This window comes from Mauremys reevesii, linkage group 12 (assembly GCF_016161935.1).
Source record: "Mauremys reevesii isolate NIE-2019 linkage group 12, ASM1616193v1, whole genome shotgun sequence".
NCBI classification, from domain to species: Eukaryota; Metazoa; Chordata; order Testudines; family Geoemydidae; genus Mauremys; species Mauremys reevesii.
In genome coordinates, this window is record NC_052634.1 from 13255712 (window position 1) to 13327800 (window position 72089).

The 72089-nt window shown below is 43.2% G+C and overlaps 1 protein-coding gene across 1 annotated transcript; it reads right to left on the minus strand.

Moving 5' to 3' along the window:
* Positions 1 to 1420: 1420 nt before the first annotated feature.
* BARX2 (BARX homeobox 2) lies at positions 1421 to 52291 on the minus strand. Its single transcript, XM_039496622.1, has 4 exons — positions 51917 to 52291; positions 10885 to 11182; positions 3976 to 4060; positions 1421 to 2611 (listed from the first exon to the last, which is right to left on the minus strand). Exons 1-4 carry the CDS (start codon positions 52101 to 52103, stop codon positions 2360 to 2362), a joined length of 822 nt encoding a protein of 273 aa, XP_039352556.1. The 5' UTR covers positions 52104 to 52291; the 3' UTR covers positions 1421 to 2359.
* Positions 52292 to 72089: the final 19798 nt, after the last annotated feature.

The window sequence follows — 72089 nt, forward strand, 5'->3', positions numbered from 1 at the left end:
TAATTTTTTAAAGTTTTTTAAAAAATGAAAAATTGTTCTATTTCCAACCTTGCAAAATGGAAATAACTGACATTTTTGTGAAGTTGTTTTTATCAGTTCCAGAAATTATTTGCACATCAAAAATAATTAAGCAAAAGATTTTGAAATCCAAATAAACTTGACAAACTGCTAGACATTTACAGACACTTTGCAAATAGAAAGGTGCAATTCATCAGGTAAACTATTCACAGCAAATTATGCTCCTAATTCTAGTTCTCACAGAAAATGATTAGATTTAAGACATCTGAATAAATTTCATTTAGAAAATGTTGATGCTATGACTACTAGGAAATCACAGATTTTTAAGGCCAGAAGGGATCAGTGTGATGATCTAGTCTGACCTCCTGCATAACACGTCATAGGACTTCCATGTAGTAAGAACACCAGAACGAGTCTTTAGTTGTGGTTGAACTAGAGCATATGTTTGGAAAAACACCCAGTCTTGATTTAACTTCCAGGGATCCATCACAACATATTGTTCCTAAAATAAATAAATAATTGGAGATATACCAATCTCCTAGAACTGGAAGGGACCTCGAAAGGTCATTGAGTCCAGCCCCCTGCCTTCACTAGCAGGACCAAGTACATTCTAGCTGATAGGACAGATACCAGACTTCTGGCTTTCCACCCTCATACTCATTCCTTTTATTTTGCATCTCAGAGTGTTTGGTGACGCTGTGGAATGGGCACCTGTTCAAAAAAAATTTTTAAAATTTGAGCACATCCCCTAAAGTAGGAAGAGTATGTGTGATTAAGACACAAGGTTACCAGTTAGGAAATCAAAAGTAAGATCCTCATCCTTTTCTGCCATATAAAAGGGCAGGAGAGGTGTAAAGAGGCCCTAAGTGTCATATCTGCCTGGTGGAGGATCCCCCCAGCACAGGAACTTGAAGACAGGTGTAAAGTTTCCCCCTCACTCCCCGAGGACCAGCTTGTGAGCCCCTGACATAGGAGGCAGGGCTAAGGGGAGGAAGGATGTGTCCGTATTGGGCCACCCGGAGAGGCTGTTCTAACATAGATGGGCCCCCAACACTAAGGCTGTATCTCCACTACAAGCTGGGGGTGTGATTCCCAGCTCGTGTACACACGCACCCTAGCTCACTGAGAGCTAGTGTAAGTATATATAGTAGCATAGGCACCATGGCACGGGTGGCATCAGCATCAGCACAGCTTAGCCAGGCCGAATACAAACCAGGGTGTACATACCCAGCACAGCGTAGCCGTGCTGACGCTGCCTGTGCTAATGTGACGCACAGAAGAAATCCTCTGTCTAGGATTTGGAAGAGAAATGACACGGAGTCTTATTTATATATTTAATTTTTAATTAAAAAATAAAGGTTATTTTAATACATCTCTTGCAGCCTTCGGGCAAAATGCACCCTCAACAAGACTTTAGGAAACATGATGCATATCTATTCTTGGCACACAGGTCTTAAAAACAAACACGAACTTTCTTCAGCCACTTCTTAACTCCATTGCTCTCCCCTAACCCTGAAAATATTTAAATGCTTCTTGGGGGAAAAAAATACAAACCCTACAATAATTAGAAATGGGCCTGAAGCAAAAATCCCAGTTCTGGAGCAGCTTGAAATCCAAACCGTGATCTCAATCTAGATTTTACCCAATGGCCGTTATCTTTATAAAGGATTGCTCCACATCCCACATCTGATCACCTCAAACCTCCAAGGAAGATCTGAAATCTCAACCTTGACCTGGGTCTGAATCTTGCACCTATCTTTATAATGGGCTGAACCAAAACCCTCGGTCTGTGCATCCTCCAAAAAACTGTTTCACTTGGGCCCATGGCTAACAGAAATAAGTGCTGGTTAAATGAGAAATTGTGCTGTAAAAGTTCCCTTTTTCCTGGCAGTCATTGCCTTGAGGCCGGATTGAGTACTCTGTCCATTTCTACCTTAAAAGGCAAAGATAAGGTCAAGCGAACACACCGAACCCTCCAGGATGGTCATATCACTACACAACCACCTCCCGTGGCATGAAAGGAGCCCTGGGCTTTTCCTGATTCTCCAGGCTATTTCAGGTTTCTAGACACACAGTTTCGTCTGGAAGATAGCTCTAAAGTACTCAGGCCCCCTTGTTATCTGCAGGGAGGACTTACACATGCTGTTGGGAAGGGAAAGACGGTCACCATACGCATTGGGTTTCTTTGTTCCACGGTAGCCCACGCTGGTTGATTCCCAGTGACACAAAGTGCACAAGCTCCTGATTTATACACAATGTCTTTTTGGTTTTGTTTTTTTTGTTTTGTTTTGTTTTTTTCTCTTTCCTTTTTCTGTTTTTTTTTTCTTCTGTTTTTCCTCTTTTAACTCGAGGGCGTTGTCTCCTCCGGGGAGGGCTCCAATGTGTGCTCCGGAGACTTTCCCGTCTCCAAGGAGACTTCAGGCTTCTCCTCTGTCAATTCAGGCTCTTCTGGGGCCTGAGATGTCTCCAACATCTGCCTCTGAACTTGGATGTTCATCTTTTCCTCTGCCTCGATCTCTTCTGAGGTGGGGATGGAGTTTTTCTTCGGGCGGCCTTTGGGCTTTGTCGGAGCTTCCTGCCCACCTTTCAGTACCTGGAACAAAGATAATAAGTGTTTGAACCATTCTGAACTGCACTAGTGTCTGCCATCGAAGTTCCTGATGGTACTTTTAACATTAGGATGAAATCTATCCCTGTTCAAAGAGCTGGCCCACGGTTTAGGCACCCTTACCTCCTACTCCGGACTCAAGTGGAACTTAAGTGATGCGTAGGCCTTGTGGGACTTAATTAATTTAAATGGAGACAAGCACAAATCCAGCACACACTAATATCTCAGACTTTATGTAGGGTCCATTTGCTCATTTTCACTGGGCTGGGGAGGGACCCAACTCTCAACACAGCACACACACGGGCTTGTCCAAAATTCAGCTCCCTTACTGAGATTTTCTTTTCATTCTTAGCTTAAGGAAGAACAATCAAACCTCAGCCTGAGTTTCCAAAGTGAGTTTTTCTCCTCCTGTCAGCTCTCCCTTGTCTCTTAGAGACTCAATCCTTTTTACTAATGGAATGGAATTAATAGCTTTGGAACTAATGAGACCCATCTGGTCTTCCTACCAGGATAAGTCAGCAAAATAGCTCTGTCACCTCTATTATCTCCATTTTGCACACAGGGCAACTGGGGCAAAAGAGGAGGCAACTTGCCTAAGATCATGCAGTGAGTCAGTGACAGAACCAGAATGGAACTAATGGGACCTGACTGCCCTTCCTCTCCTCTAATATAATACAGGACAGACACAGAGTGTTGTCATTATTGTAGCTGGAGTGATGAATTGGACAAGTGGGCATTCTAGATGTTTTTTGAAGGACAGGGAGGAGGCTTGGTATACACTAACTGAGAAACTGCATGTAAAAAGGTTTGAAGTTTGGAGTGCATGAAGGAGATGAAGGGAAAGGTCAGGCGAGAAATGTGGGCAGACCATAGGGAGCAGGAGCAGGTGTACAGCAAGAGATGGAGGCAGGGTCAGAGTTAAAGACAGCTTTAAAAGTTAGAAGCAGGAACATTGCCTATCAGAGCTGGACTTAGCTTCATTGAGTTTAAGTCTCTTTGTGTCCCCAACTCCCACTAGCAATAAAAATCCCAGGGTTGCGAAAAAATGAAAAGGGAGAAATTTCTGCTCCTCCCCCTTTCATCCCTTTGCTTTGAATCCACATTGCTGTTCATGGCCAGTCTCACCCAATGTACATTCAGCCATATGAGCCTTTCGGGCAACCAGTTATCAGTAACAAACTGAACATTAAAATTCTGGACCAGATCCTCAGCTGGTGTAAATCAGCATAGCTTCATTGGCAGAATTTATGCCAAAGACATCCAAATGTACACCCAGATTTACTCCAGCTCAGGATCCGTCTCTTTGACATTAGATTGGAGGCCTTGCTGGGAACCTATTAATCTCTTACCATTTTCTTCCACTTCATCCTGCGGTTCTGGTACCAAGTCTTCACCTGGAGCTGAGTCAGCCCCAGTGATTGGGCAAGGTCCAGCCTAGAAGACAAGAGATACAGAGACTTGACAAAGGAAATGTAGAGTCCAGATGCACTGGTGTAGCCAATCCCTGATTGTAACCTGCAGAGAGCCAATGGGAGGGCTCACATACAGGGAAGTAAATTCCATAAAACGATAGCTATTGGCTTCTCCTAACTTGTCTTTTCTCTCCAGTTCAGAGGAGAATTAAAAATCAGTGTAAACAGTCTTGATCCAAATTTAGGATCCAATGAAATATGGCCTTATGGAGGAAGCAAGAATGGTCTTGTGGTTATGGTGCAGAACAGGGAGATAGGATAGCTGGTCTGTTTCCATCTCTTCCTATGTGTTTTGTTGGGCAAGTGAATGAGGACAAAAGTTTGGTCGTCCAGCTGGAGACAACTTGGCCCTGATATTCAGCACCTTTGAAAATCAGGCCTTAGGTGTCTCAAGATAGCACCCAAGAATTGACACCCAAAATCAGAGGCCACCATTGAAAATTTTGGCCATGTCTTTATTGTGCTTCACTTTCTCTATCTATAGACTGGAGATAAGGATGCTTTCTAACCTCACAAAGGTGTTGTGTGTCTGAATTTATTAATTTGCTGATGTTACAGTGATGAGAGCTCTAGAATGCCTATAAATAAATTTGTGTGTGTTGGGCCTTCTGGGGACATACAGTAGGCAGCACAGATGCTTATCCTAATCTATCCGGGCCAAACCTCCAAATCTATAGAGGTTCCTTTATAACTATTAATCTATTTATTTCTTTACAGAGCCTGAGATCTGGAGATCCTGGGCCAAATTCATCCCTGATGAAATTCCTTTATTTGTCACTTAAGTGAGAATGAATCTAGACCTAGTGGTGCAGTGGACCTGCATTCATGATGAATTTGGCCTTGTGTGATTCAGAAATTCTAAGTAGAGCTGGGCAAATGTTCTGCAACAATGTGAAACCATGCAAAACTCAGATGGGTTCAGGTGCAAACATGGAGTTGCATCTAAACGTGTTTTAGGTCCTGTGAACTTTCTGTGGACCTTTTTGTAGTCCCTGAAACAACACGTTGTATGTCCCTGAAACAGCTTTGGAAACACACTTTCCAAAGCTGAGTTTTTCATAACAAAAGTTGTGATCCAACTGGATATATAGTGAGGACAGTCACACATGCCTATATTCAAACACCCTAACAAACAAACTCACACATGCTTTTCCCACTTTGGGTCCCCTTTGCAGTTAAAGGGGCTGATTTTCCATCTCCTCATACCACTCACTGTACTAAATAGCTGGGGTATTGAAGTCAAAGGAGCTACATGGATGAGTTTGGGAGAACAGAATCAAGCCCAGAGGTTCCAGACATTATCCCATCTTCACTCCTTTGCTTCTAATTAGCCATCCAATTAAGTAGCTCCCCATGCTCCTCAATGTAGCCCCCTGGCAAAGGACACAAGAGTGAGTGTAAATCTCAATCCATGCCCTTGCCACTGCGTTCCCAGCTCATGAGCTCCCATGGGAAATATGTCTGCTTGACGAACTCTTGCCAGGAAGTCTGTGTCTTGTCACACCTAGATTACCTGTAACCTTTACAACCTCTCTCCGTGTGCATTAGCATAACTGGCATTGCCTAGGAAACCAAAGAAACAAATAGAGAGAGAGAAAGGAAGAGCTAGGGGAGCAGAGATTGCTCATCAGCCACGGTCATGTACAAAGCCAAAAAACTTTCATGCCTCTAATTAATTCAGCAGCCAAGACTGCTTGATTGATGGGGTCACTCAACTAGTCACATGAGGCAGTGCTGAGCCAGTCAGCACAACACCTGAGCCTTAGGGGATACAGAATCATGCCAAATGGGCCAGATATCAAAAGATAGCATGCTGGGTACTGAGCTCTTTCAAAAAACCATGGCGTAGGAGTCACTATGGGAGCTGCTTAAAATTTGACCCCATTTAGGTGCTTAGATGGGAGTTGCACTCATTTGAAAACCTGTCCCTGACTGTGGGTGCTAAGTGTTTGAAAATCTGGCCCAATGTGACCTGTGCATTGATGACATGATTCATCAGATAAAAAAATAAGCATATAAGTTAGAGGCAGGCTTGGCAGAATTCAATATGTATTTTTTTTATAGTTTTGACAGATATCATTTATTTGTAAGGTTTTTGTATTGTTAATCAATTTAAATTTTCACAGTTGCAGGAAATTATGGCGGGGGAGGGTCAGGCAAAAGTGAGGGAAGTCACACAATAATAATTTAACGACAGTAGACGTTGAGATTCAAAAAGTTAAAGTTTTATAAATGTCAAGATCACATCAAATTATACAAAGTGAATGTCCTGAAATCAAATGATACAAAGTTCTCAAGCAGCAATTTTCTTACGTTGCCTATCTGTAAATTTTGTTTATCATCTATGGGGAGGGGGGAATTTAGTCAGTTTGTGTATGTACAGTGAAAACAACATTCACTGATGTTTACTGATAAAAATCTAATCCTTCCAACCTTAGGCCTCAGAAGTAGTTTAAACTAGGGGTTGGTGACATGTGGGGTTTTATATTTTGTGAACCTCTCAAACACTTTCTTTAGGTTTGCAAAACTAATCTGAGTTGGCAACAAACAGCAGTCAAACAAGCCTAATTCAGTATAACTAGAGCTGATCGGGAAACCCAGACACTTCTCCCCTTCAACATTTTTCAAATCAAAATATTTTGGGTTTCTGTGGGAATTTTCTAAAGAAACGAAATAAAAATCTTCACTTAGTTTCATTTTGAAATGATGTTTTGAAATGAAAATTTTCATTTCATTTCCCAGTGGCAAAACAAAATGAAAATTTTTGTTTCATTCAAATGTCATTTTGCTTCATTTTTTGGAGACTGAAATTTTTCAATTTTCTATTTTGGTTTCTGGATTTTCAGGACTTTTCCTCTCTCTTTCTCTCTTTCCCCTCTCTTCCTCTGCCCCCCCTTATTACTTTTTCTACCTTTTTTCCACTGGGAAAATTGGGGAGTGGAGTAAAAAGTATGTGAAATTGGAATGAAAACAAATTTCACACTTTTTTCCAACTGAAAACAAATTGGAAAATAGTGAGAAAGTGCATGAAAATTTTGGGAAACAGTTAAAAATGTGAAAAGTGGGTTTTTCCTCACTTTCACATGCTTTTTTTTAATCTTTGCCCCCTTTTTAAAAAAAAGAGAAATTCCCCCAATCCAAAAACTGAAAATGAACAGCTGAAATGTTTTATTTCCCAAACTTGAAGTGAAATTACATTTTAAGTGAAAATGAAAATGTCATTTAGACATACATTGATTCAAAATGAAACAACCATTTTCATTCAACTTAAAATGTCACCATTTTAGGGGTCACCAAATGAAATTAATAGGCAGCAGGTTTAAAACAAACAAAATGAAGGGTTCCTTCACACAACACACAGACAACCTGTAAAACACTTTACCAGAGGATGTTGTGAAGGCCAAAACTACAACAGGGTTAAAAAAAGAACTAGATAAATTCATGGAGGGTAGGTCCATCAATGGCTCTTAGCCAGGAAGGGCAGGTATGGTGTCTCTAGCCTCTGTTTCCCAGAAGCTGGGAATGGGCGACAGGGGATGGATCACTTGACGATTCCCTGTTCTGTTCATTCCCTCTGGGGCACCTGGCATTGGCCACTATCAGAAGACAGGATACTGGGCTAGATGGACCTTTGATCTGACCCAGTATGGCCATTCTTATGTCATTTTTGTTTTAGTTTTTGGAAAACAAAACACCCTGATTTCAAAATGAATATTTGGGAGTTACATTTTCCAGTCAGAAATCAGAACATTGAATTAAAATTTCCCCATGGAAAATTTCAGTTTCACCAAAACCATATTTTCTAAAGGGAAAATTGTAAGGCAGGGGTAGGCAACCTATGGCACGGGTGCCGAAGGCGGCACATGAGCTGATTTTCAGTGGCACTCACACTGCCTGGGTCCTGGCCACTGGTCCGGGGGGCTCTGCATTTTATTTAATTTTAAATGAAGCTTCTTAAACATTTTAAAAACCTTATTTACTTTACATACCACAATAGTTTAGTTCTATATTATAGACTTATAGAAAGAGACCTTCTAAGAATGTTAAAATGTATTACTGGCACGTGAAACCTTAAATTAGAGTAACTGAATAAAGACTCGGCACACCACTTCTGAAAGGTTGCCGACCCCTGTTGTAAGGTATAAAAATCTCAACCAGCTCTAAATAGAAACATAAACAGTCTTGGTCGAGAGACACTCAGGGAGAGATTGTGACCATCCCTACTGGCGGCTGCAGTGGTGCTGTTGCACAACAAACCCAGCTCCCCATTGCACCTCTTGTTTATGGACTAGTCATAGTCACAGCCCTCTATGTTCCCCAAGGGCAAAGACTGCTCCAGTCTAGTGTTCATAGTGGAACTAGCTTCTCTAGAGGGGCTGGGTGATGGGCAGGTTTCTGCCTACACACCCACACCCATACCTGAACTAGCCAGTGGAACTGAGCCAGTATGGGAGAGGGAAAACATGCTGCACCCTTTCAAAGGGTGTAGCAGGGGAAAAAGCTTTGCTCTCTGTTCCTTGCATGTATGTCTCTGCATAGATGCATGCTGCTATGCACATGTATCGAGCCCTCTCTTTATACAATACTCGCGGTATGTGGTTTCCATTCATTCATTCTATTCAGGTCACCTTTGATCCTGGGAAAAGTTAGCCTTGAAATTGAATCTGGTCTTCTGCCCAAGTCCTCCACCAATGGCAGAGTCATCTTTCTCGGTCCCGAAGACATCACAGTTCAACTGGAGGGCCCTCAGCACCGCAACGGCTGAGCAGCCCTTCTGCTGCTTCTGCTTTTTCCACTTTAAGAAACATTTTGGTCCTGTGTCTTTTTAAAGTAGTAGTGATAGGCAGTGCCATGGCAGAGACTCTACCCTCAGTGCAGAAAGCCCTTGCTATGCATGGCCAAAGTGCCCTCCAACCAGCCCTTGCCATGCATGACTGTGCACTGATGCATTTGAAATGAATAGAAGTAAACTAGGGAGGAGCCAGATATAGTTTCCAGCGTGCCTGCTGTCCCCTCGCCTTGTAAAAGCAACTGTAGTTCGGAGACAGTCTTTAGTATTTAAAGACAATGTTAAAGGTACCTGATGAAGCAGTGAGTAAATGGAGATCATGTTTCTTTATGGGAATCACAAATGCACTTTGCACTGGGGTCAATGACAGCACCCAGTGCTAGCTCCTGGAGAATCAGGCCCCCGATGTGTGACTTACACGACCATTTACATCACTGCTGACAGTTCAGCCCAGAGGTCTGGGGATTTGTTCATAAACAAACTAGGGAAATGCAACCTAGATGGAGCTACTATACGGTGGGTGCAAAACTGGTTGGGAAACCATTCCCAGAGAGTAGTTATCAGTGGTTCACAGTCATGCTGGAAGGGCATAACGACTGGCGTCCCACAGGGATCAGTTCTGGGTCCGGTTCTGTTCAATATCTTCATCAATGATTTAGATAATGACATGCAGAGTACACTTATAAAGTTTGTGAATGATACCAAGTTGGGAGGGGTTGCAAGTGCTTTGGAGGATAGGATTAAAATTCAAAATGATCTGGACAGACTGGAGAAATGGTCTGAAGTAAATAGGATGAAATTCAATAAGGACAAATGCAAAGTTCTTCATTTAGGAAGGAACAATCAGTTGCACACATACAAAATGGGAAATGACTGCCTAGGAAGGAGTACTGCGGAAAGGGATCTGAGGGGGTCATAGTGGACCACAAAGTTAATATGAGTCAACAGTGTAAAGCTGTTGCAAAAAAAGCTAACATCATTCTGGGATGTAATAGCAGGAGTGTTGTAAACAAGGCACGAAAAGTAATTCTTCTGCTCTACTCTGCGATGATTAGGCCTCAACTGGAATATTGTGTGCAGTTCCGGGCGTCACATTTCAGGAAAGATGTGGACAAATTGGAAAAAGTCCAGAGAAGAGCAACAAAAATGATTAAAGGTCTAGGAAACATGACCTATGAAGGAAGATTGAAAAAACTGGGTTTGTTTAGTCCAGAAAAGAGAAGACTGAGGAGGGATATGATAAGAGTTTTCAAGTACATAAAAGGTTGTTGGGGGAGGGAGAAGAATTGTTTTTCTTAACCTCTGAGGATAGGACAAGAAGCAATGGGCTTAAATTGCAGCAAAGTAGGTTTAGGTTGGACATTAGGAAAAACTTCCTAACTGGCAGGGCGGTTAAGCACTGGAATAAATTGCCTAGGGAGGATCTCCATCATTGGACATTTTTAAGAGCAGGTTGGACAAACATCTGTCAGGAATGGTCTAGATAATACTTAGTTCTGCCATGAGTGCAGGGGACTGGATTAGATGACCTCTTGGGTCCTTTCCAGTTCTATGATTCTATGATTTCACTCATAGTGCTCAAGGCTGCACTGGGCCCTATATTTTCCTCTGTGAGCTCAGAGTTTTACCTACCTGTCCTCTGGTTTTCTGAGAGTCACGTGTGTGAATCCCCTGGAGATGGCTAGGTCTCATAGGAAACGCCTACACAGCAAGCAGGATCCCGCAGCAGCATGTCTCAGAGCCGAGGTTTACAGACTCAGGCTTACACTACAGCACAAAAAACAGCTGTGTAGACATTCGGGCTCCAGTTCTGAAGCCTACCCCCATTCCTAGAGCTCAGGCTCCAGTCTGAACACCAGTGTAATCCTTTTTTTTAGTGCTGTAGCATGAGCCTGGGTCTGCAACTCACAGTGGCAGGATTCTACCCTAAGGGTCGTGGCCCCGGAGCCACTTTCCCAGCCTCACTTCCAGTCACACCCCCATCCCGTTCCTCTGACCTGTCTGGTGTGGACAGATACTTCTGCTTTTGGAATTTCTTCTCCAGCCCCATCAGCTGGAGTTCCGTGAAGATGGTCCGGCTTCGGCGAGGCTTTTTCAACCGCGGGGTGGGCTGCTCCCCTTCCGACTCACTGCTAGCGTGGGTTTCACTGGCTTGTGTCTCCGCGCTGGTGGCTCCCAAGGAGGAGTGGGGTGACAACGCTCGGGAACTGGGAGCTGCAGGGCCGAGGTGAGGGACCACAGAGGGCTGCCGGGTGATGACGGAGATGAGAGGATATGCCCTCAGAGATGGGGACCCTAGGAGGGAGAAAGCACAGAAGGGAAGTACAGTTCAGTGGCAGTATTGTCCAGTGGATAGTGCCCTGGACTGGGAGTCAGGAGACCTGGTTTTCACTCCTGGCTCTGCTGCTAACCTGCTGTGTGACCTTTTTTAGCAAGTCACTTCCCCTCTTTGGGCTTCTATTTCCTTTTTCCCCTCTTGTCCCTCCCCACCCCCACCCCCCCCTCTGCTTTGTCTGTCTTATCTATTCACACAGTAAGATCCTTGAGGCAAGGAGTGTTTTCTACTGTTTGTTTGCCTAGTTGCCTTCTCTAGGTGCTACTGTAATACAACTAATAACTAATCAATTCAGTCATAAGTAGAGCTGTGTAATTCCAGATGAGGAGTTTATTAGCCCCCAAAAATGCAGTTTGGGGATGACCCAAAACTATTTGCAAATTCAGATGAAACTGGGCAAATAGTTTTGGCCAAAACAACAAGGGGTTTTTTTACGTCTGAAATGTTTCATTTAGACACTTTCAAAAATGAAACATCTTGATTTTTCATTTCAAAACAAGATTTAATTTCTAAATGTAATTAGATCTATTTAAATGAAAAGGTTTTAAAAAAATCCAAAAACTAAACTTAACAAAAACAAACAAAATATGGTTTTGGGTCAACCCACAACGATGATTTTTTTTGGATTGTTAGGTTCAGCCATCAAACCGAAAAAACAATTGTTTGCTCAGTTCTAGTCCTGAGTAATATATGCAGTAGAGGTGGTTCACTTTACCATCTAGTTTGACTGAGAGACGAAATCAAACCAAACTTTATGCCTGTCAGTCATTTAACCAGTGGAACTCTCCTTCTCTGTTGACCCTGAATGAATCCCTAGAAATGAGCCCAGACTGGACCATCAGGGCTGTACTAACCCTGAGAACTAGGCAGAAGTTCAGCTCTGGCTCAAGCACCAATCTTTGTGGCTAGGGGGCCACTCTGGAAGATCAAATCCAAACATGCCCAAACTCTAGTGGAAGTTCTGATTCCGATCCAGGCTTCCCAACCCAGGCGTGAGTCTACTTCAGCAGCATCCCCAGTTCCTAAGCCCTGTAAATCAGGCACCCTCCGACACCTTTGTGCAGTGAAACTGGACCAATTTGTGGGGAATGTATGTTTCATTGTGGTGCGATAGGAACAAGAAATGTAGGGTCAGGACTCCTGGATTCTATTCACTGCTTTACAGCTGACTTGCTGTGTGTTCTTGGGCAAGTCACATCACTTATCTGTGCCTCAGTTTCCCCATCTGTAACACTGGAATAATAATCCTTACCTCAGAGTTAAGATTTACCTAGGGAGTTAAGGTTTAATGCATTAATGTTTGTAAAGTGCTTTGAGAGCTTTAGACAAATGGTGCTCTAGAAAGGCCAGGTCTGAGTACCATCATTGGGCCAGATTGTGAACCTCTTACACCTACTGATGGGCACCTGTTTACACAAGCAGTTCTGTGGACCTCATTGGGACTACTTCTATGAGCAACTTTTCACCATTGAGAGTAAGGACTTGACCATCTGGCTCAGAGAATGAGCAATCACGTTACAAATGCTGTTAAAAGCTTGTGAGTTTCTCTCTTTTTGGATAAATTATCCTTTCAGAATCTCATTGTTCGTGCAACCAGGATTAGATTCTATTATTGTCCTCTGAGGTAGAGGACAGGGGTGTCACACTTACCATGGTGAGCAAGCCAAAGAATAAGCCAGCACTTAGCAGCTCGATAATCAGAAATTCCATAATCATAGTGAAGTCTTTAAAAAGGGCAGTTCTAAGAATGATGGCTGAATTTAGTCATATCTGGCAAAATGATTGCAGTGCTATCCAAACCTCTCTAGTAGCTGCAGCGATCTACAAAACCCAGCTGATTGCTGTGATCTCTGCCGCTATTTTTCCCTCCACATCAAAACTTTATTCAATATGAAACAAAAACAAAACCTGAAATCCAAGAGAAGATAAGGCAAGAATTTACCAACCACCATTAACTGTTGTCATAGGGGAAACAAAACAGCGATGTTTTGTTTCTATGGATCCTTTAGCACCTCATGACAATGGTGATTTACAAATCCACCAGCTTGCTGGACCAAATTCTGCTCTGATTTGCCCACCAATTGCTATACAAAGATGGTAAGTTTCGGTAGAACTCAGCCCTTCACTTTACGGTGCCTGGTGTCTTGAATTCTGCCTTCACTGATACTTCCGCAGCCTCACTGGCGCCAGCTGGGTTGCGTGGGAGTAACTGAGGGCAGAACATCGCCCACTGCATTGGAACCATCTTGCCAGTTGGCCACTGCCATTTCTTTCTCTGCCACTGTGGTTTATGAATGGCGATGTGCTCGCCCCCCGCCTGCAGCCTCCTTTGTGCCATCTACACCAGAGCAAACAAGCTGCAAGGCCCCCCACTAGGAGAATACCCCCAATGCAGGAGGCTCTCTGCAGGAACCATGGGGCCAACTCTACCCCTGCCCTGCCTGGCAGGAAGCCCTGGCACAGGCGATGATATTGGGTGGGACCGAAGACGTGTTGGCAGAGTGGCTGGTGGCAGTCCTATGCCTTGTCTGCTGCTATGATCCATGGGGGCCTTAGCAGCTGGGCTATCATAGGGCCCCTACCAGACCCCAGCAGGCCCAGGATAGGGAGACAGCAAGCACCATCCCTTGTGCCAATACAGGAACAGATATGGCCCACTCTATCTCCTAGTCCAATATCAGGCGGTCTTGGTTAACAATTTCCCAACCATGGTAGAGAGCCCAAGACCCCCCTGCGCTGCTGCAGGGCTCACACGCCAAACCTTTTCTCAGAACCCAAAATGCCATTCCTATTCTTGCACATAGGTGGCTTTTGGCCACAGCCAGACACCTAATTTCTCCCTTACACCCCTGTGTGTTTCCAGTGTAGCAGGGAAGAAACCGCAAGATTGTTAAAGAACAATAAATCACCCAAGCTCAGAAACGTCTGAAAGGCTCCAGCTGATTGAAACCTTGAGAGGGAAGCATTTTTACAAGGGACTGGCCTTTAGGGAGCTTAGCAAAGGATATTTTATAGCAGAGCAATCAGTGATATGTAGTTTCCTCCTTGGGTTAGGGGTGGCACATGGGACTGCACAGTGGGAGAGCTAGAACAGCTCCCAGAGCTAGGAAAAACTCAGACGTCAGGGATTGTTCTTTAGACTGCTGAAAGCTACTTATGTAAGAGGAATATGTAAAGGGGAAAAGGGAATCTCCTTCCTTGTACCATGATCACTGGCCTATACATGTATGTTTATTATGCAGGGTAAGACACAATGGTTGGTTATTGTATAAAACCTGATGAATGCTGGGAAGCACAAGGGACGAGATTTCACAAAAGCATGGGTCCGGATTTTCAAATACTCAGTCCCCTCAAATGGGACCATATTTCAAAGCGCTTAACTCCCATTTAAGCCCCTAAATAAGGGACATATTTTCCAAAGTGCTCAGCACCCAGCAGATCCTGTTGTGACACCTCTAGCCAGATTTTCGAAAGAGCTCGGCGCCTATTTATTTTGGTCTCTATATGGGAGCACTTCCTTACTTTGGAAAATCCGGTCTGTTTCCCATGAGTGCTGGGTCACAAATAAGGATTTGCTATTGTCAGGCTGCTTATGAGTGCTAGGCAGTAAACAGCTTGTTCGAGCTGTTGGCTCTGACTATTTTCTATTCATTTATTATTTGGGAATATAAAAAAAAACTGTAGGTCAAATATTGGGCCAAACAATTGTAGCAACATCTCTTTAATTGGCCATTATTAATAATAATAGTAAATAATCATTTTTATTTGTATTTCCATAGCATCTAGGGGTCCTATTCATAGACCAGGAACCCATTGTGCTAGGCGCTGTACAAACATAGCACAAAAAGATAGTCTCTGCCCCAATGACAGCTTCATATTTAAGCTTCTTTCTAGGTATACTCTGTCCTGTCTTGGCATGGGGGATGGGCTAGATGACTTCTTGCGGTCCCTTCCAGCCCTACATTTCGGTGGAGATGCCTCATCTTCACTCCACTACCTGACAAGGTTTCTCAGATTTCTCCTCCCTAGTTCTGAAGGAATAAGGAGAATTTGCCATGCAGGATGGTTGAGAGACACAGCAAGGAGAGCGCTCAGAAAGATACTTGGGATCTGAGACTACTGACACTGTCTGAGGGAAGGTGACAGTTACGAAAGTAGGCCAAAGTCTATGAGCCTTGGTCTCCTCTTTCACTGGTTTAAATCAGGAATAGCAGCAGTGTAGCCAGCAGAGTGACATGGTTGAGACTTTCAAAGGAGCCTAAGGGAGTAGGGCATCCAACTCCCAAAATCCCAGACATAAAGGTGTAAGTGAGGTGTTGCGGAGGCCCCATGGGTCTGTCTAGCTAGGTAAATTTATAGAGCATTGATCGCTGAAGAATCTAGGCTCTAGATCATAAAGTAAAAAGCTAGGGTACAAACTGATCTGAATCTAGGTGCCTCAGAGGTTGGGGGTGTTTGGATGCAAAGCCCTTCCTGTTCTATCTAGATATATCATTGATAAGGTTTCAGTCACTATGGTATCTAGATGCCATTTGAACAATTCAAATCCAAACAGTTCTGGATTTCAGACACCCCTAAGTTTGAATCCAAATATAGATTCTGAACATCCCAGAGTTCAAAAGTGTTTGGATCCTTCTCTAGACAGACACAGTAATTGTGGAAATGAAGCAATTTCTTAATCACCAACAAATTAAATATTGGCAAATGGCTCCGTCTGCTCAGTGCTGTCATGACTTGCTCGGTCTTCAAACATAAAGGAGCTGAGACAGCTGTTTTTCCATTCAGTAGCTCTGTCTTAGTGAACATTTCCAGTTGGATATAGACTATAGACTTCCTCATATCACTGTACCCAACACCAGCAACAGTTGGACTGTCCGGTTGTATCTGTCCCTGAAGTGACTAGATGTTAAGGCTGATTTGTCCACGGTCTGTCATATAATAATACTTTGAATTTCTATAGCCACTTTTAGTCTGAATATCTCCAAGTGTTTTTCAAAGAAATCAATCAAGCCTCACAGTGCCCCTGTGAGATGAATGACTATTACTATGTCCACTTTACTGGTGAATAAATGATCCAGAGTGACGTTAACTGACTTGCTCAAGGCCACATACTACCTCCGTGGCAGGGCCAGGAATAGAACCCTGGAGTCCTGGTTCCTAGTTAGAGGCATGTAAAATATTCATAACAAAATACAAAAAGACTCAGAATTCAAAAGGATTTTTTTTCATCATGAACACCAAGAAAACAGCAGAAAAATCATCCCATTTCCCCAAAATAATTTAATCCAGAATAAGAATTTTTACCAGTCAAAGCAGGCTCATTTCTCAGGCATAACTCAGAACCCTATGGCAGCGTGTTACATCCACTTCCCACAGATGTGAACACAAGGTGCAAGCCAAGGGAGAATCAGGTTCCCCTGAGCCGTTTCTGAGCCCAAATGTGCTAACAGAAACTGAAAACACTTGCTTTTCATCAGACCGACCTGAAGTCAGCTCCAACCATCTGTTGGAAGGTTTTGATTAAACTCTTTATGACCACTGGACACGACAAATATATCCCACCACAACCCCCACCGGATCACATTTCAAAAGTTTCATGAAAATTAAATACTTCAGACAGATCTTTTTTTTTTTCTTCTCCCCTGCACGTCTGGGCTCTGTGCAATCTATGCTGCATACCTTTGACACAGACAAATACGAACTAGGGGAGAAAAGGGAAAGCACTAATTAATTGCACTGTTTGACTGCCGGCAATGGCAGAACAGTTTCTCCTCCTGGGCAAAGTCAGCTAATTCTGTTTTGGAAAGAAAGAAGAAGGAAGGAAAGATTTATGGATCAGCTCCCTTGGCAGGTCAGCTCAGCTCGGAGGCAGAATAAGATCTCACTCGGAACACGCTGCAGCGAAAGGTAAATAAAAGAAGAAAATGAACTTACGACACAGGAAAGTCTATAAATCTGCACAGTCCTAAGTGTCAAAACAAAAGGAAACCAAAGAGGAGTTTAGTTCATTTTCCAAATGAAACATCAGCTTCAGACTGCGGTGAAAGTGCAGGCGGCCTGAAGGAAGAAAAGAAACCTTAAATATGGAGCTGGGCAGAAAATGGGGAATTTTCATCAAAAAACTGAAAAGAGAACAACAACAAAATTAGTTTTCAGCAACCAAAAATTTTGGCTGAAATTGTTCATTTTTCTGACAAAAATATTGAAAATGTTCTAAGAAAGACAATACTTTCCACAAAAATTTCTGTTTAATCAAAAATCCAATTTTCTGTTAAAAAATTGCTGGTAATTTTTTGGACCAGCCCTGCTTAGAAATAAGGAAAGATAAATCATTTGGATAATCGTTCAGAGGTTGCCTAATTCTGCTCCAACTGAAATCAATAGGAGTTTTACCCTTGGCTTCAATGGGAGCAGGATTACGCCAATGCTGAGTCTGTTCAGCCCTTGTGGTGGCAGAGAAAAGCTTGAAAACATGTACCCTAAATGTTCTGACAATGGAAGGCAAATAAAAAGATCTCAAAATGTATTATGTATACTTTTTAAAAATCTCTTGATAGTTCCTAGCCTCAAAATATGCTACAGATTCTTGAGCACCATCTATTAGGACCTTGTCTATTAATGACTTATTTCCATATATATGTATAGACACAGAGCACTCACATCACAGAAGGAGGCATTGAGGTGAAAATCCATTTGGAAATTAAAGTTAGTGCAGAACACAGCAGGCTGCTAAGGATGCAGAATTTCTTGCTGGGAGCATAGGCAACTGGTGCTCCAAGATCTGCACTGGTTTCCTACACATTTTGGGGCAGAGGGTAAGCATTGATATTGAACTAGAAAGCTTTAAATGTCTTCAGACCTTCCTACCTGCAGCAGCACCTCTCACTGTGCCATACTGCCACAACAGATTAGCAGGGACACAAGAACTGGGTCCCCCCACTCAGTATAATTGTGAAGGGGCTTCCGCCAGAGAGCATTCTTTGTCAGATCCCTTTTCTTTGGGACATATTCCCCACTGTGGTCTGCAATAGCATGCATCTGTCAATCTTCAGGGCTTGGCAGAATGCTCATCATTTTAGAAGTGCTGTTCAAGAAGTAGATACTGTTGGGGTGATCTGTAGGGGGATTTGGTTTATGGCTGTGTTGCTGGTTATTTGGTTGTTATTCGAAGATATGGAGATACTGTCTGTTTCTTTGGGGAGTAGTATATTTTAGGTGATTGTCAGAGGTGCTCAGATTGGCACCTCTTCTTGATTCATAAAGCTAAGCAAAGAAACACCTGCCATTCAGGCTTCTGTTAGGTTCCCTGTACAGCCATGCATTGCAATGGATATTCCCAGTTTTGCCACTTCACACAATTTTATCACAAGTCTCAGGATATTTGGTGTTTTACTTAAAGCCCCAGCTCCTGGAGTTGTGGGACTGCATGGGAATCTCAGCTTTCAGGTTTTTTTAAAAGTATGTTTTGAACTCTTATGGTTGCAGGGAAAATTATAAAAAGTGACCCAAGTGCACCCGAAAGTCTCAGAATTCAAAGGGCAAATAAAAAAGAACCCAGCATGTATAATTTCTTTTAAAAATATCTCTTGATTTTTAAGACCAATTTCATTATTTGAGGGGGGTCCAGGTTTATGCTTTTTGAACCTTTGGATTAGCAATACTGGATTCCATGGGACCGGATGCAATGCATACGAGGGTGCTAAGGGAGTTGGCGGATGTGATTGCAGAGCCATTGGCCATTATCTTTGAAAACTCGTGGTGATCGGGGGAGGTTCCAGACGATTGGAAAAAGGCAAATATAGTGCTCATCTTTAAAAAAGGGAAGAAGGAGAATCTGGGGAACTACAGACTGGTCAGCCTTCCCTCAGTCCCTGGAAAAATCATGGAGCAGGTCCTCAAGGAATCTATTTTGAAGCACTTGGAGGGGAGGAAGGTGATCAGGAACAGTCAACATGGATTCACCAAGGGCAAGTCATGCCTGACCAACCTGATTGCCTTCTGTGATGAGATAACTGGCTCTGTGGATATGGAGAAAGCAGTGGATGTGATATACCTTGACTTTAGCAAAGCTTTTGCTGGAGGTGGTGGAATCTCCATCCTTAGAGGTTTTTAAGGCCCAGCTTGACAACGCACAGGCTGGGATGATTTAGTTGTGGTTGGTCCTGCTTTGAGCAGGGGGTTGGACTAGATGACCTCCTGAGGTCTCTTCCAACCCTGAGATTCTATGATTCTATGATTCCAGTCTCTTCTACCCCCGCACAGCACAGGGACAGATTTAAGACTTCCTTTGCCAAGAGCCCCAAGGAAGAATCAGGGCTACCCCCTGCCCGGGGGAGGTACTTCCTGCCAGATCCAATACCTGGTGAAGCTACTTCTGCCAGCAAACCAACCTAGCTTCTCTAGCCAGTGCATTATGTGAACAGAGCCCAGACTCTCCCCATTCCCCATCCAGTCCTACCCAGTTGTGCAAGGATGGAACAGAGCAGCCCCACGAAGGCTACTTCCCTCCCACTCTGGGCAGCTGCTACCCACGATCTGCACAGCTACCCATGTGCCATTGTGCAACCCAGATGGGAATCTGGTCCTGACGTAGCCATAGTGACATGTGTCTATCTGTGTCTACCGAAGTATTTTCAAGGTACCTGTCACCCTGCTCGGCAACCAAAGTCTGCACAAAATTGTACTGGAAGAAAACTTTTAGGGGATGTTTTAAGGTGATGACTTAAGAGTGACTCTCCTCTCACTCATTCCAGTTCTAAGGGAGAATCAGACAATTGTCATGGGGGTGGAGGAGGGCGTGGAATAGTGTAAATCCGGCCTGGTGTACACTTAAAATTTAGATTGAAATAGCTAGGTTGCTCTGGGATGTGAAAAAGTCACATGCCTGACAGACCTAACCCCCAGTACAGACACTGCTAGGCTGACAGAAGAATGCTTCCAGGGGCGGCTCTACGTATTTTGCTGCCCCAAGCATGGCAGTCAGGCAGCCTTCGGCAGCATGCCTGCAGGAGGTCCACTGGTAACACGGATTTGGCGGCATGCCTGTGGGAGGTCCGCTGGTAACGCGGATTCGGTGGCATGCCTGCGGGAGGTCTGCTGGTCCCGCACCTTCAGTGTACCTACCGCCGAATTGCCGCTGAAGCCACAGGACCAGTGGACCTCCCACAAACATGCTGCCGAAGGCAGCCTGACTGCCACCCTCACAGCGACTGGCAGGCTGTCCCCCGCGGCTTGCCGCCCCAGGCACGCACTTGGTGCGCTGGTGCCTAGAGCCGACCCTGAATGCTTCTGTCGACATAGCTACTGCTGCTCAGGTAGGTGGATTACCTACAGCAATGGAAAAACTCCTTCTGTCAATATAGGAAGCAGCCACACTACAGCAGCATATCTACACTGTCATAACTCAGTGTACACATGGCCTGAGAGGAAGATCAGGCCTTCAGGCAGTTACTACCATTGACCAAACCTGATGATAGTACGTATTATCCCTGTGCCACATGGGCTATCTTCTAGAGACAATTTCCGTAAGGTTTCTATCATGTTAAGAACAGATTCTCACAGATGCTTGATCAGACAGCAGCAGCTGCTGCTGCATCCAAAACCCCTCAGTAATTATTTTAAGTTTTCCCCGGGATGCCATATCTTTCCCCCTTAGTTTCGGCAAGTAGATATTTGTGCCCAAACCAGGCAGAGTTAAAGGGTTCCCATCAGGTTTTTTAATAACAGCAACAATATTACACACAGAGATTCCAACTAACGTGAGGAATAATTAAGATACTCAAGCTTTTCTGGGGCTAACCGGATCCCTCAACGTATTCACCGGTATGAACCAGGAGATTACAATAACTGAAGATATGGGGCCAGATTCTCAGCTGGGGTAAGTCAGCATAGGGCCATTGAAGTAATTGGACCAGCTGAGGATCTGGCCCAGACAGTGCACAATGCAGCACAGAAACAAAGAGCCAAGTCTACCCCTCATTTCAAACCATGAGCCTGAGTGGATTTACATCAGGGATGAATTCACTCCAGCGGTTGCATCTGTGGTGTAGAGAGGGTGCAGCTGATGTTACCATTGTTTCACCTAATAGGGTTAGATGATACAATGGTAAACATACCTGAGTCTGTGTGTGTCTCATGACGAGTACAGTACAGTTTCTGCCAGTGGAGCTGCACCTGTTAGGAATTACAGGGCCAAACAAAATCTAGTGAAGACAGGGCACATGTTGGGTAACAGTGGGTAAATCACACTTTCTGGGTGTACAGTTACTTGGTTAAGAAGTCAGCCATGAAACAGTTAATATTAATGATGAGTGACCAAGGTTTGAGATCTGAATAACCCAGAACTTAGGAACAGTTCATTTTTTGATCCAGACCTGCATTTTTCAGCTGACCCCCATCTGTATAGTGGACTGAACTGAAACTCTGGATCCGAATCCTCTGACCCAGACTTTGGAACCAGATCTCAGCTTTGCAGCTCAGGCCCGTCTCTAGTTATTATGTATTAAGCACGGATTCTGAAGATGAGTTTACTTTATTCCAGGCCTGCACCTGGTTGCAATTCCTATACTCCTTGGGATCAGTACATGGGAGCACAGTCACCTGGATGACCAGAGAGGTCTCACAGCCAGGATTTTTAATTGGCTCTCCGTTTTTTGGTTGCCCACAAAGGCCTGCTGTAGCTAAACCGAAGCCAAAGATTCTGCACATGTGCAGCGGTGAAGGGCACTCCTGGAACATTCTGAAAGTTTCCAAAAATAGCCCCAAGACTCAGCCAAAGGTCACAGCACCATGGGAATCATCAGTCTCATGGCGGCTCAAATAAAAGCATAGGATCATTCCTGCTGGTGCCAGAGAATCATTTTCATCAAGGTTCCTCGCTGGGTGCACAGTCCAACAGCTCCCCATTGGAGTTCACAGGTACAGCTTGCACCGTATTCAGTTTCAGTTTCAGTCCATTGAGCTTTACTAGCATGACAACGAAGACAAGTCTTGCCAAAGCTAAATGCAATCCAATCAAGTATCAAAGAGCTTCTCAGTAACCAGTGGTTTCTCTCCCTTGGGAAAAATCCTGATTCCCATTGAAATCAATGGCAATGTCCCCATTGGTTTCAATGGAGCCAGGATTTCACCCCATGTGTCCTGAGCTGGAGGAAAATGGGAAGAAAACAAAAAATTGTGGAAACTCTCTTTAAAATGCCCATTTTCAGCTGTTGTTGAGATTTTCTGACCAAGAGCCCTATTCTCTATTGCCCTGCACCTTGTGTAGTGATTTACACACCTCCAACATAGGATCTAAAAATGCTAACAGATTGGAATTGGTGGTATTTTACATCCACTTTGCACTGGAGTAAATGACAACACATGGTGCAAGACACAAGAGAATTAGGGCCCAGCTCTGCAATGTGTTGCCTTGACAATACTCATGGCTGTTATTGTTCATTTCTCATAAATTGCAAGTTGCCACATATTCTGAAGCTATTGAGGAAGGAGACAGGGAAGGGGAAGTGTGGCTATACTAGTATCCAGCTATCTTAGGGCTTCCTACAATAACTGTCACTGTAGAGTCTAAGAGCTGAAAGTAGTTGACTAAGTAAGAGGTAAAGGTCACAGTTTTTAAAAGTAGGTTTCAATTTTGTGTCAACAACTTTGCACCTGGAATCAATTGGAAGCAGAAGTCTAACTATCCGAATTTGTGTAAATATTAGTTGTTGTTGTTGTTGTTGTTGTTGTTAGCATAATAATACCTAGCAATTAAACAGCACTCTTCATCAAAGTGCTTCACAGAGATTAAAATGCAAATAAATAAACCCATAAAAATCAACTGCATTTACATTTATCTACTAGGCAAAGATCTTAGTGACAAATTCAGATCCAGTTCCATAGCTGAACGTTCCCAAAGTTCTGGCGGGTTTGGCCCAATTTAGGAGTCGACCCGCACATGAAATTTCCCCAAAGTTTGGAGCTGATGAGAGCCAGGGCTTTGATTCAGGCCCATCCCCATTAGCAACTTATTAACTCAATGTTTCTGTATAATGGTTACATAATAATACTAATTAATAAGTGTGAATGTATTGAGGCACCCATGCCTGAAGGCCTTTGGAGGCCTTAACAAAATCTAACCAGAAGGATAATTAATACTTACTTGCTAATAATTACATTTAATATTTATGCCATGCTTTTTACATCTTCAAGGTGCTGCACAGACATTAACTAATTAGCCCAGAACATGGGACAAGTCTAAGAAACTCCCAGAGCAAGAGCTCAGCTCAGTGACTGCAGCAAAGGTAACTCATATAAAACCCTGCATTAGATAGCTCATCCCCTGCATCTAACTCTACTTTAATATACACAATCCAAAATCCATAAAGTTCTTGAATGCAGAGCCCTGAAGGATGCCACTAACTCTTGCCTATAATAATAATAATGCTTTGTACTTCTGCGCTATTCAGGAAGCAGTATGGGTGGGGCACTGAACAGGGGGTGGAGAGGGTCAGAAGACCCACCTCTGCCATAGACCTTGGGCAACTCATTTAACTACTCTGTGCCTCAGTTTCCTAATCTCAGAGGATGATAGTGGTTAGCCACACTTTTTAAAGTGTTTTGAGGTCTAAGGATAGAAAAAGCACTATAGGTGCATTGTTATTGTTATGTATAGCATCTTCTATCCCAGGCTCCCTGTCAAGTTGGATAGTGTTCCAGAGCCTGTTCTACCCTCATTGGAGAAGGAAATTTATAAATAAAGGTGGATGTTTTTTTCAAAGTAGCTTTTAAGAAAACCATCAGGTTGGCTCTCAAGAAATTCCGTGTAGTAAATGTCACAGCACAAGTGACTCTGGACTAACCATTTCTAAGGAAAATACACACTGCTTTCCTAATTAATCTACCCTGCTTCATCTATTCAAGCCACAATCTCTGTCTTGGAAGGACATGCCCCTTTATGATAATCTCTACTCCATAGCTGTGTATGGGTCCAATCCTGAGAGGTGCTGAGCACCATCTTAGAGGAGGTGTGTGCTGTTTCTTTAAATCTGTAGCATGAGGCAGCACAGGTGAGGTGGCTGGGGAAAGGTTCTAGGCAGAAGCAGTGACAGAGAGAGAGAGAGAGAGAGAGAGAGAGAGAGAGAGAGAAGCAGAATAGTTTTAAAGGTGACACAATTTTCTTTATTCTAATAAAGTCTCTTGATCAGTGTTAGAAGAAAGTGACTCTTTCTGGGATTTTTTTACAATTGGCACATGGCACTTTCAAATCCTATTGACTTCACTGAGAATGTGGGGGTGCTCACAACCCTAAGAGGGTCACCCGTTATGTCCCCTAGAAAGAAGAATGGGCCTGAAGCCATGTCGTTTGGAACCAGTTCCAAATGAGCAGAGGGTCTGGGTATGAGTTCCTATTCCAGACCTTTCGTGTTTGGACTCTGAGGGAGTTTTAAGGCCAGGGTATGTCAGTCCCAGAGGAAGCACATCTCTGTAAACCATAGCATTTGGACAACACAGGAAAGTTACTGGGATACAAGCCATCAGTCCATTTACTGTGTCCGTCGAGCCCTGCACAGATACAAAATTTGTATCCACATCCAATCTCCAATCTGCAAACATGGTCCATGGATATCCATAGATTTGCAGGGCTCTATATGTCTGAATCGAGGGGCCTTTTGGCTCCAGCAAGTTAACTTCAATTTAAAGATCATTCTCTTGGACTAAGTCATGCTAAATATTCTGGCCAACTATTTCCTCCATTACCAAGAATAAAATCCTGCTCTAGCTTTCAGAGTTTTATGGGCTGAGTTTAGTAAATCAAACTAGCCGAAAGATTACAGAACCAAATGCTTATAATCGAGGAAATGATTTGCAAACAGCATCTGGTCTTGTTTATTGGAGGTGAGGAGGGGAATATTGCAGGGAGGAGATCCAGCTCTCAGTGTACGCAAGATTAGCCAACAGCAACCATCTGTCTTACACAGATGACAGTCAGATGAAAAGAAACCTCAGGACATTGAGGAAGATTTTGGAAACCCAGGTTTCTGCTCTGCCACAGACTGTCTGGGTGATGCTGGGCAAGTCACTTAATCTTTCTGTCCCTCTGTACAATGGGGATAATGCTTCCTTGTGAGGCATTCATATACAACAGCGACAGGTTCCACTGAGCTCTGTTCAGACTCAGGGATCTGCCAGTGCACCTGCGCGAGGCCGTCAAAACAGGGACTGGTCTACAGACATGCACACTTGCACCATAATAAGGGTTTCAATGAGCACCTTTTGTTACTTCAGTGCAAGTTTGTGTGCAGATGTTTTTAGTTTGGAATAAAGCGCCCCCTTTGATTTAGCTTGAGTTGGTGAGGCTCTTTTATTCTGACATAACCATGGCCCTGTAATAGTTTCTATACTAGATCTGAAAGGGTTAAGGTGGGCCTGAGTGGCCAATTAACCCAGCTGGGTGAGCCCAGCCTAATTAAAGATGGAACTGGGCTGTGACTGTAATGAAAGGAAGCACAGATTAGAAAGGGGCTGCAGGGACAGAGGGAAAGGATGCTACAGTCCCTTTCTGGGCATTTGAGAGAGCAGCAGGGTCATACAAGAAGCCCCGGGGACCCTCTCTTGAGTAGCAGAATCTGGCAAGAGGCCAGGAGAGACGTGGCGCAGCCATGGGAAGTAGAACAAGCTCCAGTGATGAGGATCCCTAATAAAAGGGCAGGATCTGGGCTCCTAGGGAGAGAGCCCTGTGAGGCATTCAACTGAGGAACAGAGCAAGGGGAACTTCAGAGGCATGAAAGGTCAAACCTGGGGAGGGCAGACATTGGGTTAAATTTATACTTTGGGTTTTGGGGTTTCTTGGAGGATTTCAGGGGAGAGCCGGTGAGTCGTGGCCCTGAAAGAAGGGTGAAACTTCAAGGGGTTGTGGGAAAGGCCCACTGACAGGCTGTGGTAGGGTGGTAGCAGCGCACACAGTCTGATGAAGCAGGCCTGGGCTGCTGGTTTATAGGGAACCTAGTGTAGTGGGAGGCCCTAAGAAGGTGATAAAGGGCAGTTGAAAGTCCTGAGAGAAGAGGTACAGTAACTCCAGAGTTGAGGGCTGAAGACCGGACATAAGGATTGGGACAGTTATTTGCCTGGACTTTTTGTTACCCTGAGAGAGGTAGGATTCAGGCTGGAGGGCTGAGTCACAAGAAGAAGCAGACTGCAGCAGGGCAGGCTCGACCATCAACAGAAGGTGCTAGAGGAGGAGAGACTGCTAGGCCGTGCCCAGCGGCAAGGGGAGCACATCCTGTGGTGAGTTCTCCCTTGCACGGGCCCATTGTCTAAGTGTGGTGGAAAGTAGCCTGGTAGGGGTTTTACTGGTTGAAAAGCAACACCCTGAAGTGCCCCTAGAAACATGTTTGAAAGGCAGGTCAACTCCCACTTTGTATGGCATTGTTTGTGTCTAGATTACATGCATCATGCTGTGTGTGCATAAATCAATCAGTCCTTTATTTCCTGTTCTGTTAATTGTTATCGCAACAGCCATAAGCAAACACTAACTTTGGACAGCTGACTAGCAGCTCACACAAAAGCACTCTTCAGGTTTCACAAGCCCACCCTTGTCTTTCGTGCCAACAAAAAGCTGGCCATAAATGTCACTGCCTCTTCCTGCTTCAGAGGCATAAACCAAATTGGTGAGTGACACAAGGGAAGAAATAATTATTGCTAAACAGAGATCCATTTAATATTGGCTTGACAGGCCTTGTGGAAAATGCTTTTATCTCCTGGGCCAGTGACCAGTTTTTAATTCTTGCTTTCTTGGAAGAAGCCCCACTTTCTGTGAATGAAATGAAAGGAGCATTTCAACAGGTGCCAGTGTAAATCTGCTAGAGATGTGCTGAGTTTTGGTTAAAACTTTGCCTGTTATAATCTCAAATGTTGTCCTGTTATAATCTCACTCCAACCCAAAACCTCTTAGCAAAGGTGTCTCCTGAGCTGCATATATGATTCTTTGATCTCAGATCTGCCCTAATAGAGAGAACACCCGTCTCCGTTTCCTCTCTGAGACAAAAATAAACTCGGTGGGCGATTTGACCGAACAGCTGCACACACAATGCAATTTAGAAGGATGCAAATGATACATGAGCAAGTTTTGTCCAACCTTCCCATCCTTTGTGTTTGTCAATTAGAAGAGAGACAAATCCCTCATGGCTGGGTAATGAAGGAACAACATGCAGCAGGGATAAAGATACTCATACTGCCAACAGCAGTGTTATTCAAAGAAGTCCAGAGCATGCATGTTGGCATCCATAGCTACATGGAGTATAGACTGGGGCCAGACTCCATTAGCTCAGGGATTTCATCCAGTTCTGACATTTGTTGTTGATGATGATGTTGTCAGTTTTGCGTTTCCTTTAAATGTTATGTGATGTGTTCAGAACAAATAGATTCAAGCCTACTGTAACAAGTCCATGACTTCTCAGGAAGCTTCAAACCCTCAGGCCTCAGCCATTTGAATGAAAAGAGACTCTCCCCTAGCCGTCAGCAGTATAAGACCTATGACATATGGATGAGCTGTTTTCATTTAATCCAATAAGAGCAGTAGTACACACATGTACATGTTCATTTTGATCATACACCAACAAAATAGACTTAAGACATATAAAACAATCTCATTTTTCAGATGGCTAAAATTTATTAATATCAATTTCATCAAAATCTACTGCTGTAACATGGCTTCTAGCACTGATGAAAATTTTAGCACCAAAACACAGGCCTGTACCATTTCAGTGAAAGGGGGCATCTTTGTTTGTGGCAGTAGCAGGCTATTATCCCCTGTGTAGACCAGCCAGTAAAGGGCACACAACACACTTAGGCCCTGATCCTGAAAAACTTATGTATGATTGCTAGAAGCTGGGATGGGATGACAGGGAATGGATCACTAGACAATTGCCCTGTTCTGTTCATTTCCTCTGAAGCATCTGGTACCAGCCACTGTTGGAAGACAGGATACTTGGCTAGATGGACTGTTGGTCATACCCAGTCTGGCCATTCTTATACACAGTGTAGGTAGTTCCATTGACTTCAATGGGACTCTTCACAATGCACAAAATTAGGGTTGTGCATAAGTCTTTGCCGAATCGGGGTCTTAGCTAGCATGTTGCACGATCACTGACCCTTCCTCCTGCCCTGACTCTAACACTGAAATGTGAGTGTCCCATATGAGGCAGGACACCCAGGACTGTTATACCTGCAATCTGCAGGCAGAATTTCTCATTCTGCTTGTTCCAACACATCCATTTCGCTGGCCTGCGCCGTGGCCCAGAAGCAAAGGAAAGGACATGCTGCATTCATTCTGCAGACCTGCTGTTGAGGGTATGTCAAACCACGCTACTGAATATTTCCTTTATCCCCAAAACAAGGCAGATAGATGCCGGTATGAGGATAATAGAAGAAGCTGTGACAGGGTTAATCTGCAGAAGGGAAACGTCGGTTAAGCAATAGGCCAAATAATTAGCTACTGTATAAATAGACAAAACACACCAAGGCTGATCACACCTACACAAATTTTGCTCTGGTATAAACACGTTGTGGGCCAGAGCCTTGGCTGATGGAACCTGGTGTTGATCCATTGAAGTCAGCACTACACTGACTTATACCAGCTGAGGATCTGATGGATCCATTGATTTCAACCCAATGACTTCTCAGCTATTCTGGTGTGAGAGCAGAATAAGGCCAGGCACGTCTACTACAGTAAAAAACAGACATGGCTTTGCTTCCTCTGGGCCTAATTCTAATCTCCTGCACACCTTGGAAACTAGGGGTAGCAGCTCTGTTGAAGCTGATGGAGTTACTTCTGTGTCGAAACTGATGGGAGATTAGAACAAGGTCCTCCATATCCAGATGGTCCTATGCCAGGAGCGATGGCCACTTTGAGAGTGCTCACATGGAACAAGCTCTCCTGCCATCTGCATTTGAACAACATGGACGACATCCTTAATACTTCCCAGAATGTTACCATGTGATGGCTTTGGTCTCTCTTGTGAAAATGAGGCAATGGCAGGATTCCAAGCATTGGAGGCCAGGACTGGCATGTTTCTTCCCTAAGGAATGAGGCTTAGGCAATAGAGATGAGCTTGTTTTCAGTTTGAAGGCATTCTCAGAGGCAGAGGGGATTGATCCATGGCTGAGGTTAGAGGATTCCCAGCGAGGTTATGTTGAAATAGAAGTGTGATGCAGGAGTCCTCATGAGCTACCATTCACTCCATGTATCCAAGGTTAGAGGAGATACAGCCACCTTGGTGCCATACAGAAGTCAAAGGGTTACTCCAGATGTAACTGAGAATCGAGTTTGCTCCCCATAAGTCTAGATTTCCCACTTAAAGGGCCAGATTCTGCCCTCAGTTGCACATGTCCCAGTCCCTCCTACATCACGGCCATGTGTACATCCTAAAGGGTAGCATTTGGCCCAAAATGTTTTGCTTTCCTTTCCCCAAAAAGGGAACAAGTTCAGCTCCCACTGCCCGGAATTCTCCACTGACAAATGGTCTCCTGGGGGAAAGATGTTGCAAATGGAAGTCAGTACAGATGGAGCATCACCATTCTCAAGGGCGCAGAAGGAAAAGGTATAAAATATGATGCAGAAGGCGGCAAAAAAAAAAAACAGCAGAAAATCACTTGTCCTTTGAGGAGACGCCCTGGGGTCCTGACTAGTTATATTAGGGAATCTTTCTTTTAAGTTGGTGCAGACTCTTACAAGCACTATGCTCATTTTGATATAACTGTAAGGTCAATATTTTCAAAAATGGCTGAATAGCTGAAGTTCCCATTGTGGCTCAGCCACTCTGAAATATCAGCCATAAAGGTGTCCCAGAAATTAAAAGACCCCAAATTAGTGGCCCCTTTTGAAAATGTCAGTTTTGATGTTTGGAAAGCACTATAGAAATATGCCATGCTGCATGAGTCAGAAAACACTACGACAACCTCTCCTTTCAGTTACATAGCTGCATACACCACTGGTCTGTTAGGCAGTGTTTCTCAATCTTTTTGATGCCAGGGACCAGCTTGCTGCCTTCCTAAACTGTATCAGGGACTGGCACCAGTGCACGGATCAGTTGTTGAGAAACATTGTGTTAGAGGGATTCAGGCATGTATAAGCCAGAAATCCAGGACTTCCAGAGAATATGGCCCACCGCTCATGTTAGATTTTGATGTGGTACTTTTTTCCCTATTTTAATTGAAGGGGACATAGTGTTCATATCTCTATCCAGATCCAGATGAGATTTGGGGTAGATTTCAGTCCTAATTAGCTCTCAGGTTTGAATTTGGCATCTATGGTGCTGAAGTCCTGCAAACTCATACTGTGGGCTGATCTCCCTAGATTCGTGCCATGTCGGATTGAAGTCTTGCAAGGACATCTGTTTCAGTCACATCTGCATCAATACTGGAACTAGAAAATAAATTCCTTGCAGTTTTGTATCTATCCGGGACATGATCCAAACTTGAGACTCTTCCCCATCTCAACGATTGAAGGGGTTTGGATTCAAGCATCCATTTTTTGCCCATTTCTAGTTTTCATCTGTATATCTACTTCTCTAAAGCTTTTCTAAGGTATCAATCACTGTGGAATTTAATATTGTGCTGTTCTGTGAAGCAGTAGGTAAACTTATGGCTTTATAAAGAACTAAATATTAATGACAAAGCATATAAGCAAAAAAGAAATAGAAAACAGTGTATTACTATAGCTATATGTATCAGAGGGGTAGCCGTGTTAGTCTGGATCTGTAAAAAACAACAAAGAGTCCTGTGGCACCTTATAGACTAACAGACGGGTTGGAGCATAAGCTTTCGTGGATGAATACCCACTTTGTCAGATGCATGCTTTGTTGCTTGTAGCTATATTGTTTACTCTGGTTCTGGGAAGCCCCATGATAGACTAGGATGGTCTGGTACTTCAGATACAAGTTTGGAAAGAGTGAGACCTGATGGGATTCCTGGCTCTGCCAGTTTTTCCTGTGTGACTTCAACCAAGTCATTTAACCTCCCTGTGCCTCTGCATTCTCCATGTGTAAAATAAAGATGGTACCTACTACACAAGGGTGCTTGTAAAAAACCCTGTGAGATCCTCAAATGGAAGCCACTAATGGAAGATATTCTTATCCCACAGTTTGCTAAGCCCATTTCCGCATAAGTAAATTGCATGAACACCACATTGAGAATTCTCTTGTGTCATATGATTATGAAATTCCTCAGTGTCCCATTAATATATATGCTAATAATCAAGCAATCTGTGTATGCTGCTGTTGCACAACTGACAGTGCTTTATGGGAATAATAATAATTCTACCTCCAATAATAGGCACTTACGCCGTGCGCAATTTTCAAACCAAAATAACACTTTGTGCATATCTATAATTTTCAAATTGAGAAAGAAAGCAGCATACTTAGCCAAGCATCAACCACCCCTCCCATATTCTATGGCATGATCATTTTTTAAAGGCATAAATCCAATGCAAATATTTTGACACTTCTCAAACAGATTTCTCAGGGCTGGATGGAACTCTGAAAGATCTGGTGTTCCGGCAGCTTCCTGCTGCACTCTGAAAATTGGGAGTTCCTTTGCATTGCCAGAGCCTTTACTACACTTTCAAAGATTCAGCTTAACAGATGATATGACCCACCTGTAATTTCAATCACTGACCAGGTCAGACAATTCCTCAGGGTTTATTGTTATATCTTGAAAACAGCTGATATGTTATTAGACAATAATCATAGAAGCATAGAAATGTAAGGTTGGAAGGGACCTCGAGAGGTCATGTAGTCTATCCCCTGCACTGCTGCAAGACCAAGTATATCTATAGACCATCCTTGACAGATGATTGTTTAACCTGTTCTTAAAAATCTCTAGGGATGGGGATTCCACAACCTCCCTTGGAAGTCTATTCTAGAGCTTAACTACTCTTCTAGTTAGCAAGTTTTTCCTAATATCTAATTTAAATCTCCCTTGCTGCAGATTAAGCCCCTTATTTCTTGTTCTAATTTCAGTGGACACATAGAACAACTGATCACCATCCTCTTCATTTCAGCCCTCAACACAGATGAAGACTTATCAAGTTCCCCCCTCAGTCTTCTTTTCTCAAGATTAAACATGACCAGTTTTTTAACCTTTCCTCATAGGTTAGGTTTTCTAAACCTTTTATCGTTTTTATTGCTCTCCTTTGGACTCTCCAATGTGATCCACATCTTTTCTAAAGTGTGGCACCCAGAACTGGACTCAGTACTCCAGCTGAGGCCCCACCAGTGCCAAATAGAGCAGGACAATTACCACCCATGTCTTACATTTGGATTTCCTTCTAATATGCCCCAGAATTATATTAGCCATTTTTGCAACTGCACTGCAGTGTTGGCTCATTCAATTTGTGATCTACTGTAACCCCCAGGACTGAAATCCTTTCCAGCTGTACTGCCACCTAGACAGTTATTCTCCATTTTGTAGTTGTGCATTTGATTTTTCTTTCCTAAGTGAAATACTTTGCACTTGTCTTTATTAAACGTCATCTTGATTTCAGACCAATTCTCCAATTTGTCAAGGTCCCTTAGAATACTAATCCTGTCCTCCAAAGTGCTTGCAACCCCTCCCACCTTAGTGTCATCCACAGATTTTAGAAGCATAACCTCCACTCTATTACCCAAGTCATTAATGAAAATATGGAATAGTACCTGACCCAGGACACATCCCTGTGGAACCCCACTAGATACATCCTCTCACTTTGACAGCAAATGATGTGGAATTTCCACGTTTCCTTGGCTTGCCCTTTGCATGTCTATGATAATCAGGTTTCAGAATTGTAGCCGTGTTAGTCTGTATCAGCAAAAACAGTGAGGAGTACTTTCCTCGTTTTTTTATGATAACCGGGCATTTCATTCAGAGCCTGATCCAGACCCCACTGAAGTCAATGGGATTATTTCTGTTGACTTCAATGGGTTTCAGATCAGGCTCCATTGAGAGGCAGGTTCTGCCTACGGAGGAGCTGATTACCCTCTCATTTATACCAGTTTTGCATCATTGTAACTCCATTAATGGGGCTGCTTCTTATTTATACTGGCACAAATGAAAGGAGAATTAGGTCCTGGAAGTCAACCTGCACATGAAAAAAATACCAAGTTAGTAAATTGTGACCTTTTTATGGGTTCTTTGTGATGCACAAAGTTGGTCTGAAATGTGGATTTGTTGCTGTTGATTTGGGGGCTCTTACATTTTAATTCTCTCTAGAAATATCAGCCATAATATATCTAGTCCTCCTGCCATATCTTTCCTAGGGGATTTCAGGAAGCTAATGGTTTGATGCACCTGTTTAGCTAAAAACCAGTTTTTAAATCAGTTTAGTTAAAACTGTGCAAAGTGCTCATGTGGAGGCTCAAACTGATTTAAGAGCTTCCAAATGCATTTTGCATCATTTGATTTAAGAGTGTCCACACAGGGTTTTTCCACTGGTATAACTAAATCAGTTTAAAATAGGGCTGTCAAGCGATTAAAAGAATTAATCATGATTAATCGTGCAATTAAAAAAATTAATCGCAATTAATCGCACTGTTAAACAACAATAGAATACCTTTTATTTAAATATTTTTGGATATTTTCTACATGTTCAAATATATTTATTTCTATCACAACACAGAATAGAAAGTGTACAGCGCTCAGTTTATATTTTTATTACAAATATTTGCACTGTAAAAAACAAAAGAAATAGTATTTTTCAATTCACCTAATACAAGTACTGTAGTGCAATCTCTTGATCATGAAACTTGAATTTACAAATGTAGAAATATGTAAAAAAAAACTGTATTCAAAAATAAAACAATGTAAAACTTTAGAGCCTACACGTCCACTCAGTCCTATTTCTTGTTCAGCCAATCGCTCAGACAAACAAGTTTATTTACATTTGCTGGAAATAATGCTGCCCACTTCTTGTTCACAATGTCATCTGAGAACAGGTGTTCACATGGCACTGTTGTAACCAGGGTCACAAGATATTTACATGCCAGATGCATTAAAGATTCACATGTCCCTTCATGCTTCAACCACCATTCCAGAGGACATGCGTCCATGCTGATGATAGGTTCTGCTCGATAACAATCCAAAGCAGTGCAGTCCAACGCATGTCCATTTTCATCATCTGAGACAGATGCCACCAGAAGAAGGTTGATTTTCTTTTTTGGTGGTTTGAGTTCTGTAGTTTCCACATCAGAGTGTTGCTCTTTTAAGACTTCTGAAAGCATGCTCCACACTTAGTTCCTCTCAGAGTTTGGAAGGCACTTCAGATTCTTAAACCTTGGGTTGAGTGCTGTAGCTATCTTTAGAAATTTCACATTCATTCCTTGTGTTTTGTCAAAGCGGCAGTAAAAGTGTTCTTAAAACAAACAACATGTGCTGAGTCATCATTCAAGACTTGTATAACATGAATTATATGGCAGAATGTGGGTAAAACAGAGCAGGAGACATACAATTCTCACCCAAGGAGTTCAATTGCAAATTTAATTAACGCAATGTTTTTTTAAAGAGCGTCAACAGCATGGAAGCATGTCCTCTGGAATGGTGGCTGAAGCATGAAGGGGCATATGAATGTTTAGCATATCTGGCATATAAATACTCTGCAGTCCTGGCTACAAAAGTGCCACGCAAATGCCTGTTTTCACTTTCAGGTAACATTGTAAATAAGAAGCAGGCAGCATTATGTCCCGTAAATGTAATCAAACTTGTTTGTCTTCACAATTGTCTTCATGATTGGCTGAACAAGAAGACTGAGCTGACTTGTAGGCTCTACATTTTTACATTGTTTTGTTTTTGAGTGCAGTGATGTAACAAAAAAAAATCTACATTTATAAATTGCACTTTCACGATAAAGACATTGCACTACAATACTGGTATGAGGTGAATTGAAAAAATACTATTTCGTTTGTTTATCATTTTTAGCATGCAAATATTTGTAATCAAAATTAATAATATAAAGTGAGCACTGTATACTTGGTGTTATAATTGAACTCAATATATTTGAAAATGTAGAAAAAATCCAAAATTATTTAATAAATGTAAATTGGTATTCTATTGCTTAACAGTGCAATTAAAACTGCAATTAATATTGATTAATTTTTTTAATCACAATTAATTTTTTTGCATTAGGCGCGTGAGTTAACTGCGATTAATCGACAGCCCTAGTTTTAAAATATATCTTTAGTTAAGTTGGCGCAACACTGAATATAGACAGGGTGAAATCCTGGAAGGTTTGCCATTGATGCAATGAGGCAGGATTTTACCCAAAGATTCAAAAGTGTTCTGGGAGCTCTTAAAAAGCAGTCTTGCTTCCCACGTCTCTCAAAGCTTGTCTACACCCAAATTGGAATTGAACTAACTAAATCAGTTTTAATTCACACCCTCAGTTATTTCAGTGCAAATTTATGGGTGTATACACTTATTTCAGATTGAGTGTCCTATTTCTCAAGTCAGCAAAAGATCAATTTAAATTAAATCAAAATAAAACACTCCTAATCCAAAATAAGAGTCTTGCCCTGAAATTACTAATGTTACAAATCACATATTAGTGATTTTGGTTCCAGCTCTTCCCTAAAATGGTGTTAGCAAAAAAATAAAATAAAACAAGCAAAAAGCTTTAAAGAGCCTGACCACAAATGATTTCTCTTCTAAATCAAATTGCATTTATGATGTCATAATCTTAACTAGTTCTTCAGTGGTCCATATAGATTTCTGGGGTGCACACAAGCTGAATTTCTAATATAAAAACAAGCCTGCATTAAAAAATAAATTCTTGCAGGTCCTAAGACAATGCAAGGAAGGAAAACAGGGCACATGATCAATTATGTCCTCCTCTTTAGAAGATTACCTTTAATTAAATTATTTACACAGGAAACAAATAACTCTGTGTGATATTAACATTTAATTTCCTGCACAGTTGTGATAAGAAGCCTGTACCCTTAAATGGCTTCTGCAACAATTAACCATATCACCCATCATCAACATGTTGAAAAGCGGTCGTTAATCATAGGAGCAACCTACTTATTACTAGTATCCAACCACTGGTAATATAAACGCTTATAAAACAGGGGCTCCTTTCATAATTCCCTGCCCTTCTCTCTCAATAGTTTAGAGGATTAACCCTTTTACAATGAGGGATGGGCAAACTGGTTTTGCCTAATTCCAAATCCACTCGACGTCACGGGTTCGAAAGTTTGAATTGAACTCGAATGTCATCAGGTTAACGTTCCACTTAGGAGAGAGACCGTGAAAAAAAAAAAGGATCAGAGAGAGAATGCAGCAAAATGATATCTTGTACTATGTAGCAGAGAGTGGACAGAGTGAAAAGCAAATTAAAGGTTAAGAGGAAAAAAAGGACCGGAGGAGAGGAATGAGAAACTCAGGGAAAGAATAAATACAGTGTACATACTGTCGGTGGGCTCCCACGCGTATCAGCATAACTTTTGGAGAGGGCTAGGGTGACCAGACAGCAAAAGTGAAAAATCGGGACAGGGGTGGGGGTAATAGGAGCCTATATAAGAAAAAGACCCAAAAATTGGGACTGTCCCTATAAAATCGGGACATCTGGTCACCCTAGAGAGGGCTGGTCTATCCCTTCTACACGGCACAGGCACCTCTCTGGTTATTAAATTAGTTAGTGTAGTTGAATCACCTTTGTGAAGAAAAATGGTGGCATTAACATGAACTAACATTGCAAACCAAGACAGTAATAACACTTTGTATTTCTCTAGCACTTCACTTCAAAATCCTTTATAAAGGTGAGTGAGTGCTGGTCTCATTATACTGATGGGGAAACTGAGGCATGGTGAAGGAAGTAATTTGCTGAAGATCACACTGAGTCAGTGGCAGAACTGAGGAAAGAGTTCAGAGCTCCAAACCTTCAGCTCTCTCTTATATAGTTCTCAAAACTCTGAAGTTCGCTTATCTCCATTCACAAGAGCGGCATGTTCCAAGCTGCCGGCTTAGCAGGATCTTTCTGTATACATATATTTGGCACAATTCCTTCTCTCCTTACCCACCCAAAACTCCCATTGACTTCAGTGAGTAATGCGGGGGAGGGTTGAGTCAAGAAGAATTTGGGTGCACAGTCTACAGCATCCAAAGAGTTAAATTGGCCCTTCAAACATCTGTGCTAAGTCTTTGATTGACTTATTGTTGTAAGGTGCAAGAAGCTTGGATGGAGAATGCTTGTGTAGAGCAAAAATAGATTAAGTAAGGAGACAGAGCGGTTATTATGCACTTTTTAATCTAATCTCAAAGCACAAAATACTCTAACTGGAGTAGTACCTCTCTAGACACACAAATTAAGGCCTGGTCTGCACTTAAGATTTACGTCTACATAGCTGCCTCACTCAGGGCATCCTGAGCAATGTAGCTACGCTGGCCCAACCCCCAGTGTAGATGCAGCTAGGTCGATGGAAGAATGCTTCCATCAGCCTAGCTACCATCATCACATGGGGAGATGGTGTTACTTCACTGATGTGGGGGGAAAAAACCTTCCCTCCATGTAGGTACTGTAGCTATGCTGGTATAGTCCCCGAATGTAGATATGGCCTCAGATGATCATAAGATGGACATGCGTTTCCAATTTTGGTACCAGTTGTTAGAGGTGAATGATCTGTGATGGGTTAAGAATAACTAAATAATCATGCCTATTTCTTATAGTACTTTTCATCAGTAGCTCTCAAAGCACTTCACATTGTTTAACAGGGGTAGCCATGTTAGTCTGGATCTGTAAAAAGCAACAGAGAGTCCTGTGGCACCTTTAAGACTAACAGATGTATTGGAGCATAAGCTTTCGTGGGTGAATACCCACTTCATCAGACGCATGACAAAGTGGGTATTCACTCACGAAAGCTTATGCTCCAATACATCTGTTAATCTTAAAGGTGCCACAGGACTCTCTGTTGCTACTTTTAATCAGCAGATCTCAAAGCATTTTACAAACCAAGGATAAGTATAACCATGGCCACATTACAGAGGGAAAAACTGAGCCAAAGAACACACAGAGATCTATTACAGAACTGGAACCTAGGTCTTCTTACATGAGGTACAAAGTCATAGTCACTTTACCACATGGCTATCATATGCTATAGATGGCTTTCAGTGTAGTGACTTAGTGTACGTATAGAGAATTAAAATGCAAAATATTTTTTAAGTTGGAATGTATAACGTGAAAAGCACTTATCACTGCATTAACTCTTCCATTCTTCTTGAAAAAAGGAGACAGGGGTGTGTCTTTTTTGCACTGTTATGCATGTTTTTATAAAATTGAAATGAGTGTTTTGTAAAACACTTGTGAGACCACTTAAGTGCGCTTGTCCCTTTTGGAACTGCACTGAAAACAAAATGCAGGTGTAAAAGGAAAGATGAAATCACAACTCGACAATTTGCTAGAGCAAAAGAAGAAGATATGTGATATCATATATGAAGCAGTTTCCTAAATAGCCAAACCCATAATACAGCCAATTTACCTGGCTAAAGAATGCTGCAGAACTAAGGCCTGGGCTACACTAGCGGGGGAGGGGAGAGGGATTGAACTAAGATACGCAACTTCAGCTACGCTATTCGCGTAGCTGAAGTCGAAGTATCTTAGTTCGACTTACCTGGCCGTCCTCGCGGCGCCCCCCTCGACTCCGCTTACTCCTCCTGACGAGGTAGAGTATGGGCGTTGATTAGCAGATCAATTTATCGAGTCCAGACAAGACGCGATAAATCGATCCCTGATACAGCGAACACTACCCGCCAATCTGGCGGGTAGTATAGACGTACCCTTAAAGGCTATTGTGATAACTGGGCTCTCAATTTATAAGTAGCTTCCCATTTATTTCAGTGGAAAGTCTCATTTAAAAAGAAAATAAAAGACCTGAGTTGGTCCTAAAAGAACCTCAATCCATTTCGTCAGCATTTTCCACTCATATCCTTAGTTGTATTTTTAAATGAGTGAAAGGCTCAATGACTACAGAGTTAGACAGCCTGATCTTCAGAAGTGTTGTGCTCACATTAAATTTGCTACGAGTTGTCAGTGGCTCAGTATTTCTGAAAATCAGGCCGTAATTAGTCCCTCTAGCCATTGGGTTTGTTCCTTTTTATGAAAGGGAAGGGGAATATCCGGGAATGTTTGCAAAATATTATCAAAATCTAGTTGATGCTTGTCATTCATACCTGCTCCTAAGGGGCAGTGGTACACGGTGAATACAACCATTAGAAATGTTCTGGACCAGACTCTCATTTACACTAAGGCTCCTTTGCACTGGTCTGGAATTTCCATCCACTTTAAGACCCTTTTACACAGCCAGAGCAATGTAAAGCGACCTTAGTGAAAATGGGAATCAGGCCCTTCATCTTTCATTTTGACACAGCTGTTTACAAAGTGTGACAATAAAACAGGCCCCAACACCAAACCCTGCAGAATTCCTTTCAATGTTTGGCATAGAGTAAAAGGCCTCCTGTCTATGGGGACAAATATAATCCACTCAGATAGATAAGAATGAGCCCTACTCGTTCCCACTTATACAGTCATGATCCACAATGCCCAAAATTTTTGACAGGTCGACAGAGACAGCACTAGGAACCACAACCCCTTGAGCACAGCCTGTCCCTCAGAACAAACACAAGCATGGAGACACTAGACTTGTCAGCATTCAAATGCTATAAATAGACACATTTGGGAACATACCTTTGAATTCTGCAGAAAATAATTGTATTTGGAGAAAATTTGGGAAGGACTGAATATAAAAAGGATCAATATTTTGGATTTTTAAAAAAATCAGGAATGCTCTCTCCTACTTAAAGGCACATAACATGAAATAGAGACAACGTCAGGATTAAAAGTCATAATTTATAAAACAAATGCCCTGACCTTTGTTGCTGATAACTCCTTAAAAGAACTGTAGAAATGTAGGGTTTGAAGGAACCTTGAAGGTCATCTAGTCTATTCCCCCATCTCAAGGTAGAACCAATTAAACCTATATTATTAAACCTGAAAGAATTTACAAGCCTACCTCATTTTTTATCATGTATGTTGTGTACCTTTTGTACTTTGTGCTTCACTCAGTTCAGACAACAGAAACAAAATATAATCCTTATCATGCTGGAACCTGATCTGCAAATGCTTAAACATAACTTTACTCACATGAGTAGTCCCTTTAACTCAATGGCCTTACATGAGTAAAGTCACATGCAAGTGCAGGGTTGGGCCTTTTCTAAATTATTCTCTAGTCAACTTCACTTGCTTCTTCTTGTGTGATTTTCAACTATATAGGCTTTGATAGATAGAAACATAGTTATAATGTTACTTGTTATAGCATTGTTTAACAACAGCCAAATGCTGCAACATTTGGGGTCCAAGCACTGTAAGAGATGTTTAATCCAAACACCAAAATGGGTCTATGTATTTTGCCGCCCCAAGCATGGCAGTCAGGTGGCTTTCAGCGGCGCGCCTTTGGGAGGTCCTCTGGTAACATGGATTCGGCGGCATGCTCATAGCGACCGGCAGGCCGCCCCCCACGGCTTGCCGCCCCAGGCACGCGCTTGGTGCCCTGGTGCCTGGAGCTGCCCCTGAATGAAAGCATGATTCAAATTGACTCACTGAGGCACTGATCCAACTCCTATTTAATTGACTTCAGTAGGAGTGAAATTGAGCTCTAAGTCATTCTAAATAAAACAATCCATCAATTGTTCTTCACCCTCATCCCCAAACCCTCTTCCATCATTTATTATTGTTCTATAATGTATTGCCACAAAGCAAAAACAACTATTCCAGTTCTAACACAGTCTCCTACTACTCAACGGCCAGATTCGCTATTCGAGAGTGCAGGTGGGTGAGACAATATCTTTTACTGGACCAACTTCTTTTTGGTGAGTCAGGCAAGCTTTTGAGCTTGCACAGAGCTCATAGACTCATAGACTTGAAGGTCAGAAGGGACCATTATGATCATCTAGTCTGACCTCCTGCACAAAGCAGGCCACAGAATCTTACCCATCCACTTCTGTAACAAACCCCTAACCTATGTCTGAGTTATTGAAGTCCCCAAATTGTGGTTTGAAGACCTCAAGCTGCAGAGAAACCTCCAGCAAGTGACCCGTGCCCCATGCTGCAGAGGAAGGCGAAAAACCTCCTAGCATTTAAATCAGTTCTGTACCAGATGACTGGAGGATAGCTAACGTGACACCATTTTTTTTTAAAGGCTCCAGAGGTGATCCCGGCAATTACAGGTCCCTAAGCCTAACTTCAGTACCGGGCAAACTGTTTGAAACTACTCTTCTTCAGATCTGTGTGAACTCCAAAACTTGTGTCTCTCACCAACAGATGTTGGTCCAATAAAAGATATTACTTCACCTACCTTATCTCTCTAATATGCTACACCAACACTGCAAGCTTCACTGTTATCAAGTGATCTAAAACAAATCTGCTAGTGAAAAGCAACTAAAAAGGACATCAGTCTGCAATTATCTACAGCCCCTTCTATCACCCTCCTGCTTTATAGAATATTTCAAATACCAACTATTCCAGCATTCAGTCCTCAGAAAATAAAAATTGCAAGTGTTGAGGTCAAATGGGAGTTTTGAACAAAAACAAATGGAAGGCTAAAGACAGGTGTGTTTGTAAAGTATTAATGGAAATGCTCAGCAATAAAACAGGAGAATATGTCCTAGATTATTCCTTATTATTATTATTATTTTAGGTTTCAATGAGATTTTTCACATTTTTTTATTGCTTGTGAATAAGGGCAAACTCCGACGTACAATCTTCTTAATATATTTCAATATAGTTTTGTGGCTACATTTTAAGCTCTTCCATATATGTACGTTAGTATGGTGAATCCTATCCAGGGAACAACCTTATTAGTCTTAAAAGATCTCCTAAGTAACCACAAACATATGTACATTTCTTTGCCTTGCAGAACACCTCTCTTAAGCAACCCATCCTTGTGTGTTTACTTAAAAGAGGTTTTATTATATATATGTGTAGTATACAGGGAATAGGCTCCTGTATGCCTAAAGAAATAGAATCTTGTTCCCCCATCTGCTTTAATAGTGAGGATTAAAGCTGATCAGGATTTTTTTGATGAATCCACTGAAATCAAGTGATTTGCATCATCTGAGGATATGGCCTTGAGTAACGTATTGTTTTTGCCATGGGTAATCTGGAATATAAATGTTTTATTAATATATGGATCCCTAAAATGCAGGGCTTCTCCTCCAAAACAGCAGTGGGAGTGAAGTACTGTACTTGGACTAGATTTACATTGAAAGCTATCTCTTATTTTGAAATAAATCAGTAAATAGTGTAACACAACATGAAATACCCAGCAAATGTAGGAGATGATAGTTCAAGTTTTTACTTGGGTTAGCAGTACCATTAAAATCAGTCAACTAATTACATGAGTAAAGAATACTAATGAGGTAAGGGTCTGCAAACTAGAATATATATACACACAGAGAGAGAGAGTTATTGTTAGTGTGTTTTCCTAGCCTCAGAGATAAAAACATTTGAAATTTTTCCATCAAAACTTTTTGTGTGAAAAAATGTTTCTTTTCCGACTAAACAAAAGTTTTGTGGAAAATGTCCATTTTTGTCCCCCCAAAATGGGCTTTCATAAAAAAACCTTGAAACCCCAAAATAAGCCTTTTTGTTTGTTTTCAGATTGTGGTTTTTAGACCCATAACATTTCAAAGAAAAGTTGACAAAAACATTTTTTTTTCCAATCAACATTTTTCCATAGGAGAAAAAACAAATCATTTCCCAGCCATCTCTAATAATGGACATGATCCTGGTGTCATTGACTGCCATTGACTTCACTGAGAGAATATTCCCTTATTGCAATATATATACATATACCGTACAGCTATGTGGAGGTACATATAGAATAAATGTTGTTATGGTCCTAAAAGAAAATCATTTGGGGTAGATAACTTAGCAAGATTCTGAATTGCCCTCTCATGTTGGAGGGAGAGGGGAATCTTCACAAGGGAGCAACTATATTTCTTAAAAAATAAACAGCTTGGCCCTCCTGCTGCTACAACTTACACTTTACACTGGTATAACTTCACTGACTTTATTGGCGTTGCTCCTGATTTACACAAGAGAAGCTGAGAGCAGAATCAAACCTTTTGTGTGCCCCCTGGTCTATACCATATTAAACTCAATATCCATTATCCAGTACTTAAATGGCCCTCCCTGCCATAGCATGTTATTGATTACCCAGTGTTCCTTAGAGCTACATTCTTTCCATGAGGGATAGTGGAAAGGATTCAGTTAATACATTAATATGGACAGTAAAATTAAAGGAAGAAGAAAACTATTAAATATTTACTGTGTGATCGTAATGCTAGAATTTTTCAAAGATGCCACTAAAATGAAACTTTTGAGTCAATTTCACATCGACCCACAGAAAGCTTCTCAGCTAGATCCTGCTCAGTTGCTAGGAACTGAACCACACTCAGAATAAAAGCCATCCTGGGGAAGAAATACACAACAGGAATCCACCTCCCATGTTTTCCTGGATGCAAACACTTACAAGACCTCAGGATAATGTGTGATACTTAAGCCTGCTCTGAAGCACATTCTTCACACTCAGACAATATGTGTGAACGATGAAGCACACGGTTCTATGAAAACATTCCTATCAGGCCTGGAAACGGTATGGGTGGATATTGGTTGAGGTCATTTCCATGGGACCTAATCCTGCTCTCCCTTACACCACTGTATTGTAGTGTAGTCCATCGATTTACACCTGCTTTCCTCTGGTGTACATGTTAGCAGAATCAGGCCCTACGTCCTGTTTTATAGCTAATTCAGGTTAAAACAAGTAAGGATCGACAGCCCTTAGTGAAACCAGTACTTCCCTACACTTGTATATGCTACCAGTCTCCACAACCCAGCTGGAGGGACTCTTCATGTTTTCCCTTTGATGGGAAGGTTGTTTTTTATACACTCTGAAGACCCATGGCCCGACCTGAGTGCACCCCAAACTCTCATGGAAATCAGGGAACAATTGGGGATGTGCAAGGAAATCAGGGTCCAGTCCCTTTGTGGGACAGATTCTGCTGTCAGTTACACCCATGCAGCCCCTCTGAGTAGAACCAAATGAATGTATCCAAATGTATAGAAATCTAGGAGGCTGCACAGTAGTAACCATGAGCAGAGTGTGGCCCCGCTCTCGACACGCATCAGCACTGGTTAATAAACATGTACATGTAGTAATCTCTCTGCAGTGTCCAGCTGCTAATTGTCAAGGGCCCATTCCACACCTCATATTTTTACTGTATATTGCATGCAATAACATAAACCATACCTCACTTATACATTTTTCAATGAAGACAAAAGACACAAAGGCATTTGAAAGTCATCACAGAGTCCGGAACCCTTCTCTGCTATCCAAGCCCCCTAAATTAACCCCCACCATGGCCCATGGCCGTGTCCTTCCTGAACTCAAAACTTTTGAAATGTTCATTCTGTGATGCGTGCATTTTACAGACACCCACAAAACACCACCACCACCCATAATAATTAATAAAATACTATGTGCCATATCACACCATCAATTTTCAAACAAAGTGCTCCATTGACTCCAGTGGGATGTTCTGTTTAAAGATCTCTGGTACACAGGGTGACCAGATAGCAAGTGTGAAACATGCAGAACACATTTTTTTCGGGGGGGGGGGGGGGGGTAGAGGTATAGCTGCATATATAAGACAAATGCCCTAATATCAGGACATCTGGTCACCCTACTGGTATATGACTCTTAGGTAATGCACTGAAAATAACCTTGGGCGAGCTCAGGCAGTACTCGGTCAAGTTTTTAAGCAAAGGTGTTGTCCAAGTGAAAAATCTTGGCTTACTTATATCTGTGCTTATTTTTCACACAGTGGCACAAAAGTGATATAGTACAGGGCTCCTTTGTAATGCTGAATCAGATATAACCACAACCAGACTGAACTTTGATTGCTTCCCATGTTCTGGTCCTATTTCCTCGTCCCCTGATGTGTTTGGCACTGTTTTATTCCATGCAGTTTTCCCTTTTGTTAGTTATTTTATTCATTATTATTAGCAATGGGCTAAAGCTGCAAAATTCAGGTTTGTATTCAAATTTCAGACACCCCAACATTTGGAGTTTTTCAGATCTGGGATTTTCTGTTCTGTTTCAGTAGAAAGAGAAGGGCCATTTGCAATATTCAGACCCCCAATCCAGCTTTGAATCTCAGATACTGTCAAAGGCTTAGTGTATTCAGGTCCAAGACATTGGCTCAGACCCTTCTCTAAATATTTAATTATTGTTATCATTAGCCAACTCATTATTTTCTTTCGTGTGTCATATTTTAGCATTTGCCACTTTATAAATTATTTTTCCTGCTGCAGATATACAGAACATACAGGACAAAGTCTAGGCATCCTGAAGCACGCCAAGCTCTTTAACATTTTTGTTAGGGAATGATCCTCAGTCATTATAGATTGACACAACTCCACTGAAGTCGACAGAGATATGCCGATTTACATTAGCTGAGGATCTGGCTTTTCTTTGGCATAATACTGTAATTGCATCAGTACTTTTTCCTGCCAAGCTTTGATTTATGCTAGACAGGAAGAAGTTTGTCTTTTTGAGATTCTGACAAAGCTCAAACTTTTGTTAGGTCATGACTGAAAGGCAAAACAATGTGTGCATGGATGGTTCAGAGGAGAATCTTATGGCAAAGTCTAGTACAATGTTAGGATATGCTGATGTATTTCACTGCATATTAACACAGATGTATCGTACAGTCTCCCTACGTTGTAAAATATTTCTTCAAGTACCTTACTATTATCAGGAATATTTAGGAACTATTTTTAGGAATATCTTAATAAAGGATCCAGAGTGATCTGGATATTTATACTTGAGAAATAATTATTCATATTTTTTCCAGGGTTACTTTTTTCTTTTTGAATTTTGTCTTTACTGTTTGACATCAATCAATAGGATTTTATTTGTCTTTGTAACTGAAACGGACAGATAAAATGTTTTTTTTTTAAAGAGAGACTTGTTTTCTTGTTCGCATCACTGTACAAATATGTAGATGAAAGTGACAGCAATATCAGTACCTATTCGCAGAATCTTTTATAGATGTTGAACTTGATAGAATCTGATGAAGTCTGCGTCTGCTGCTGCTTTGGGGCTATATTAACAAAACTGATGATTTGGGCCTCTCTCTCTCTCTGGTTTTTAGTTCTGGACAGATACAGTTGTGTTAGACTCCTGTGATGGCAATTCAATCCCAGTTGAAGATGCATGACTGACAGGAGCTTTGGTGTACTCAGGTGTAAATTAGTCTGGTAGAAGGTATTACCCACAACTTTACATTTGTTTTATTTAACTGGATTAATACAGCTGTTATGTTTCAGATAATAGGCTTTCGGTGGAAGGGGGTCTCGTTTTTCTCCACACTTTGATACACATGCTGTATCCATTCCCCTTTCCTTTCCCACAGTTCCCTGCTCTCCCCCAGGAACTCCGTAACAGTATCCCTTCAATTAAAAGGAAAAGGTCTAGCTAAACACTAGCCCAACACAAATGGTTTCCACCCAGATTTTAAATAGTGTCCCAGATCAAATTCAAAGTGGAGTTAGCTTGTCCATTCCTAGGCTTTTTCAACCCAGGCCACATGGAATTTCATATTGCTCTGCAGCCATTGGTCTAAAACTGAGCTGTTTTAAGACATAAGAAATCTACTTTCTCTGTGTGTTTTCCTAAAAGTTGACAAGCCTGACAGAAGTTCAGGAATATCAAAGTTCATGCTTTGCTGCATAAGCCCACAACTTCCCACAGGATCCAACATTTATAGATGCCCTGTAGTTTAATCCACATAGCAAAAAAAGAGAGAGAAAAAAACAGTAGCCCAAAAAGCTTTAACCTGAGCCACTTCCTCTCTCCTTTGGGGAAAGATGTCAAACAACTATTCCAGTCTCCAATAGGTTTTACATTAGAGAGTCATATTTCTCAAGTCTCAGGTACAAAAAAAAAAAATATAGACCTGAGTCATGTCTCTACTGAAATCAATGGAAAGTATCATTTCAGTGGGAGCAGAATGAAGCTTGGAAAGTCACCTTTGGAGGTATGCTGTCCTGTTGATATCTATCAAGGAGGATAACTAGAAGAGGATTAACATTATTAAAGGGGCTGAAGTGGATTTAGGGCCTTGTCTATACACAAAAGTTGTAGCACTTTAACTATTCTGATATAGCTAAAATGGTACAATTCCCATCAATGTGGATTAGGGTGACCAGACAGCAAGACGGGGGTTGGGGGTAATAGGAGCCTATATAAGACAAAGCCCCAAATATCAGGACTGTCCCTATAAAATCGAGGCATCTGGTCACCCTAATGTGGATGCGGTTATAAAAGTGCTTAAACTAGTATAGCATTCCCATATGGGAAGGCAAATAATCTATACCAGTGAAAGGCACCTTGTTACCAATATAACTGCATCCACGCTAGGGGTGGTATCAGTGTAACTACTTCAAATAAAAATATAAAATAAAAACATACCCCTAACTGAAATAGTTCTCCTGATACAAAAACTGTGTGTAGACCAAGCTTCTAAGTCACCGGGGAATTTCGAAAATATGACTCAAGTTCTGATGAGCAACAGTACAGATGTGGGAGATGGAATACATAGAATAGGCAAACATGATGAATGCCCAAAGAATGTCAGCTTTGATGAACTGAAATGGAGCCCTGACCCAAGGCTCTTGGGTTCTTTTATATCCAACAACCCTGTGAATGTTTCTAGTTTAGAGGCTGCATAGAACAAATACTATTTGGTTTTATTACTATTTGACATCAGGGACTCTAGGGAAAACATTTTGTTTTTAAGTATCCAGTGCCCTGGCTTTTATTTTTCAAAGGATCCAACTTATTTTGAAGGGACCAATTCCAGGAAAAGACGATGCAGTTACAGTTTGGCCCTAAAAACTGAAACATCTTTGATTAAACACTTACAGTATACATCACGCCAAGACCTAACCGGGTGTCAGGTTTAATGATTTAAAAAAAAAAAGCCAATAAACAGGATAGAATTAATACAGACTCATTCAAGCATATTTTTGTTTACTTACATTTTTAAATATTAGGCATTTTGATAATAGATTCCTACTCGGTTGGAAATAATGTCTGAAGGCTTCTCTGACCTTCAAATCATACAATAACAAAACCCCCAAAATAGAAAACTTTCAACAATAGAACTACATCAATTAATAAGTCAGGTTAGTTAGTTAGTTAGTTGCTACATAATATGCAAGGCTATTAAATGAATGAACAGGGTATTGTTACTGTCCAAGATATCAGAGTCCAAGAAGCTAGCATCAGAGAACTATTAACAACCATCTGAAAAATATTCCTCTTTATTAAGAATATACAATTTTTGGTGGATCTTAACCACCACATATAGTTGAACCTGGCTAACTATTTTGTGCTAAGTTATATACTTGCAGGGCCTTCTCGTTGCTTTTTGTCAACAAATGTCAGGCGTTTACAATTCTACAGTAAATTTAAGTATACCATAATGGGTCTCTCTTATAGTGAAGTTATTCCCTCCTCCCCGTCCCAATTTTACTCTGGGTATGATCCAAGCCCACCAGGAGTCTTTCCATTGACTTCAACGGGCTTAGGTTCAGAGGTGTGAACATCCCCCTCAACCAGAACTTCAATCTGCCCCTTTTGGATACGTTGAAACGATTCAGAACTTTCATTCTGCTTCTCTGGCACACTCTGCAGGGTGAGTTCATTCTGTGCTGATTCCACTGCACATGTTAAATATTTAACTCTTGACTGTAGGCAAAAGAAAAATGTTTTCGCTTTGGTTTCCAGTGCTTCTAAGATCTCTCTTCCAATCAGAAAGGGGCAATATTGGATACCTGCGCTGCTTAGACATAAGACATTTTATATCATCAACCCAAGAGAGGACCTCAAACAAATGTTAAAGGCCTATCTCCCTTAGCCAGCTTGGAGAATAAATGCATCAAAATGTAAAGAGACAGTCAAGCAGTAGGGTAAATGCTACCGTGCTACCTTTGCTTTTGAAATGTTTGGTCTGGACAGTAGGTGATTATTTGATTTGCTTTATGTGGTTTTTTTTATCTTCATCTTTATTTATATTTATGAGTTTAACTCCATTTCTTGGCCAATGACAGAATTTCCTCTCTTATAATAAAAGGATTCACATGGCCTAAATTTTTAACTGTAGCTATAAATCCACCAGTGGCTTACAGTTTGAAAGTGTGGACTATTGTAGCCACTTCTTTTATGGTTTTGATCCCACCAGCAAATCCCTCCCAGTGCCTCTCAACCAATGCAACTTTATGAAGCATATTCCAGTAGAAACCAGAATCTTCAATCAACCCAGTCATAGGTCAGATGGATTTGGGGCTATTAGCAGAATCCCTAGGGGAAATTCAGTGAACACAGAAAGTAACAGGGTTTAAATAATTAGAACATATGTGTCATGATAGCATCATCCACGACTGCTGAGTTAGTTCATTTGACTATGAATTATTATCTCAGCCTTGCAAAACGAACGTTTTCCATAGCTGGCATGGAATCACCCATAAAAATACACTCAACCTTCCCACAGGCTTGATGATAATGAAATAGCTAATGACAGTTTATTCACTCATCAAAACTAAATCAGAAGCGCTTACCCCAGATAAGCAGCTAAATATTGTTTTATAATGCTGAGCTATTTTTACAGCCCTGTAAATTACTGGATGTTTGGGTTATTGCTCCTCTGAAAGTCTTGGGGGATTTTTGGTAGCCTGCTTTCTTTTGTGGTACTTCCCCTCTATGTAAAATAGAATTTTCCTACAGTGAAAAGAGAAAAATCTTTACTCTGGAGTGGAAGGTTAGTCTGTTCCAATTCCTGCATGACTGGAGTTAACGGGTGTTTTGCCATTGACTCCAACGTGAGCAGGATCGGCCCTCCGGAAGGATTTGCAGCCTGCACTCTGCTGTGCATTGGAGCCATTGGGGACTTTCATTCCACTTTCGCTATGGACAGAGTTTCACTGGCTAAACTGTAGCAGAGGGTTAATTGCAAAAAATCCCTTGCCAGTGGGATCTTGATTAGTAACTATCCCTTCCACCAGAAGTATGTCAGTGGTTGGTTAAAAACCAAGTAGGAATCAACATGAGGAAATTTATTATGAATAAGAACTGCATTATAACCACCCTCTCTCCAAAAGCAGGTAAAATTGGGGTTTGCTACAGTATTGGCCTCCAGCCTCTTTCTATTTAATTAGTAATATTTGCAAATTGGGGTATTGAGGCAGGAGGAGCTGTAGATCTTGCATGAACTAAATAAGTCCCTATTTAAAAAAAAAAATCTATGGGTCAGACTGATGTCACTTAAATCAAGTTTTACACCGGTATAATTTCATTAAGATCAGTGAGGTTGCTCTTCATCTACTCGCAGAGGAATCAGGGGGCCAAACAGTGGGGTAGGCAGCACTCCTCAATGATTTCAGCAGAGACTGCTTGTATTTTCAGGGTCAGAACATTCCATGAATTTTTAGCATCAGCATTACCAGGAACTGGTCCTTTAGAAACATTTTTTTAAATAACTTGAATTTATATATTTTAATTATCAGTTTTATCATTAGGTTCTCCAAAGTTATAAATGTTTCTACTAAAAGTGTGTGGGGAGGACACAGAGTTTTGGGGAGAATAAAAGTCTGCGGAGCCCTCTAACTGCTTAGCAGTCTTGTAAAGTTCATAGTGTCTTAGCCAGGAGAAAACTTTTCTGCCTGTAATGTATCAGAAGAGTGACATTTATTTTGGGTGCATGCCTAACAAACTGCATAAGACTAATTTGTTTGCAAAAACGCATATGGCTCTGATTGTGCAAATCACTTCCACTAAAGGCATCCATCAGTTGAAGTGAGTGGGTTCCTCAGCCGTCTACTGGTGCAAATCTGTATGTAGGATCTAGCCCTGTGTTTGTGGAACTATTATTACTAGGGCTATTCTCATTATTACAGTATTTTATTATTATTTATTTGTGTTCCCACTGATGTCACTGACAATTTTAGAAGTGACCTCTCTGAGTCTTGATCAGGGCATTAATCCATCTAGTAGGGGGTATATATGTTCTGGATATTTTCCTCCCCAACTATTTATTTGTGGATGTTCTAGAGAGAGCTGAAGATGGGTCTGTTGCAGAGGGAGGTAAATAGGGTGTCACTGGATATTTAGCAAACCACAGAAAAATACAGAGTGTGGAGGAAAGATGCATCGACTGGCTGAGGAGTTTGTGAATGTTTGGGCCAGAGAGGAGAGCGTTTAGGGGAAAGGGTTTCCCTTAGATCGCCGCTACAAATATGACGTCGCGCCTGCAGAGTCTGCACCGGGAAATCGAGCTACTTTATTGCCTCTCACCACCACCACACACAAAAAGGGGCTTTGCTTGCAAATCTTTTCTGTGCACTCCCAGCTCCCCACCGCACACTTGTTTGTTCCACTCCCAGGCGAAACCCTAGCGCCCAGGGTTCTTTCAGAGACAAAAATCCCGTCCCTTGCCGTGGCTGGGTGCTGCAAAATCTCAGGGAGCTTGGTGCCAGGGTCAGACACACACACACGCACACCCAGATCCAGCCTTCGTGGGAGGCAGATGCAGAAGGGGACTGGATGGGGGGAAGATGAGAAAATTCAAGCTCTTACCAGTACAGGAGTGCAGAGGTTTGGGTCTGACGATGAGGGAAGGGCAGACAGAGTAAAGGGAAAGTTTCTCAAAGTAATCGCAGGTCTCCTTGGATAGGATCTCATCGATCATGAAAGTCTTGTAGCGCCTCCTGGCTGCCTTGAGCTGCCCGGGGGACGCGAGCCTCAGCTCGCCATGGCAGTGCATGGTGGAAGCCGCCGCTGGCTCAGCCCCCTTCCCCGAAGAGCGGCCCGGGCTTTGGGAGGCCGGAGAAAGGAACTCTCCCTTTCCAAGGGGCGTGGGGAGGGTCCCAGGGAGCGGAGCGGGGCTGCCAAAGGGTGGCCCCCGCACCCCAGGCCAGGCGTGGGCTCTGCGGCTTGCCTGGGTGAATGAGCGCTCTCCAGCGTGCGCTCGCTCGGCTGCTATATAAACCTCCCGATAAGCATCTCGCCGAGCCCTTTTTAGGACACTTCGGCTGTCAATCAGCGCAGCCTCCGGCTTCTCCTGCGCTCATTCCCTGCGCTCGCGGCTGGCAGGATCCCGGGCGCACGGGCGCGCGCGCTCTATTTTAAGCGACCGGGGTGTGTTTTTAATTCGGCTTTGCCTTCTAACGCTGGAAAGCTTCCAGGGTGACTTTTTTCTCTCTCTCTCTCTCTCTCTCTCTCCCCCCACCCCCTGCAATTAGTTTAAGGCTTGAAAATTCAAGTAGCAATGTGGCCCATCAGGAAGTTATTAAGCACTTTGGAACAATTGTACAGAGCGAGCAAATATACACCAGCGCTCCGAAATGTGTTGCAGAGAGAAAGAGAGAAGCTTTCTTAGCTTCAGAACAATTAATTACCTATTTTCCTCCCTTTGCACGAACTGTCCGTAAGAAATACTCGTTGGTGGGTATGTACTTGTCCACACACCAACCCACAAATGAGCATTTCTTTACCGACAGTTCGTGTAAAGGGAGAAAAATAGGAGCTAATTAAGTGTTCAGAAGTTAATAGAGCTTTTATAATGACTAAACAATTAAGGGATTTGCTGTGTTTGCGGCTAAGGACTTGGACTATTACACAGAGAGAACTATAGGTGTACTGTATTGTAAACACTTTTTTCACTAATGCAGCATTAGTCGCTATTGGGTTGTTTTCAGATGAGTTTCTGCCTGGCCATTTTCTCGCAGCTGTTTATTGGATAACCTTGCGATCTTTGGAAATGCAGTTTTTCCCCCTACCGAGTAGTACTGAACACCTCGCTCAGACAGATTAAAAATGGAAAGAGATTCTTGGCAAATAGTGTCATTTTCATTGCTTGCAAGTGTTTTGCAGAAATTATTATTAGTTAATGTTCCATAATTGTTCTTAAATGCTGCTCCTCATTTTCTCGTCTCCTTTTAAGCAATCATGTGTCAATTCGTTTAATTCTAAAGATTATTATTTTTTCTTTGTTGTTTAACTTCAAATGCCTCTGGGCTTTCGTGCAATTTTCCTGCGCTTTGCAGAAGCCAAACCTTTCCTGATGACTTAGCTCTGATTTTTATTTCTCTGGTTTATGTTCACACTGTGTCAATTCTTCCCGATTTGAAGGGAGAATCGTTTTTGAGATAGGGATTTGTAGTGCTTTTAGAAATTATGCCACGCCTCGTTTTGGACAGGATTTTTTCAGCACAATTATTTGAATTACTTTTGACATCAATTGTTTGTTGATTCTGGTCTGTCCCTCATTAACTAAATTGCGTGAATCGACTATATGACAATTGTTAAATTAATTAAGAAAGTAGCTATATACTAAATTTTTCTAAGTATAGATTTATTATTAGATGTAATAAATACATTAATATAGTCTACAAAACCCGTATTGCTCACTTTTTTATTTTCAAAGTAACGTTGACCTATAAGGTAACAAACCATATATTTTAATTTTTAGAAAGTTCAGAAATTATAGATTTCGTGTTTGTTTGTATGGAAAGTATTGTGTTTTGAAAGAGAAAAAACATTTTATTCAGAGTCTTTAGCATGGAGTTTGTTTGGGTAACTTTTTTGTTTGTTTGTTTGCTGTGGTTCCAGTTATAAAACATATATTGGAATCCTGTTAAAACTGTCTTCCGTTTCATCAATATTTCTTTTTCTATTGCAAATATTGTTTGGTTTTACGGTCTATTTTGAGAACCATAAAAATAATATGGATATCCTTTCTAAACACTGTCAAAAATTGGAATAGTAAGCTCAGGGAAACAGACGATCTAATTTTGATGTTTTCTTCAAATATAGAGCAATTTTTTAAATTTACAGATACTTGTTTTAAAAAACCCCAAACAGCAATTTTTATAAATCAGAGAGAGAAGACCAATAATCTTGTTCATTAAAAGTAATTAGGAACGCATCGATATTTAAAATAAATAGTATTTTATTTACTATACTTGGAATATACTTTGTTTATTCTTTTTGCAGCTGAGAAATTAAAGGTGATTACAGTAAACAGGAATTTAATTAAAATGATAAGGGATGAGTTCAAATAAAAATGTGTCCGAATGCTCTTAATTATTTTTATATTGAAGAACCGTTGTTTAAATTGCTAAACCACCCCAAAAATATCTCGAGGGGTTTGATTATTTTATAGTAATAATAGTAATATCCAGTTTTTTATTCGAAAACAAACAGATTTTAATAACTACACTTCCAATGCAACAGATAACACGAATAATGATTATTTCAAGGAAATAAAATATCTAACGATAACTCAAAGTGTCATAATAAGTAGCGAACGTTTGCTGATCATAAGTAAATAAATAAAGTCCTAAAGAAGTCAGGGTTTGAATCCTAAAACGGGAAAAAACCCACAATATATGAAAGGAGATAGGGTCATTATACTGCCTTGCGTTTGCTGCGCGTTCTTTGTTTGTGACTAGTAGCTGGAGACGGGCAATTTCCCCTGGCATTTCAGAGTGCAGTTGCTGGAGCGAAATAGCTTTAACGGAAGCTGACAAGACCCAGCAGATAAATCTATGACATCTGCTAATTTTAGGGTGCAGGACAGATGCTGGGAGTGAAACAGCCTTTCATGAAATTGACAAGCTGCAAAGCAGAAATCTATTTCAGTGGAGCTGTTCCTCTTTACACCCAGCTGATTCAAGGACTTGGGTCCTTTACTGTCTGGTTTATTTCACTCCTGCATCTGAAAGTCTGGTTCCTGGTAGATCTGCAGCTGACACTTCAGTCTTTACCAGGTTCTCATCAGCCACTCCAGGAGCTGCAAACTCCCCGGCTAGATCCCAGGGAGAGCTGTATTGGCAGATGGGATCAGTTCTCTGAAGTGTCCAAAGGAACTTTGTTAATAATGAGAATTTAAAAAAAAAGAAAAAGAAAAAAAGGCTAGAGCAATAAGATGGGTTATGTGGAATGAAACACACGCTGGCTGTCAATCATAAAAGGAGTGCTTTGGTCAGGAATAATCAGGGGTTTTGTTTCCAACATTAATGAAGTGGCTGGAAAACCAAACATCTGCCAAAGAGACTCAAACCCCGCACAGCTGTTGGAGCCACCAAGCGTCTGCCGAAGCAGGGCTGCCTGTCTGGTAACTCCTTCTCCCCTATGATTGCTTCACTCCCAAGAAATGGGATGAGTGGGGATGGATGGGGAGGAGAAGGAAGGTGAAATGCATGCCATGGTGTGTGTGTGAGAGAGGGGGAGAATTGGCTGTAATTGGGGGTGGGAGAGTGGATACCTGTACTTTACAAAGGGCAGTTCAGCCTGAGATATATAACAGTAACTGGTTGGGACTTCTGCATGTGCCCTTTTCCTCAGGGGGGAGAGTGTGTGTGTGTATAAAAATCCAGGGACTTGATCCTGCAGCCTGTTGTCTCCAGTGGAAATTTTGTATGTGCAAGGACAGAATCAGGGAAGAAATTGGCAAGAATTTAAGCACATTCGTCAGTTTAGGGTCTTGCATGATGAAGACAGGGGAACACAAGCAAATTGTGCAAATAACAGTCACTCAGCCCCGGAAAGAGGCTTTCAATGGAGAGTGGCCTTGTGCTTCGGGCTGCAGGAGTTGTGGGTTCTGTCTCCAGCTCTGGTGCCGGCTCATTGTCTGACCTCAATCCAGTCGTAGGACTTTTTGGACAACACTGATGGCCTGACTCACTGTTGCCCTGCGCCTTCATTTACACCTGTGCAGAGCAGGCGTCAAACAATAATACCAGGTAGATCTCAGAGCAGTTGGCACAGTAGGTCAGAAGTCTTAGCCCCATTTTACAGGTGGATTTTACAAATGCCACCTAGTCAGACTGCACTGGCTTTGCACAGCTGTGAATGACTGCAGGCGGTGCGGGCCCTGAGAACACTGAGTAACTCCAGCACGGCTGGAAATATTCACTGTAGACAGTGCACAGGAGCTCTGAGAATGGTTAGATGCTGCATCCTGTCTACTCTAGGACTTCCCCTATTTGCTAACGCTGGTGTAGCAGCACGGGGGAAAGGTTGCTTTCTCCCTGCCCCCGCCATGGCTAGTGAGGGGAATTGAGTCCCAAAGGACCCATCAAAGCAGCTCCCTTCACCAGCACAAAGTCCACACACACAGAGAACAATCTGAAAGGCAAATACCATTTTGCCACCTGTCTGGTTCACCTCAAAAGCACCTGAGCCAGGGGGAGTCAATTATTTTTGGCAAAGTCCAAATTTCTTGGGCAAGATCTCGTCAAGGTCCAGATTCCAGAGAAAATAATAATTTAAAAAATAACGATAAGTAAATAAAAAGATTTTGAGGTCCATTCAAAAGCAGCTGGCAGTCCGGATTTAGCCCCCGGTCCGCCCATTGACTACCCCTGAGCCTTAAAACACATCACTTCTTGCCCTGCACTCTTTGCTATTCCAAGGGCACCTTTCAGAAGACCCCGTGCTGCTAGTTTTTAAGTCTCTGGATTTCTTTCCCTCTATTTCCAGTTCAACTCCTTTGTAGGGGGAAGTGACAGACATCAGTTTGCAGGATTATCGTTTCAGGGATGCTCTATTTTCAGTATTTTCATTAAAACCTGGATGAAGGGTAGAGAGAAAAGGAGAAGGAGGAAGAAGGTGAAGTCAGTGTATGATTGGTGGGGCAGACGGCTGGGCAGGCAAACCACTGGAAATTGCTGCATTAGCACCTGGCTATGAATGCTGTGGATTTAGCACATCTGTTGGCTTCACTCACTCCACCTCACACTGTGTCCAGAGAGATCAGAAGGAGGATTTGCCTTACATGCCATTCTTCACAATTTCTGCTTTTCTCGCTGTCCTAAGACTGGTGCAAAGTGCCAGTTGTGGCTATTCTGCATGTCAAGTCCTATTTCTATGTTTGGATGTCCAGGCTGGTACACTTTTCTTCCTGTACATCCCAGCTTCCCCAGCCCTGGTTTATGCATCCTGATACTGGGCTCATAGCAGTTGCAAGAAAAAAAAAACTACAAATGCTTACCTGCCAAAAGGAGGCCTACATTTCTTGGCATATACTCAGGTGCACATGGTATCTATACAACACCCATCGGAAAATCTGCACCACCCCATAAACATCTCTCTAAACATCTCCAATTCTGCCAGTGATCCTGCCCCACAACTGGTACGGATTTATTCTATCCGGTTTGGTGTGTTCTTTGGTGCCCTATATAATGGCAGGGCACACCCACCACTGAGCTTGTGGAGTACAAAATAATGCAGTTCAGGAGAGCACTTCCACTCCGAGGAGTCCAATCTGGCCACTGCCAAAGCCAAAGGCAAAACTCCCTTTGATTTCAATGGGAGCAGGCTCTAAAACAAGGGAAGCTGTTAAGTTAGTGTGTCTGTGTTCCTACAGGAATGGGCTCTGTGCTACCTGGAAAGGAACTAAACAGTGCAGAATTGATCACATTACAGTTGGCCCAAAATTGGCCTGTTATAAAAATAGATTTGATTCTGATGTTACACCACCGGAAATGCAGAGTGGAATTAAATGAGTGTGAGATTAGAATCAGGCTCTCATTCTGGAGGTTTTCTTCCCATCATATCACAAAGTAGAAGCCAGCGACACATCTATAAAGAAATCTGTCATGAGCGCTAATATACAATAATAATAATGAATATACCTCTACCTCGATATAACGCTGTCCTCGGGAGCCAAAAAAATCTTACCGCATTATAGATGAAACCGCGTTATATCGAACTTTATTTGATCTGCAGCAGTGCACAGTCCTGCACCCCCGGAGTGCTGCTTTACCGCGTTATATCCAAATTTGTATTATATCGGGTGGCGTTATAAAGGGGTAGAGATGTACTTTGTAATTATATTAGTGATTAAACTGAAGGATATTAATGGCCTTTGGGAACAGCACGTAATTAAGCTTTCTTCACAATTGTCAAGTAAGTAAGTATTATTATCACAAGTTCTAGATTGGGGGAGGGATAGCTCAGTGGTTTGAGCATTGGCCTGCTAAACCCAGGGCTGTGAGTTTAATCCTTGAGGGGCCATTTAGGGATCTGGGGCAAAAATCTGTCTGGAGATTGGTCTTGCTTTGAGCAGGGGGTTGGACTAGATGACCGCCTGAGGTCCCATCCAACCCTGATAGTCTATGATTGTCTACCTGAATCACAGAAAGGTTAAGTGACTTGGCCAAAGTCAGTGGCAGGCCAGGAAACAGAACCCCAGAGACCTCCCCAGCTCCAATCTCACCGCAATGAAAGTGAAGAAAATAACTTAAGCCTCGGTTTATCTAACCACTCCCTTTAAGTAGCTGTCATTATCTCAAGCCCGTCTAATGATATACTTCTATGCTGCAGCCTTCAGGCCCATTCCTGTATACCATGTGAATCCAAATCCTAGGGAAGCCAATGGGAGTTGGGGCAGCACAAACACTGAGCCATTGCATTCTGCCCTGGGTAGTCATCCAAATGAGCTTCCATTGGAAACAGTGGAAAGTTTGTTTGGAACGGGGAGTGGGAGGAGGTGTAGAAGGATGGTGCATCTGAAATCAGGCTAGCTGGAAACTTGGCCCAGAGACTCTCACTCTGGCTGTGGCTAGATTTCGAGAGACTCAGAGAGCGTAATATGCTTGAGGGAGTTCAGAGGCCTTCTGCACAGCGCTGGAGTCAAAAAGCCGATAAACCAGCTGGATTTTGAACAATAACTTTCTGCAGCCAGTTTAGTCCAGGGACTGTGCTAATCTGTGGAAGATGAATTCAGCCTTACTGGAGGTAGCAAAGCAGGTGAGCACAAGCAGTAGCAAGTGTGCCCAGCCCTTTCTACTGCATCCCTCATTGCAGTGTCCTACAGTATCATGGGCCAGATCCTCTAGCCTAGAAACAGGGTGATCGTAGATCTCAAAGATGATGACTGTGATTCCACTGCCATCCCATTGAGGGAGGGCCCCGCAATAGTATAGAACCCTGCTCTGTGGTGACTTTCTCGGTGCCACCAAGCAGGGGGGTGGAAAGGGCCAGGAGCCAGTGGGCTTAGGAAGGGTCAGGAGCATGGCCAGTTTCTCCACAACATGTGGATCCACTGAGCAACACACCCTCGTGGAGGCAGAGCGCAGAGGACTAAGAGCCTCAGGGAGCTCCTGGGAGGCTCCATAGTCTGGGTGGTGAGGATTCCATCCTCTCAACCCGGCAGAGAACCTCCTGTCAGAGGCCGTTCGCTCATGTTTTGTGCAGGAGTTCGGGCTAGGGCCTTGCAGCCCGATCTGAGCCCGATGGGACCCTACTACAAGTGTCAGGTTGGGTTGGGTCCAGCAACCACCAACACTCTCAGGCTCTGATCGGGTAGGCTCTGATCGCCTCCTACTGCCAATGGGGTCAGTGAGATGGTGGCTGTGTGCCCAGCTCCCACTTGGCTGATCTGTGTGTGCTGCAGGATGAGCGTGCCAACAAGTCGCAGCGTCTCTCACTCCATAGCACCCTCCGCGGCAAGGTGGCGGCAGCTGGCAGGAGCTGGGCATGCAGCCACTACCGTCCCAACCCCCCCAAGCAGGCGGCGGCCAGAGACAGATCATGGGCATGAGGTTCAGGGTTCAGGAAGCCCCCACCACGCTGAGTCCCAAGGATGAGGCAGCGGCAGTGGTGTTGACACAGATCTGGGGAGGAGTGTTGGGTTTGGGTCAGGTCTGAAAATGATGTGACACTCTTGGGCTCGGGCTGGGGCTAGTTGAGCTTCAAGTGAGGCTTTAAATTTATTCCTGAGCAGACCTCTGGTTAGAGTTCCACCCCATCTGTGTGATGTGAATATTAAGCAAAAGTCTTTGGATCTCAAAGGGACTTGGTGTGTCAGGGACTTTTGCACAAAAAGAACACTGCCCACTAGTGCACTCCTTCATTCACCCTGGATTTCATGTACTGTTTCCAAAATATCATGGCCAACACATCCCCTCCTGCTACGCTCTTAGGGGTTTTGGTCCCAGGTCAGATTCAAAGCCTCCAGGAGTCCATTTCAAGGTGGGCAAGGTGATGAAAATCTCATCCAAACAGCTGTTCTGGAGAGATTTGCACTCAAGATGATGGCTCTCCTTCAGACGCTCATTATATTCCAAAGTAGCCTTGGACTCTTTTCAGCCATGTCATAAGATGGACAAACCCAGCACACCATACTCTCAAACTCTCCATCAATGCGCAAAGGGATGCCTGCCCTGACCTTACCGGGTGCCACCCGTGGGGAACATCCCTGGGGTGATGACATCAACCGTGGTCACACTGGCCAGCACTATGGTCCTCAGCAGTCTATGCATATTTGATGATGATGTAGTAGAAACCACCTGATATCATTAGATCCTCACAGTTTGGGGCTGAAATGTCTTGAGAACAGCTTATCTGATTTTCGCATTGGGGACACCAAACCGTAGCTCTGGTTTGGCCTTTAACCTGTGCCCTGGCCTAAAACTGATCAGGGTTCCACCTCTGAGGCTAGCTGTGCTCAAGACCAATTATTTTTGCCTGGCTCTGGGTGGATCTCTGCCAAGATGGGTGGTAGCTTAAAAAGATGATACTTTCAATTGCTTTGCAGTGAGGAAGAGGAATCCTTTGACATTCAGTAACTGATGCTGCATCCAGGGTCCACAGGGATCATCCCTGCCTGGTTTTTCTTTTTTTCCGGGATGATTTACCTGAATGGGGAGAAGGGGAAAAAAATTCAAACCAATAGACCAAGAGTATGTCTCAGTCACCATAGAGACACCTGCAAAACATTGCAATCGTGTGGGCTTTCCACAAGGAGTCTATTCATACTGGATGGTGTTTCAGGAATTTTAAGGAATTAATAATCTGCCACTCTCTCAGCCTGCAAGAAGACGCCCAGAGGGACTTACTGATGCCATCAAGCATCAATCTTTATAACCGGTTTCTAAACAGGCTCCTTCATTCCTAGGCCCTATAGTTCTGCAGGCCCCAGATCTGAGCCCAGAATGTATCTCAGTGCAACCATTCCAACTGAGAGTCCATCAGCCACCCCAAGATACACTGAGCATGCTACCTAGCCCACACTGACAGCACAGGGACCACCCTTTGCGCAGACTGTGCACAGGAGATAGATTTATGTAAGGAGCTTAGATACCATGGTGCAGTATAAAAGCCAAGGTCCTGCTTCTCAGCTCACTTACACAAGTCTCACATTGGTGCAATTCGCTCACTTCACTGGAGTTGCTCCTAATTTACACCAGTGCGAGAGAGGGGAGAGTCAGGTCCTGGGAGTAGATAAATAATAAAGCACAGCAGAAGTTATTGTACAAACTCTAGGTCTCCAGCACCCAGGAGGCAGGAGGTATTACAGTAGAAGCCCTATTTTACAAACTAACTGGGGACTGAAGAGTTCATAAAATCAAAATATCCCAAAATGACAGGCGGGGTGTAGTGTAAGTTGTAGTACCGAGCACTGCATCCTTTACTACTTGTCCTTCAACCACTGCAAAGCAATTTCCAGTGCACTGAGGGCAGTGGAACACGAAGGGATATCAGCTTGTTCTTCATCAGCATCACTTGCATTGCGTGATTTTGTTTTTCTGTCCAGGAAAAATGCTTCGTAAACCTGGTCGTTTGTAAGCTTGGTGAAATCCAGCTTCTGCTGTACATGAAGGAGCCGGTTGTGTGTTTATTTTATATCAGTGTTGTTGGTCCCAGGACATTAGAGGGAGGGGTAAGGAGCAGGGTGGGGGAGGGATGGTAGACAGTCCCTTGAGGCATGAAGCTCCTTGGAAGGGCTGGGTGTAGCAACATGTGGTCTAGGGGAGGTCAGGCTGCTGGTGACGGGGGTGTATCTGATAGGGGAAGAGAAGGGTCAGGTGGGGGAGAAAAATCTATGACTCCTGACTTTAAATGGCATGCTGTTGCTTACTAGGACCCAAGGCATAATGCAGGAATCTGGAAATCTTTTTAACTCTGGCAGCTGTGGCTCATTCCTGTTTCATTTAGTGAAAAGTGTTTGCATGAAAAGTCTAGTCCTGCACCATGTGGGGATAACCCCACCCCGCCTCCGCAGAAAGAACATTCAGTATCAAGGAGGTATAGTGAGAGGTCAGACATAATTCAATTGCCACTGAACATAATTAGGACATTAAAATACATGTAGCTGTTAAGACCCTGGTTTGAGTCCTGGTGCCATTGGTTAAGCCCAGGAGCTTTCACTGTGTTATATTGAGCTAAGGGGTGGTGTATTACACTAAACAACTGGGAGGCAATTCCAAGCCCCATGTGCTTAAGGAGCATCCTCAAACATAACTCCCCTGTCTGCTTGACTTGGACTTCCCATTGTCCATAACCTTGGCATTACCCTTGACCCTGAACTTTTCCTCCACCTCTCCTGTGTCTGCAGACCTGTCTACGGCTACCGCTAGAACGTGGCTATGCTGCCTCTGCACCACCTCTCTTGAAAGCCTCATCTCAGCTTCCATCTCTTCATGCCTGGGCCACTGCAACATCCTTTCTTACTGCCACCATGGATCTCAGGCATGCCTAGGCTGGGGATTAGCCCCGATTCCAGCCAACAGGAGCCAGCAACCAATTTCCAGCAGGGGTTAGCTCAAATGGTACAAATCGTACTTGGCCCTATCTGCAACAGGTATCAGCAGTTACTCTTTGCACCTGCTCCATCTTCGTCTCTTTCTCCTATCCTCTCCTATAGCCCCAGCTTCCCCATCCTTCCTTCCTTCTCACAGTCTCCTCATCACTGAGGCAAGAGCAGCTCCTGGCAGCCAGAACTCCCTACACCTGCCTAGTCTGCCAGTAATTTCAAATCCCGTCTGAGCACCTGCCTCTCCGCCTTTGCTGAGTCTCTTCCATGCCTCTCCCTCTCTGCTACCGATTCCTACATTTGCTAATATTTCGAGCACAGTGGTGCTCAGGGGTTAAAGCAAATTGAAACAGGAAGGGACACTTTCAGCCAAGGAGGAAGGGGGCCTGGGGGTGTGCAGGGATAGGAGAGGGAACTCCATCCTACTTTTAGCAGAGGAGGAGAAGCAGAATTCTCCCTTACTCCTTACTTATGCCCCTGGAGGTACTGATCAGGGATCGGGCCCCACTGATTTAGGACAGTTCCTGTCCCAAAGAGGCTGACAGTCCATACAAGAGCTCACAATACCTACAATCTGTGCTTAATCCATCATTGTATTTTTTAACACTGTATAAGGAATTTGAGGATATTAACAATTATGACTAATAACTATTTGTGTAGCGGTGACACCTAGGAGCCACAGTCATGGACTAGGACCCTGTTGTGCTAGGTGCTGTACAAACACAGGAGAAAAATGGTCGCTGCCCCAAAGAGCTTACGATCTGATCTAGGAAAGAAGCGGACCGAAGTGACAACATACTATTCTGTACTGGAAGGGAGGCAGAAAGAACGAGAGAGAACTTAAGGTCCAGTCATTGCAAGGAGCGTCACCAATCCAAGGGCTAAAACCTGGCATTTCCATCTCTTTGCTTTGTTCTTCAGCACTCTTCTTTGCCTTGCCAGTAGATAAACACAATACTTCTCCGCTAGCTTTGGGACAGGGGTTCTCAAGGTGAGGTTTATGGGCCATTTCTAGGTGGTACAAGGAGTCACTTCTGTCAAATAGAGAAGAATCTCTCTCTCTCCAAGGAATGACGCTTCCTATTAGTCATAGCCTATTGTAGGGATCTCAAAGGGTTCCCAGCGGCTCTTCTGACCCAGTAGACTTTAAACCTCCACTACCACCATCTCTGCCTGTCCCTCTCTTTACATTGCCCAGTTGCTTGATGTCTTTCTTTCTTCATGGATAAATCCTGGGGCAATCAAATTTGCACACAGCACCAAAACCAGGAGGTAGCCACAAATGCACAAGAGAACAGAAGCAGATTGCAAAGTGACTAGGACAGATCAGAGCAATTCAGTCCTAATGAAAGGAAAGGCCAGCACCTGGAAGGTGGAAAGAAACACCCCAGAAGCCACACAGAGTGTTGTGTGTGGGCAGGGCGGGGTGGGGGAACAGAGCAGGCAAACTCATCATGCTAAAGCAAATTTATTTCCAGCTCAATATTGTGTTGACAATAGTGTGTTGATAAGAAGTGTAACAACTTCCTCAACCCCCCCGTCCCTCCAGGAATCAGCAGGGTTTGAATCCAGACCTTTCAGCCCTAAAGCTCAGACTGCTCTTGTTTCAGCCAAAGAAGGAACTGTTAGTTGACAGCAGTAGTAAGTTTTTATCCCCTAAGTGGACTAGAGCAGGACAGAACATATACTTTACAAATGTGTAGTTATTGCAGGGAAGGTGCAAGATTGGGGATGGGTGGGAAGATAATCCATAAGAGGACATTGATTTTGAATATGGGTAACATAAATTAGGACATTTTCTTTGTTTAAGTTATGAGGCAAGATTCTTTTCTACATTGCACCTTGTGTCATCATTTGCAAAGTGGTGTAACATGCTACCACCAGTCTGCGTTTTCCACCCACTTCATACAGCTGTAAATGATGACACAGCCAGCTGCTGTTTCCACTGAAGTTAGTGGAAAACTCCCATTGACTTCAAGAAGATCAGGATTAGGATCTGGGACCAAATCTTCAGCTGGTGTAAATTGGTCTAGTACCATTGGTTTCAATGAAACTGCATCGATTTAGATCACCTGAGGATCTGGCCTATGGTCCATAACAGACTGAAGCCTGAGCACCATTAGAGCTAACTAGATTTGTTTGGCTAAATTCTGGTGTCCGCAGAACTAGTATAAACGCCAGATTAGCTCCATGGATTTCTGTGGACTCGCTCTGGATTTATGACAGTGTCACTGTGGGGAAGAATTTATCCACGTCTAAGTTTTAACAGAGATTTACACTAGCTTGACAAGATAGCAAGTGTGACAAATCAGGACACTTTTTTTCCCGGGATGTTGGGGGGCATAGTTGCATATATAAGACAAAACCCCGAATACTGGAACATCTGGGACACAACAACCAGGCTAAAAGGTTCTCAGATCAAACCAAAAAGCACAAAATAGCCAGGATATGGATTTATTAAAGCTATGGTGGTGAACCACAAACGGCTGTTCCGGAAAGGCAAGGAGATGACTGTGGGGTTTTATACGCCTAATCGTTTTCAGCAGAACTGGTAATGCCACATTGCCGCATGATATATTCCTGTTTGTATATACAAATGTTTCTCTCGTGGTCATAGGGGAGATTGTTTGAAGAGAGGCACTCCTTAAAACCGGATTAGTGTTTTCATGCTGAAAGCCCGGCTGTCATTTTGTTTCAGTGCGAAAACATAAATACGCAGGCCAGATCCTCAGCTGGTGTAAATCAGGTTAGGTCCAATGGAGCCACGCAAATTTATACTAGCTGAGGGTTTGGTCCTTATACTGATACACCTGTGCATATGAAACCTCCTTGTATTAGAAGCACAAATGCTGCTGCTGTCTGTTCCTCTTTTAAAGGGACCCTGAGAACTTGAAAACCATTGGCTCAATTATCTGCAAAGTGGGTGGGAAATGCTATCTTTTAGGTTCAGTATGATTATTTTTTTGTATCGTGGTAGCACCTAGGAGCCCAAAGTATGAACCAGGACATCATTGTGCTAGGAGCTGCACAAATGCCAAGCAAAAAGCTGGTCCTGACCCAAAGAGCTTGATTATAGCCCCATTTTGCACAGGTATAAATGATGCCCCAGAATGTGGAGAATCAGATCTCTGGTGTAGTTACCTCTGGGGCATATAGAAAAGAGGCTGTGATCAGATACTCATTCAAACAGACACTCAGGCAAGCAGTCCTTGGGCTTTCCTTAGCTGCTCACACTGTACCAAGAACCCTGGGAAAGGGACAGTGTGAAGAAGAAAGGACCTAACATCCAAGCAGCTTGCAAATCTGAGCAATGGAAACCTGTCCTCAGTGGCAGGCTCCTGCTCTCCAAGCACACTAGAGACAGGGGCGGCTCTAGACCCCGCGCCGCGCAGCGCAGGGCGGCGCGGGTTCCGGGGCGGCGTGGTTGGGTTGCTCTCTCCGCGCGCCGCATGCCGGAGCAGGTCCACGGAGCGAACGAGGGCGGACCTGCCGGCATGATGACGCGCGGGGTCCCGCCCGCCGGCCCCGGGCTGAGCTCCGAGAGGGCATGACTGAGGCTGAGCCGGTGTCGCTGGTGCCCGCCCGGTGGCATGCAGGCAGGGCAGCGGCTCGGCGGCAGCGAAACGAGACCGGCGGGGCGGGGACCGGGAGCGCGGGCGCCGCTCTTCGCAGCCGCTGCCTGACTAGAGAACAGCTTGCAATTGAACGTAAAGCCAGATTCTCAGCTAGTGTAAATCAGCCTAGCTCCATTGATGTCAATGAGTTTATGTCGATTTACACCAGCTGAGGATCTGGCCCGTGTCTATTAATAAATTGCTCCCAAAGCAAAAGCATCACTAGCATCTGTGTGTGGCCAATGCTAGGAGCATCACCGAGAAGCTAACGAGCCCATAATGAAAATGTTAAGTTCAAGAGAGGACTGTTTGTGGAACGCATGGTGACGTGTGAGCGGTTAGAACAGAAACCCAGTTGCTGGATGGAGCGTCAGGGAAACAACTATCCCCTTGGTCCCATCCCCAGATGCCAGCCAACCCCAGTTCAAACATTCAGACAGGTCCGCTGTGTTTTTCTAACCAATTGACTCTCCCCTTCACAAGTGTTGGGTGGGAGACCAGCAGGTTAAAGACAGACAGCAAAACTCTTCCATAAAAGTCCATCAGACAGACACATTAACCCCTGTAATCCCTTCCTGTGGTTTAGGAGACGCCACCCAGATTTATTAATTAAACCCTGTTATCCGGTGGCCACTGTCAATTAAGCATTTCCTTGTAACGGGTGTAACGAGGGCTCATTCGTTAGCAGATATTTCCATTACATTTAAGGTGATGAGTCTCTCCACTGCTCTGCCCCACACCAGCAAACCGATGGGCAAAACCTATGTGTTATGGATTAAGATCGTAAGGCAAGGGGGGGGGGAGAAGAGAGGAGGACACAGACAGAGAAAGAACAAAGCCAAGTCACTGCATTGAATAGGCCTGAGAGAATTGGTAATGAATAGTCAGTCCTGGGCTTTGAGAAGAAATGTGGTCTAATGGGCACAGAACTGGGCTGGGATGCAGGGACCCTGGCTCTGCAGTGGGCCTGCTGTGTGACCCCGGGCAAGTCTGTACATCTCTGTGCATTGGTTTCCCCTGCATCCCTTTGTCTGTTTAGATCATATGGGGGCAGAAGCTGTCTCTGATTATCTGTTTGCACTGCACTCAGCACTGTGGTGCCCCAAGATTGGCTGAGGCCTCTCTGACGGGGCAGCTTTGAGGTTGCGTAGGTGGAGAGAAAGGATAGCGAGGAAGTAGGAGAAGCCCTGTTCCTGCAGAAAAGAGCCAGAAACTCAGCACATGGGGGCCCTGATCTCAGCTCAGCCTCCAGGTGCTGCCAATTGCCAAAATACAAATATGATTCATTATGTGCATTGCTGTGCTCTTCCCTAGCACGTTTGCTCCGTGGATCCCCAAACACTGTACGAATATCAGTGAATCTCCATGAGCTCCCAGTTTGCTTGTGCACTTACTTCTTTTGCCTGCACAAAGTTTGCAAAGGCAGTTTACACCCACATTTCAAATTCCTCACTCTCAGCTGCGTGGCTCTGCCCAGGTTTGCCCCTGGCCCACACCCTGTTTCTTGTCCCTCCCCCCTATGTTCTGCCAGTTCTGTTTCCCTTCTCCCACATGCACCTAAAAACTTACTCCCATGCTGCCCTCTATGCCCGGACACACCCCCCACCTCCATTTCCTCCGTCAAAGCCTCCTCAAACCCAGTTCTCCACACAGTCCCTCAGGCGTACCTAAAGGAGATGCTCTATCTCAGCCAGAAGTTACGGGATTGTAGGGATGCTTAGGTAGTAATAATGGCATTTTGGTCTAGCCCAGCTGAGGGCTCCATCTGGCAATGGAGGGGAGGAATAGCTCAGTGGTTTGAGCATTGGCCTGCTAAACCCAGCATTGTGAGCTCACTTCTTGAGCAGGGCCATTTAGGGAACTGGAACAAAAATCCATCTGGGGATTGGGCCTGCTTTGAGCAGGGGGTTGGACTAGATGACCTCCTGAGGTCCTTTCCAATTCCACAACTACACAGTCATTGCAAAGTCCTCCACTATGGTATTTGCTGAAGAAAAGACAGAAGGATTTGACCCACTGTGACTTCTCCAAAGCCTCACAGTGATTCTGCTTCATGGGAGAAGATGACACCAAGATCTGCTCAGGGTAGAGAATTTTGCCCTTGGAGACAGTCTGTATCTATGTTCATATAGTCCCTAGCATCATGAGGCCCCAATCTTGAATGAGACCTTACGGCATAACTGTAAATAATAATTGGTATTACAACTTGAAATATTAATTATTATTAAAAACAATTGACTCTGAAATCATAGAATCAAAGCAATGTCAGGCTGGAAGGGACCTCAAGAAGTCATGAAGTCCAGCCCCCCTGCATTAAGTCAGGACCTAATAAGCCTAGCCTCTCCCTGAAAGGTGTTTGTACAATTCTGTTTTTAAAAACCTCCAGTGATGGCAATTCCACAACCTCCCTTGGAAGCCTGTTCCAGAGCTTAACTACCCTTATCGTTAGACAGTTTTTCCTAATATCTAACCTAAATCTCCCTCACTGCAGATTAAGTCCATTATTTCTTGTCCTCACTTCAGTAGCATCACCGTTCTCTTTTTAACAGCCCTTAACATATTTGGAGCCTGTTACCAGGTCCCCCCTCAGTCTTCTCTGCTCAAGACTAAACGTGCCTAGTTTTTTTAACCTTTCATCATAGGTCAGGTTTTCTAAACCTGATGTCATTTCTGTTGCTCTTCTCTGGACTCTCTCCAATTTCTCCATATCTTTCCTAAACTGTGGCATCCAGACACTGCTCTTCCTCCCACCTTTTCTGTTCCTCATAACAAGTGTAGATAGTCTTGATGTATAATGCAACATGTCCTCCCTTTTTATCCTGCCTGTCCTTCCCGAACAGGATATCCCCTCTACGCCAATATTCAGCTCTGTGGCAATAAAGGTCTCCAAGCATCAAGGAAAGGAAAGCATCTTATTCCCAAACATCTCTAGTTACAGAACAAGGGTAAGCTCTTTGGGGCAGAGACCGTTTTTTTTTTTGTTCTGTGTTAACACAGAGCCTAGAACACTGAGGTGCTGGTCCATATGGAGACTCCTAGGCCCTAGCATGATACAATAAATAAACAACAATAACATAAACATTGGTTTCTGTAGTACAAGCAAGGAAGGCAGGGAAATCAATGGCCTAGATTCTGTGTATGTAAATCTGGAGTAACCTTGTTGAAATTGTTGGGCTCACTCCAGAGTGGCCCGTGTGGAAATGAATCCAAAGCTGGCCCAATGGCTGCTAAATTTAATAAGGACAAAAGTGGAAGGGAAATTAACATGGGGTTGATTCCCCATACACACACACCAGTGTAAGTCCAGTGGCTTGAATGGGGTTACTCCCAATTTCCATGGATTGAGGCTTGGAAGTGAGTCAGGCTTATTCCTTCTGACTCCACTGGTGCATTTAAGAATCAGTATCTGCATCCCCACTGTCAACACACACACACAGGATCAGATTAATAGATTCCTAGACGTTAAGGCCAGAAGGGATCATTGTGATCATCTAGTCTGACTTCCTGCTCAACACAGGCCAGAGAACCTCATCCAGTAATTTCTTCATCAGCACAAGTGGCTAAACATGAATTTGAGTCCAGCCGTGTTGCCAGCTCTTGCGATTTCATCACAAGTCTCCTGATATTTTGGTGCTTATCTTAAAGCCCCAGCTTCTGGAGTCAGTGATTACATGTGTGTCTCAGATTTCATATTTTAATTAAGTTTCTAGCCCTCATGATTGCAGAGAAAAGCTTGAAAAGGTGAAGGCTACAACACCAAGAGACAAAAAGAACCTCAAAGTAATTTTTTTAAGAGCTCATATTTTTTAAGTCAATTTCATTATTTCTTTGGGGTTGACACATGATTTTTGACCTTTTAGGGATGGCAATTCTGATCCTGTGAAATAATCACTCTACTTTCCCATCTACCATCGGCATGTGGTGAGGACCCTGTGCGACAACAAAACAGGGATCCTTCAAAGCGGCTGCCTCACGAGAAAGAGGTGGAGGAATTAGCCTGCTAGAAGCCTTCAGTAGTTCTCTTAGTGCATCTCTCATCAGCTGTGCGCACAGTCTCTGGAGGATGGAACCACAGCTCTATCTGCTGGCAGAACTTTCAACCTGCAACTCTATTTTTTAAACTAGTCATTTTGTTTTTGATGTAGGCTGGCAGACCTCTGCAGGCTTACGCCAGAATAATGCCACCTTTGCCCCTCTCTTTCTCTGGCCCTGAGCCGAGCATGTGTGAGCCAGACCAGAAAATCTGGGTCAATGTATTCATCGAGCCATTTTGCATTTCACGCTAACCGTGGAAAATCAAAATCTGTTCACAGATAATTCACAAATTGCTCAAAGGGCTAAGTTTATCCAGTAACTTCATGGTCAGGAATATTTCACCTAGATAAAATATTAAAATAGTTACAGTCACAATGATGCTATGAACTTCATCCAAGGATCTCAAAGAGCTTCAAAGTTCACAACAGCCTCAATAGGCAGGGAAGCCTTCTATAGCAGAGCAAACAGAGGCCCCAAGAAGGGAAGTGACTTGCCCAGCATCACAAGCAGGACAGTGGCAGAGCTGGGATAGAGCCCAGACTTCATGATTCCCAGTCCTATGTATTACGGACAAAACTGTCTCTACCTGTTCTCTCGCCCCACCAGGTTATGGACAGTATGAGAGCTGGACGAGCCGACCTTACACACCCACATCAAGAAATGGGGCTCAGGAGGCACCAGTGAAGGCTGAAAGAGTCCTGCGGAGAAGATTTAAGTCACACACCCCCAGTTCTTCTGCGGCCTGGCTGAGTGACGGATCCATTACTGCAGTCATGGAAAAGATGACCTTATCAAATCAAAATCACTGGGAAAAAAAGACAGTGCCATCTGGCCACTTCTGACAGAGCTGCATACCATTCTATCAGGGTCTAATGCATACTGTACGCTCATCCTTCCCCATGCATTCCTAGAACATTTCTAATCATAACTGTGAATGGCGTCCCGTCGGGCTTTTCCAGGATCAGGTTCCTGTCTTCACAAATGCCTGATCCTGTGCTCCTACTAGGCACCAAAGCACTCGTGGAAATCAGCTGACGTTTACCCTGCCTCATTAGGATCAGACCAAAGCACTAGTTAATAATGTCTTCATGACTGTGTAAAATAGACTTTCAGCTCATTATTGTGCCTGGTTTCCTAATGTCACCCCTCAAGATCGTAGCAGAGCTGGTTAGAGACCCAAGAGTCCTGGTTCCCAGTCCTCTGCTCCGCCTGTTTTCCTATATTGACATAGGTCTAGAATTAAGCATGAAAAACAAAAATAACGTTATTTTTAAACACCCTTCTGGGACAGGGTGTATAAACCCCATACCAGAATGGAAGGGGTTAAAGAGCAGCTGAAGTAGCCCCGCTCTGCTACACCTGCGCTGGTTGCTAGGCCTGGGAGGTGGACTTAGGAGGAGCAAAGCCCACCAGTAGGAGGCTGGGTGGGATGGCGAATAGACAGATTGTGGCTCTGTGGGGTAAGAAGCCTGGATGAGGGCTAGGAGCTGCTGGAGACTGCAGCCTGCCAGAGCCCCTTTCTAGGAAGGTGGGCTTGGCCCAGGCTATTGGTTTGACT

Bases quoted from the DNA above. Each gene is read 5' to 3' on its own strand.
- BARX2 (XM_039496622.1), bottom strand. From the start codon at position 52,103: ATGCACTGCCATGGCGAGCTGAGGCTCGCGTCCCCCGGGCAGCTCAAG. The intron at 11,183-51,916 runs GTAAGAGCTTGA...TCTCCCTCCTAG, and splicing joins ACCTCTGCACTCCTGTACTG to GGTCCCCATCTCTGAGGGCA. The intron at 2,612-3,975 runs GTAAGAGATTAA...TCTTTGTTCCAG, and splicing joins GGATGAAGTGGAAGAAAATG to GTACTGAAAGGTGGGCAGGA.